At 48.5% G+C, this 55,743-nt stretch overlaps 1 protein-coding gene and 1 pseudogene across 1 annotated transcript; one reads left to right on the forward strand and one right to left on the reverse strand.

Annotated features, from left to right (window-relative positions):
* Positions 1–5,212: 5,212 nt before the first annotated feature.
* Positions 5,213–6,423, forward strand: LOC137428174 (putative E3 ubiquitin-protein ligase UBR7 pseudogene; annotated as a pseudogene).
* Positions 6,424–18,078: 11,655 nt separating this feature from the next.
* B9D1 (B9 domain containing 1) lies at positions 18,079–49,731 on the reverse strand. Its single transcript, XM_068114974.2, has 7 exons — positions 49,509–49,731; positions 44,009–44,077; positions 43,606–43,717; positions 42,394–42,490; positions 22,100–22,162; positions 21,909–21,976; positions 18,079–19,835 (listed from the first exon to the last, which is right to left on the reverse strand). Exons 1-7 carry the CDS (start codon positions 49,578–49,580, stop codon positions 19,681–19,683), a joined length of 636 nt encoding a protein of 211 aa, XP_067971075.1. The 5' UTR covers positions 49,581–49,731; the 3' UTR covers positions 18,079–19,680.
* Between the last annotated feature and the right edge of the window lie 6,012 nt (positions 49,732–55,743).

Consider the following 55,743-nt stretch of genomic DNA (forward strand, 5'->3'; position numbering starts at 1 on the left):
TGTATACATTTCTTGTGTTATTAAATCAGCAAATCTTTACCCAGAACCCACTCCCCAGTACATATCAAAATATTACCGTTCTCAGGGGAGCATTATCAAATTTCTTTTCACAAGTCATCCGGCTCATCTTAGTGAGCTCTTGCCCATTATCATATCTGTCTTTGTTTACGAAACATACCATCCCACTGTGAGGCAGCTACACCGTCACTTTACATAAACCCATGCTTTATATACATTTGTTTGCGTCGGAATTCCTTATCATTATCATTATTATATCAGGGTGGGTGTCATTCAACCGGGAACCATTTATTAGACGTAAGTATGGAATGTCATATGTCAAGTCGCAAGGCCCCCCCTCCCCCCCCCCCCCGCACCACCACCCCCTCCTCCTATCTGGGGGGAGGGGGTGGTTCTTAAATATGGTGAACTCACATGGTACTCGCAACGGGACAGTAATTATGAGAAACGTCAGCTTATTTTACATCCTCTGTTACTGTAATATTGTAGCGGCTACCGCTGGGTATACACAATCGCCTTGCACCTACCAAGGACGCGGAGCGATCACCATGCCGGGCTCGTCCAGGACGCCTGGGCATGCCCGCTCTCGACTTGCCAGGCCTCGTCCAGGACGCCCGGGCACGCCCCCTCTCGCCTTTCCCGGGCAAACGCTCCGGGATAATGTGTATATATATTGCTGCCCGATAAACGGGCTTTTCAGAGTACCCAAGTTGATTTGACACAATAAAGAAACTCGGACGAATTCCAGCTTTTTGTCGCGTCCATTCTTCCGATTTACGTTGGAGCATAGCTCCTACAATATCATATTTAATGTCTTATTCCATCTCAGGTATTAGCCAAAAGTATGCCCTGTAACTGCATACAAAACACATATTGTTGGTGGGTATTCGATAAAAGTTCATATACCACATTACCCTTTACAACTATTAGTTCAACAGACAAAATTTCCTTTCTCATGAATGCACCTTTGTATATAAAAATAATAATTTTAACCCCATAAGAATGCCTCGTATGCAGAGATATCTGGAACCGTTATCATATTCAATTAATTTTTTCCAATGACTGCACATCCAAACCTAGATATTTTGAGTTTCGTAACTTTTAATACCCCAAATGTTCCATTCTTTCCCTCCCTGATCCTTAGATATAGGGATGGGTTCTTTTTAGGATCATGTTGCATAGAGCATTATTTTCCCAAACAGTGTGAACATTAAACTGCACCATTACCTCTGCCATCCAACAACGAACATTTGGTAATTACTGTTACACCAACACCTAAAATATAATTATCTTTGTACCACCACCAATTCCAAATTTACCAGAATTAATCACCACCAATTCCAAATTTACCAGAATTAATCACCACCAATTCCAAATTTACCAGAATTAATCACTACCAATTGTAGTGACGTGTAAATACCAATTTTGCCAGAATTGGGACACTACACCCATGGCGCGAACATCGCAATTTCCATCTGTCTACACCATGTCACAACTCTAACCTCTGATGTCTATCGGTCTCCTTCTACATTGATACTGTCCACCATATTACACCCAAATTTGGCCAAAAACCTCTGAGACACACACAACCTGTCCAAAGTTTCACAGTGAGGTGAGGTGCAGATCAATTTTGAAATAACAAAGAGGGTTTTGTCTGAAATTCCTCTCGTGAAAACCCATTCAAGAGTCCAGTGTAACAGACAGACAAACACATAGACACACAGAAGACCCAAGGGTCCCATCAAACTAGCTTGTCACCAGATCCACAAAACGAAACATGTAACTTACTCAATGAATGCAATTGTCATCCCAATTTTCATTCCCTGTGCAAATTAAAGCACTCTGGACAATTTGCAGCCAATGTCAACAACTGAAGTTGTTTCTCTGACTCCAGGCAGTGACATACATCCCTGCTTACGTCACACAAGACAACAGGTAAGCCGCTATCAACAGACATCACACCACACAGAAACCTTTGGCAATGCAACAACCGAACTCCCAAGACAACAACAACAAAACATCCAAACCACCTCAATGGCTCACCTAGCAGCTCATTGTGTCCCTGTCTATCTCTTCTTGCATCTACATTGTTCACAGCAAGTCCAACTCATCATTTAAGTCACATGTACCCAGAGTATATGTAACAACCAATCAAACCTATTCCAGCGACACATACCGGTTTCCCAAAAACTCACAGAGCAGTCCAAATCCAGACCAGTCATGCATTTACATGTAAATATTAGGTATAGTATCTAAAATTGAACAAATGGTCGACTTGCAGCTCACAGATGAAAAGCTTGTATCTTTAAGATTGATCTAAGCTTCCGACATTTCAAATCGTCACTTGAAACGTCAGCTTATATCAAAAATACTTGCTCATTTCTGGAATCGCACGTTCAACCTTTTGTGTCATGACACAATATCTATTTAAATAACTATTTTCCATTTATACATTCATATAAATGTTCGCGTCGGTCACAATCCGCGTGGATTGTAGCTGTCAGCCCGTCTGCAAACATCAATCACGTCGAATGTATTTCACACATATACATTCTCATTTACCCATGACTTACACACCATTTTCGAAGCACACCATTTTCACCATTACTGTTGAAACCACTCTTCCTATGACAATTCATGACACGCACACAATTACTTCCAACAATGCAACCAATGCCGTGCAAACAATTCCACAAATCACAAATCTATGACCAATAATACACATACCAGAACCAGTAAATCGCATAACCAAAACGCCAACTGTGAACCCAAACAGAATTTGTACATTTCCAGATCAACTCAAATCAAGAAATCAACACAAATCCTTATTACCTTCAATCAACTCAAAATGAAATCAAACAATTCAAAAACAGATCGGATCAGCGATCACAAATCACTTTTCCAATCAACACATTCCAACACATTCCAAGCAACAATTCATTCAAAGCCACAATCATTTCAACACCAATGTACCAGATAAATCATACCAGATAAATCAACTCAGGAAAAATGCAATTTACCATGCACACAACACGATGTTATGCCCTTTAGCAGTTCACTGACACCAAGTCCAGCTCAATATCGGCAACAAAGCTTAAAAACACAACTGTCACCTTACTGTGACAAATAAGCAACCAACTTACTTCGCACTAAACCAAATAACTTTTCATCACCCCTTCTTCTGCAGCAAGAGTAAGTGAGTGAAACAGTTAAGAGCCACCGCGACAAAATGCGGACACTTGTGTTTAATCCGGTCGAAACCAAATCAGACCAGATCTGGTTTTGACAAAAACACACCTGGGGTATTTCATGCGATCGAGCATCCGGTGTACCCACTAACCGAATCTTTACATGGCCAGAACACACATCAAATCACACACCAAATCGCACACCTTTAGAGTTGTTTCACTCATTTTCAGAGCCTGGTGAACTCGAAACCGAATCGGATCTAACCAGATCACACACACTGAACATTACACCTCCACCTGCGAGAGGGTTTTACACCTGTACATAATACACCTGTACATACACCTTTTACACCTGTACATAATAAAGCAAACAGGTAAACACACACTTCACACAATACATGGTCATTTAAATCAGCAATTGGTTCTTTTATACGTTACCAGATGACTTGGAGTGAGGGAAGAGAGAGTGCAGTACGTGCGAGGTGGAGAAAACTTTTAACAGGGTACACAATTGTCCCTTACCTTCAAGCCACCTTTCACGCACTCCTGTCTGCTCCCCCGTCGCTCCAAGCCTCCTTCAGTATCCTTGTCAAACGGTCGCCATTAATTGTTGTGGATTTTCTTTAATTAATTTCGTCTTTAAATTAATTTGACAAGACTCAAGAGAATTAAATGTCCACATTCGTCTCCGAAAACAATCAAAGATTTTAATGACACATGGGAATACTTGATTCACTTCCACCAAAGGTATTTACAGAATACACTTCCATTTGAGTTACACATACACGAATAAAACGAAATCACCACGCTGGCTCAGAACACCACATTCAACACTACATTGAATACATCACAAGTGAACCAAGAACTCCACGATGGTGCCGTGAAATGGCTTTTTATAGTCAAATAACAAAGAGAGAGTTCAGGTAAGGTTCAAGGAAGATAACAAGCAGTTGGTGTCTTCAATTCCTTGGGTCAGCCTTTTTCTTTCTTCATATGCAACTCTCCCAGCCATAAAATGCAAGTCACAGAGAAAACAGAGATTTCTAACATCTTACAAAATAAACAAATCCTTCTGTTTCTAATAGATAATATGCCTTCGCGTGACTGAGGAGATCGGTTGCTTCTCAATCTCTAAGAGAAAACAGGGTCGGACAAAGTTCGAATATACATCATTCTTATAAGTTCTATGTATTAAATCTTTTTAATACATATGTGTATATAGGTGCATTGAATTGTTATATCGTTCATAGAATGCAGTTAACACCGATAGGTGCATTGAATTGTTATATAGTTCATAGAATGCAGTTAACACCGATTAATATATATATATTCATTAAGTTTACGTATTTTCAATGGCAAAGTCGAGGCTCAGGTAAATCTACTTGATTTACACAAATTACGTACACAAATTAATTTTCTTCTTCTACAGTATGCTGCGGTAGGAGAAACGTTGGCTGCCCGGAGTTGATGAATGCTTTTCCACTTCAGTCGAATTATGCTCAACCAGTTCCTGCCGAGTAAGGAAGGGCCCTTTCCAGGAATGACGATCAGGGAAAGATGAAACTCACGGTTATCGTTGCCCACCGTGACGTCACATGTACCGCAGGGAACAATCTTCTCACCTGTATAGGTGGAGAGTCCATAGGTAGTAGGTTTCAGATGGGGTCGGTCAGCATCACTCCACAGGTTTGTGAAAAAAGAATGGCTGATGAGCGCGACGGCCGCACCAGTGTCGACCTCCATTTGCAATGGTCGATTGTTGATGACAACAGTGGCAAGAAGAGGGTCCCGCTTATCGCGAGAATCAATATGAAGCAGGTCACACGATTCTGTGTTGTCAGAAACAGAGCTCACCTGGTCAAGCTCAGGTTCCTCCGAACCGATAAACTGATTAATGTTCTTGTCAGCAACTTTCTGTTTTCCCGATTTGCGAGTGATGCAAGCTGGAGCAATATGGCCAGTTTTTGAACAGAAATGGCAGGTGGCATCTTTGAACCGACACGTGTCTTGCATGCAGCTACACGTGTCACGAGGGACACGACCTGGACGAACTGTACACCAAGAGAAACTTTCGTTGTGATTGTGGCAACAGCAAGTTCCCAGACATGACCTGCAAACTGTATGCGGACAAAGACCCCATCAACAAAGAAAACAAGTACAACCACAACTTTGAAGGCCTACACTGCATCTGTGAGAGACCCTACCCTGACCAGGATGATGAGGTTCCCGATGAGATGATTCAGTGCATAGTCTGTGAGGATTGGTACCATGGCCGACATCTCGGCGCAGCATCGCCAGAAACTGGTGATTATCATGAGATAGTGTGCGGCGGTTGCATGGGCCAGTTTCCGTTTTTGGAGGCTTGTGCTGTCAAGTCTGCAGTTGTAAAGATGGACCATGAAGCCGATACCATTCCAGTTCACTCGTCAAAAAGGGACAACGTCATGCCACTGAAGAAGGAATTATCCGACGTACAGGACGTTCTCAGCTGCAGCGTGAAGGTCGAGTTTACATCCGATGATGAATGCAGCTCGACGACGCCAGACCGCTCTATCGACGACGATGGCTCAAAGCCAAATGGAGACATTTCGAGCCAGATGTTGAAGTCTGTAAAAAAAGAAGAGTATGACGAAGATGATGGAGATAAGAAGCCTATAAATTCCTGTCTGCTTGCTGACCTGCAGACGTGTTTCAAAAACCCTGCCAAGCCGACGGTCACTTACTGGCCTTTTGGCTGGCGTGACAAACTCTGCACCTGCCATTCCTGTCTGGATATGTATCAACGCGAAGGCCGAGCATTCTTGCTTGAGCCACGTGACACGATTGTCGAGTTTGAGCAGCAAGGACTGCAACAGCAATGGGGAGGCTCCGGATCCGTTGACCCATTGCTTGAGGCATTAAACAGCCTTGATCGCGTTCAACAGGTTGAACTCATCTGCGAATATAATGAGCTGAAGACCGAGCTCATGGATTATTTGAAAGGTTTTGCTGATCAAGGAAAGGTTGTGCGGAAGGAAGATATCGAGCAGTTTCTCCAGGGCATGCAATCCCGCAAGCGTCGAAGGATGGAAGGCAATAACGTTCTATAGTACTGCAAATAGGTCGTTTGAGTACTGTCTGAATATCCAGAATCCGAACAAACCTGGAAAACAAGTCACATCGGTATAGTTTAGCTTAATCGTCTTGTTTGTTCCCAAATTCCTTTGGTGAAAGTTTTTTCAGAGAAAATAATGGGGGAAGGTTTATTTTTGGGGAGGAGCGGATGGACTGCCGAGGTTGGTGTAAATTCAAACGGTCGGGTGCTTTTCTCTCACGCATTGAGAGTCACGGTGTAGGGATACAACAGTCATGAATCGTGTCCTTAAACTCACACAGATGTGACGGTTTTTTGAGGTGTGCAATGAAGTCTGCGATCGACTGACCTTGCTGCTGTCTGCACATGTACAAATTAAACCGACACAGGATGACTGAAGGAGATGGATTGCAATGTTCCTTCAAAGCGGCCTTGAGCTCTGCATACGTGAGCTCCTGGAGTGTCCGAGGTCGAGTCAGGTTTTTAACGAGTGTGAACGTCTCACCCCCGCAAACGGACAGGAAGACGGCCTTCATCCGGGCTTCGGTCGCGATGCCGTTCGCTTCGAAGTAGAAAGACAACCGCTCAGAATACGTGTCAAAATCCCCCTCATGAGGGTCGAATTCATCGATATGGCCGAAAGAAGTCATGGTCGAGATGTTTATCCTCGTCGCCATGTGAGGTATCTCGACAGACTACGATCGATTGTAGCACATGTTTATTGACTCTCCCGATACAGGCCCGATTCACCACAGCGCCATCCGAGCTGGGCCGTAACTTCCAGAAAAACGGAAATAAACCCGCGGCCATGGTGTCGGGATACAACGGTGAATATTTGCAGCTTCATTCATGACACTAACATGTCCAACAACACTAGAATCTCCATATGCTACTGTCGAATCACTTCCTGAATCATATTTGGAATGTGCCAGCATATCAAACGACATTAGAATCTCGATATGCCACTATCGAATCACTTCCTCAATCATACTTGGAATGTGCCAGCATATCGAACGACACTAGAATCTCGATATGCCACTATCGAATCACTTCCTCAATCATACTTGGAATGTGCCAGCATATCGAACGACACTAGAATCTCGATATGCCACTATCGAATCACTTCCTCAATCATATTTGGAATGTGCCAGCATATCAAACGGCACTAGAATCTCGATATGCAACTATCGAATCACTTCCTCAATCATACTTGGAATGTGCCAGCATATCAAACGGCACTAGAATGTCGATATGCCACTAGTGAAGACCTTCCTCAATCATACTTGGAATGTGCCAGCATATCGAACGACACTAGAATCTCGATATGCCACTGGCGAATCACTTCCTCAATCATACTTGGAATGTGCCAGCATATCAAACGGCACTAGACTGTCGATATGCCACTAGTGAAGAACTTCCTCAAACATACTCGGAATGTGCCAGCAGGTCGAATGGCACTGGAGTCTCGATATGCCACGATCGTATCACTTCCTCAATCATATTTGGAATGTGCCAGCATATCGAACGACACTGGTGTAGGAGTTGCGGATGGCGAGAGGACGAGGCCATTTCTTTGGTGTTCAAAGCTCCTTCATTCCAACATCACTCCTTACGCGAACGGAACTCATACAGCTTTTATAAAGCCAAAACCCTCTTTGGAGGGCGTGGCTCCAACAACCGCGCGCACGCCACGCCCACACCATCAAAAGCCCCACTGGCACGTGCCCATGGATTATGTCCCAATAAGGTAACCGCTACAGCGCTACATGCGCCCCCCTCCAGAATGCACTCGCACGGGCAATGTCAGATTTCGGGGGGCCTTAACCACCTGGCCGAAACGACTGATGACCCGAGCAGGGACTGTGAGCGGCTTGGTGGTGGGCGGGCCAACCAGGGACTTCCCCGGTGGGGAACGGCCCCGCCTTGGGGTTGAGCCAACCGAGGGGCCTGGGCAAGGCCTCGGGGGAGGCTGCTGAGGTTCCTCACGGGCCTTGGGGGAGGCTGCTGAGGTTCCCACGGGCCTCCCGAGGCTGCAGAGTAGGAGTAGGAGTTGTAGTTGTGCGAGTTGTAGTTGTAGAGTTTTCGCGAGTTGTAGTTGTAGTATGTAGGAGTTGCGCAAAGGTTACGAGCAGCAGTGCTCGGCCTCAGTGTGCGAAGGTTACGAGCAGCAGTGCTCAGCCTCAGTGCACGCGAAGGTTTCGAGCAGCAGCGCACGGCCACAGTACGCGCGAAGGTGACAAGCAGCAGTGCTGCCAACGTCAGTGCGCGCGAAGGAGACGAGCAGCAGTTCCGCAAACGTCAGTGCGCGCGAAGGTGACGAGCAGCAGTGCCGCCAACGTCAGTGCGCGCGAAGGATACGAGCAGCAGTGCTCGGCCGCAGTGTACGTGAAGGTGACGAGCAGCAGTGCCGCCAACGTCAGTGCGTGTGAAGGAAACGAGCAGCAGTACCGCCAACATCTCGTACCTGTGCCCCTTTGGAGGATCCTGGAGAAGGCTCACCACTCTGGTCGCAGAGGAGGTGCTCGGCCGCAGTGCGCGCGAAGGTTACGAGCAGCAGTGCTCGGCCTCAGTGTGTGTGAAGGAGACGAGCAGCAGTGCCGCCAACGTCTCGTACTTGCGTCCCGTCGTAGGATCCTGGTCGCAGTGGAGGAGCTGAGCGCAGACGCAAACCAACAATACGCCGTGTCGCCCGCGGAAATATTCCGAAGGGCGAACTGGGCCTCAGCCTGCGCGAAACAAACGGCCACCCGTCGTTCCCAAAACTCTGGCAGTTCGATCGAAACTGCGTTTGCCATGTTCGTTTGAAGCCCCCGAAAACGTTGAGGAGCAGCCGGGGTCACCAATGTAGGAGTTGAGGATGGCGAGAGGACGAGGCCATTTATTTGGTGTTCAAAGCTCCTTTATTCCAATAGCACTCCTTAAGTGAACGGAACTCATACATCTTTTATAAAGCCAAGACCCTCTTCGGAGGGCGTGCCTCCAACAACCGCACGCACGCCACGCCCACACCATCAAAAGCCCCACTGGCCCGAGCCCGTGGATTATGTCCCAATAAGGTAACCGCTACACTAGAACCTCGATATGCCACTTTGAAGAACTTCCTCAATCATACTCGGAATGTGCCAGCAGGTCAAATGGCAATAGGATCTCGATATGCCACCATCGAAACACTTCCTCAATGATAGTTGGAATGTGCCAGCATATCGAACGGGACTAGAATCTCGATATGCCACTATTGGAGACCTTCCTCTATCACACTTGGAATGTGCCAACACATCGAACGGCACTAGAATCTCGATATGCCACTATCGAATCACTTCCTCAATCATACTTGGAATGTTTCAGCATATCTTACAGCACGAGAATTTCGCAATGCCACTAGAAGACCTTCCTCAATCATACTTGGAATGTACCAGCATATCTTATGGCACTAGAATCTCGATATGCCACTACCGAATCACTCCTCAATCATACTTGGAATGTGCCAACATATCTCACGGCACTAGAATCTCGATATGCCACTAGAAGACCTTCCTCATTCACACTTGGAATGTGCCTGCATATCGAACAGCACTAGAATCTCGATATGCCACTATCGAATCACTTCCTCAATCATACTTGGAATGTGCCAGCATATCTTACGGCACTAGAATCTCGTTATGCCACTGGAAGACCTTCCTCATTCACACTTGGAATGTGCCAGCATATCGAACGGCACAAGAATCTCGATATGGCACTATCGAATCACTTTCTCAATCATACTTGGAATGTGCCAGCATATCGAACGGCACGAGAATCTCGATATGGCACTATCGAATCACTTCCTCAATCATATTTGGAATGTGCCAGCATATCGAACGGCACTAGAATCTCGATATGCCACTAGAAGACCTTCCTCAATCATACTTGGAATGTGCCAGCATATCGAACGACACTAGAATCTCGATATGCCACTATCGAATCACTTCCTCAATCATACTTGGAATGTGCCAGCATATCGAACGACACTAGAATCTCGATATGCCACTATCGAATCACTTCCTCAATCATACTTGGAATGTGCCAGCATATCGAACGGCACTAGAATCTCGATATGCCACTAGAAGGCCATCCTCATTAACTGTTGGAATGTGCCAGCATATCGAACTGCACTAGAATCTCGATATGCCACAATCGAATCACTTCCTCAATCATACTTGGAATGTGCCAGCATATCGAACGGCACTAGAATCTCGATATGCCACTAGAAGGCCATCCTCATTAACCGTTGGAATGTGCCAGCATATCGAACGGCACTAGAATCTTGATATGCCACTAGAAGGCCATCCTCAATCATACTTGGAATGTGCCAGCATATCGAACGGCACTAGAATCTCGATATGCCACTAGAAGGCCATCCTCAATCATACTTGGAATGTGTCAGCATATCGTGCGGCACTAGAATCTCGATATGCCACTAGAAGGCCAATGTTACGTGGTCCTCCCGGTGACTACCTGGTCGCGGTGACCCCCGGACCATGAGAGGAACTCCGCCAGAAAGATCTATGATGTATACGCTTTCGTAACGCAATCAATATGAATTCCAGTCAATAAGAAACCCCACACCAAGGACCCAGAGTAATCAATAATATATTCCCCAAGCAATCAACAACCATCAACAATCAATCACCAATATTACTATGATGGCCATCTTATATATGTCCCCCCTTTCCCCACTCATGACCCCTTGGGTCACTGTCCCTCACAATGTCTCTGGGCCCCTCCAGACCAAGGTGAAGGTCGGCTTCTCCGCACACGGGCGGTTGAATGAACCCCGGGCGGACGTGCTCCAAACGTGCACGTCGCGTACCGGGGACAGCTGCTGCAGCGCACACCTCCTTGCCAAGCAACGGGGCAAAACCAAGCGCGGCTTGCAACGCGCGCGAGGCCCAAGGTGCGACCCGTACACGTCCTTGTCGACGTTGAGGCGAACTGTGCCGGACGCTTGGTTCCATGCACGAACCCACGGCAAGTTGACGTGTAACCGGTAATTACCCCGCCCAGGTAACTCCTCTCGCCAGACGGGCTTTCAAACGCAGCGTTCCCCACGCTGCTCAATATCGACACCGCTCGCGTCGGAGCTGGGCGAGGAAGAGGAAGAAGATCGCCGCTTCTCCCGGACCTCGTGTCTTTTCTTCTTCCGTTTCCGGTCTCCTTTTCCCCAGAAGGGCTCCTGACCCTTTAATCACAACAACCTTTAATCGACTAAACATTAATAAGCAATGACCTGAATAGTAATTCACATAAATTCACATAAGTCCGTAACACTCCCCCCTTCAAGAAAGAAAGTTTGAACCCAGCGAAAACTTTCTTTGCCGGCCAACTTTGATAAACAAATCAGATAACTCACACCCCCAAATCATCAGTTCCCCCCGGGCACAGTTATCACTTTAAAATAAAGCAACAAAATTTCACACAATCCCCAAGATTAATTCCCTCTGGACCAAGCGTCAACCACTTCTAGTTTCTCTTGAATGACGGTTAAGAGGTGGTGACCAAAGCCCCCAAAGTTAAACCTCTCGATAGCACTTTTTCGGGAGGCCCAGCTGAGTATTCCCTACATGGACGCCTTAAGGAATGTGGAGTTCACAGTTAGTCCGGGGAGGAAAGTTCATTACATGGACGCCTTTAAGAACGTGGAGTTCACGGTTAGTCCGTGCAGGAAAGTTCACTACCTGGACGCCTTTAAGAACGTGGCGTTCACGGTTAGTCCGTGTAGGAGCCCCGGCTCGGCGGCTCCCCCGTATATAGTGCTTCAACTTCTCCAGACTCCTAACAGTTACGGTGGGACCCCTTGTCCCAGCCGTTACCTGACTGGCGGTCTCCTTCTCGGCCAGTGCTCTGACATTCCTTCTTTCGGGAGGTGCTGTAACTCTGGGAGCCTCCATAGTAATATCGGCTGCTGCCAACCCCAAAACTACTGCCAAGTTGTCCTCTTCTGTAGACCTCTCGACGCCTACGAAATGCTTTCCCTACTGTTATGGTCCGACCCTCCAAATCCTTACCATTCCAATTCTTCTCTGTCTCTCTGGCGTCTCTTGTGCTTGCAAACGTGACAAAGCCGAACCCTCTTGACCGTTGCGTTTCCCTGTCTTTTACCACCCGCACTTCCACCAGCGGCCCATATCTGTTGAAGACAGAGGTCAGAACTTCTTCCTCTGTGTTGAAGTTCAGTCCCCCTACAAATAACTTGGAACTTTTGTCGCCATCCCGAGCGGGGGTGGTGTTATTTCCCCTGCGGGGCTCTTTACCCACCCTCGGGTTACCATAAATTTGCCCCCCGGCCAAATCATTCCCGATAATCACAGATACTCCCTCTACAGGAAGCGTGGCTTGTAAACCGACGGTGACCGGTCCTGACACCAAATCGGATTCCAAATGGATGACATGAAGTGGGGCACTAACACAGCCACCGATCCCTTGTAACCGAACACTATCCCCAGTTGCGGTACTCTTTGACAATGGCAAAATGCCTTCAAGCATGAAGGATTGATGGGCTCCTGTGTCCCTCAAAACCCTAACCGGTGTTGGGTTAGTCAAGTCTCCCTTGAGTGAGACCAACCCCTCATAAATAAATGGTTGGTAACTCTTCTGTGGGCGATTTCTTACGCTTGCCATCGCATTCGGAGTGGTAATAGTCGGACTCCGCTCTGGGTTTTCCCTTTTCATGAGGTAACAACTGGACATCAAGTGTCCAGGTTTCTTGCAAAAAGCGCAAGTAGGCCCGAAGGAAAAACTCGTGGTCTGCCTCGGGTCCCCCGAAAATAAGTTTGTCTTGGGCCCGTAGCCCCCTGATTTCGAACAGTTCGGGTATCAGCGTTGTCCCCATAATCATCTCGAGGCCGCCGCCATGTATTGTCGTTCTCCGCACCTGCTGTTCCACACCTCCCCTGCGGAGATCTAGGCGAGGAGTTAGATGTGTGGACCCCTATCCGGTGTGTTAAGGCATAATCATCTGCCATGGTGGCTGCGTCCCACAACTTTGGTACTTTCTTTTCCTGCAGGTACACTTTGATGTCCTCGTGGACACACTGTTGAAATTCCTCCACCAGCATCAGGTCACGCAATGCTTCGAAGTCGTTCCCGACTCCTTTCGACTCACACCACCGATCAAATATGTTTTCTTTCACTCTGGCAAACTCCACATGGGTCTCACTCTCCCTCTTCCTGGCATTCCTGAATTTTTGCCGGTAAGCTTCAGGAACCAACTCATAGGCTTTGAGGATGTGCTTCTTCACGACCTCATAATCTGCACATTGGTCCCTTGGTAGTGCCGAATAAATCTCTTGAGCTTTACCCACCAGCACACTTTGCACTAGTATGGTCCAGGCCTCCTCCGGCCAGTTTAACTGTCGAGCCACTTTCTCAAAGTGTGGAAAAAATTGAGTGACTTCCTTTTCACTGAAGGGTGGAACCAGCCTCACATGTCTGCCCACCTCCCAGGTTTTCTGGCTAGGTGTCGACCCCGTCAGCAAGGGCGGTACCTCTCCCCGTTCTCTCATTAACTCCAGCTCCCTGAATTTAATCTCTTGCTGAAGCGCCAGATCACGTTCCTTCAACTCCCTTTCGGCTTTTCTCTCCTCTGCTTCGAGTTCCCTGGCAGCTCTCCTCTCCTCTGCTTTTCTCCCTTCTAACCTTTCCTGGAGTTCTCGTTCCACTCTCCTTTCCTCTGCTTGTTTCTCTTCTCTCCTCTCTTCTGCTTTCCTTTCTTCTTCTTTTAACCTTTCCTGGAGTTCTCGTTCCACTCTCCTTTCCTCTGTTTGTTTCTCTTCTCTCCTCTCTTCTGCTTTCCTTTCTTCTTCTGCTCTTTCCTTTTCTGCTTTCCTTTCTTCTTCTGCTCTTTCCTTTTCTGCTTTCCTTTCTTCTTCTTTGATCCGTTCCTGGCTCCGTAATTGCAACTCCAGTTTCCGGAGCTCAACGTCTTCTGGTTCTTCGGGTAGCCACTCCCAGGCTAACTCGTCCCATGTTCCTAATCCCACCATAGACTGTATCACCGTGGTCTGCAACTCTGCCTTCCTCAAATTAGTTCGGACCTCCAAGTTAAAATGTTTGGCCAATTTCAAGAGGTCCGATTTTAGTAATGCTCGGAACTGTGCCTCACTCGGTGTTACCGCAAAGTTCTGTGCCACAAACGCCATGGTGACTACTGGTAACACCTGTTAACCTTCACCCCAGAAATTTCCAACACAGAAAAGCAACAGTATTACTATTATTGCTATTGTTTTTTTTGTTGTTGTTGTTGTTTTGTCGGCAGAGCAAAATAATTTTGGGAACGTTGGAAAAGTTCCCACTCTTGGGAATTCTTTCCTGGCCTAAAATTTAGAAAATTTTATAGATCCCGGATGAGCCCCCAATTCTGTTACGTGGTCCTCCCGGTGACTACCTGGTCGCGGTGACCCCCGGACCGTGAGAGGAACTCCGCCAGAAAGATCTATGATGTATACGCTTTCGTAACGCAATCAATATGAATTCCAGTCAATATGAAACCCCACACCAAGGATCCGGAGTAATCAATAATATATTCCCCAAGCAATCAACAACCATCAACAATCATTCACCAATATTACTAAGATGGCCATCTTATATATGTCCCCCCTTTCCCCACTCACGACCCCTTGGGTCACTGTCCCTCACAATGTCTCTGGGCCCCTCCAGACCAAGGTGAAGGTCGGCTTCTCCGCACACGGGCAGTTGAACGAACCCCGGGCGGACGTGCTCCAAACGTGCACGTCGCGTACCGGGGACAGCTGCTGCAGCGCACACCTCCTTGCCAAGCAACGGGGCAAAACCAAGCGCGGCTTGCAACGCGCGCGAGGCCCAAGGTGCGACCCGTACACGTCCTTGTAGACGTTGAGGCGAACTGTGCCGGACGCTTGGTTCCGTGCACGAACCCACGGCAAGTTGACGTGTAACCGGTAATTACCCCGCCCAGGTAACTCCTCTCGCCAGACGGGCTTTCAAACGCAGCGTTCCCCACGCTGCTCAATATCGACACCGCTCGCGTCGGAGCTGGGCGAGGAAGAGGAAGAAGATCGCCGCTTCTCCCGGACCTCGTGTCTTTTCTTCTTCCGTTTCCGGTCTCCTTTTCCCCAGAAGGGCTCCTGACCCTTTAATCACAACAACCTTTAATCGACTAAACATTAATAAGCAATGACCTGAATAGTAATTCACATAAATTCACATAAATCCGTAACAGCCATCCTCATTCACACTTGGAATGTGCCAGCATATCGAACGGCACTAGAATCTCGATATGCCACCAGAAGGCCATCCTCAATCATACTTGGAATGTGCCAGCATATCGAACGGCACTAGAATCTCGATATGCCACTAGAAGGCCATCCTCATTAACCGTTGGAATGTGCCAGCATATCGAACTGCACTAGAATCTCGATATGCCACTATCTAATCACTTCCTCAATCATACTTGGAATGTGCAAACATTGGGATCCGTCTGCGAGTTCGGCGGTTCGAACCTGGCCGTGTTTTATCGGCGATTTGTGACAAACCAAAAAAGGGGTTAAATTTAGGGTTTAAATCCCCTCCTCCACAGAAATCTACGACAGTGCTTACAGTAAATAAATCGTTGCCACATCTGCTTCAAAACTCGCCCTTTTCACCTGTTCGACACGTATTGTCAACCTGGTGCGTAACGTGGTAGACTGGTAGTTTCCATGGTAACCAAGGTAATGTATAACAATAATTAAAACTATCTTCTTCTTCTTTGAGGATCACCATTAGCCCACCTTTCATATGGGGTCATATCAGCCGGCGAAAGCTCGCCTACTCCTTGTGAAGAACATCGTGGGATCTTTAACGTCCACCAACTAATGTCGGCAGATGTGACGACCGTGTAACGTCCATCTGAGGGACGGCGCTCACACTGATGAATCACTCTGCCTGTGAAACACCAGGACGGCAGTTTATAGCTGGGTCGGGATTCGATCCCGGGCTGGACAGATTAGATGTCTGTGTGTCCTTGTCTATCCTGCCAGACAGAATCTTAACTTAAAATGCTGATAAACGAATTTGCATAAACATGACGTTAAAAAAAAACTTTTATACAAAAAACAAAAGCATTGCAATTACTTTGTAAAGAAAAACGTATTTGCAACTACTCCTCGTGATCCATTCGATGGTTGTATGGGATAGTGTAATCTTCTTCTTCTCGGTGAATCGTCACATGACATTGATCCTCAACTCCCAGTTGCAGTCCTCTTGAGCAAGGCTTTTTTGTATATATAGTCAAGGTTCGTGGAAGAGCTGCTCAGTTACTATGAGTACACTGAAACGATCAGGATAAATGTTAAAGTCGAGAGTAGAGAGAGGGGGGTTAGAGGAGTGGGAGTGGGGGGCACCAACAGCAGAGTTGAAGACCAATTTAGAGGGACAAACAATGCGTGTGGGGAGGAATGGGGGCAGGAGAGGATGCACGGGGTCGACAAGATGGATTCAGAAGGAAACTTTCAAGAGGGAAAACTTCCCATGCCTCCTCCTCCCCCCCCACAGCCCTCTCCCTCACACAGATCTTCCGATGTCCCTGTTCTCTGCTGTTGTACTTGTGTGGTTTCCTCTCTCTCCCACATCTTGCCTCCCGCTCCTTTTATTGTATGTTTTGTGTGTCCGTTTTTTTTTTTGATTGATGTTAGCTCTTACACGAGCTTCGATCTTGTATACAAAAAAAAAAAAAAAAATGGAAAATTTGGAAGGAGGAGGGATTGGGGTTAGTGGGGGGGGGGGGGGGGTAGAAGGGGTGGTTTAACGTGTGAAGAAAAGACTATGGTTTTGAATTGGGGACAATCAGAGATGGTGGTGAACACCTTTCTTCAAAACCCAGAGGGAAGAATGAGATTGAAGAGAACATGGAAGTTGCTTCCACAAGTAGGAAAAAAGGAATAGATGTGTGGAGGTGAGCAGTGATGGTGGATTTTGGCAGCTGGCATGACCTGTCCGACTGCAACAATACCATTCTTCATATTTCCAAAGGTCATACAACAACATAATTAAAAAGTAAGCGCCATATTGAATCCATTCCGCCGTTGTATACCGAATCCTACCACTCCATACCTGCAATGGGCCTACTTTATAAAGCATTGCTGTCAAAAGGAAAGATTTTATTCATCAATGACTCTGCGTCTATCCATCACAACCATATAATAATGTTGAATGTATTCGGGCATTATCATAAACTTGGCCTTTTGTACTCAGTGAAGCATCGTTACAGCACCATAAGTTGTTATACTTACACAGCGGAAGGCATTGCGTTTTTGGGTTCTTCGTCCGGCTGTATCTGTGCGTGCGTGTCCGTGCGTGCGTGGAACATACCGCGATAACTTGTGAATCACTGAAGGGATTTAGACCAAACTTGGCACAACTATGGACTGGGATACAAAGATGAACTGATTCAGTGGATTCAACAGGTCAAAGGTCATGGGCCCTTTGAAAATCATTTTGCAGATCATAACTCGAGTTAGAACCATCTGCAGTTTTCTTTCTTCGACTTATCTCTCTTTTCCCTCTTGCACACTCTATCTCAAGTGACCAATACTTTTTAATGTGACCTTTAATTGGGATCAAACGTAACAGAGGGTTGACATCTAGCGTGGGTGCATGCCTATCCATCGATGCATCCGCATCAAATTCTATTTTACTTCGACTATAAAATGCCAAGCCAGCCCATTTCAATTGTCTACGAATATCATCAATCACACCAACTGGACAAATATTGCTTCCAAAGTAAACAAAATTATTGACAACTGGTATTATTTTATTGTATAATTTATCAGTGGGAGCATTTCGATAAATCACAGTCACATTTGGCAGGTGCAAACTTCAAAGAGTTCTGACTTGAACTTTTGTCCTCTGCCCCTCCCTATTCCACCTACAGGCGCTGCACGACGTCATCGCCAGGCGCCGAAGGGGGCCCGGCGACGACATACGCCCAAAGGGTGTACTCAGTTTTCACTCCATTTGTTTTCTTTATTCCTTTATTTCTGGTTTGTCCAAGTTTGTCCAAAAATAACCAAGTTTGACTTAAATCGCTTCAGCCGTTCTCAAGTATCACATTTTTATCAGACAAGACAGGTTTCACATTTATCGGTGAAACGGTTTCAGAGAAGGGATTTTAAAAAAATATCGGCTTTCAAGCTAATATGGCTGCCAAACCACATGACATATGACATCAAAAATGTACACTCTGCATATGTATGAGTAGAGGATCACATCTGTGAAGTTTCATCTTGATCGGATAAAGTTTGTTTTTCTATCCAATATGGCTGCCAAACCACGTGACCTATGACGTCATCATTTTCCAACTATATGCAACAATGATGATAGATGATATTTGTAAAATTTCGCATAGATAGGGTAAGCGGTTTCAGAAAAATAATTATTTAATATTTTCCTTCAATCCAATATGGCTGCCACACCATGTGACCGATGATGTCATAAATTTAACATTTCAATACAAATGGATCATCGATCATGCGCATGCAATTTCAGATTTTTACGATATGACATTCCATTAAAACATTTTTGGCTGGTCTACAACTTCACCTATGATGTCATCATTATCATGCTTTTACCAAGTTTCAAATTTTTCCATTCAGCAGTTTCCGAGAAATACTCTTTAATTATTTGCGTTTAATTCAAGACGACTGCCAAACCACGTGATCTATGACGTCACAATTATCACAAAAACATTCTGCATGGACGTCGCTCCTACCCTGAAAGTTTCGTCTCAATCGGACATGCGGTTGCTGAGAAAAACGAATTTGAAAAAATCTTGGATTTTTCAAGTAATAAAAACTTATAAGCCTTCATCATTAATTTTATGTAAAGAGTGTGCGTGTGTATTGTGGTCACCCATTGCTCCAGCAATAGACAAGTGGTGCGGAGGTTGTAACTTGGAATCCAGCCCAAGGCAGAAGGGTTAAGGATTTCGATTCTAACCTTTGGAAAACTGAGCTACTGTCAGGAGCAACACGCGATTATCAGATTGTGATGAAAAACACCCCAACCCACAAGTCCCCACAGTATAAGCTGCGGACGGAGGTGCGAGTGCATTCCGCAAAGAATAACCTCGCGGCTTAAAGGAAATAAAGTAATGCTGTAGAAATTACATTTGGTCCCAAAGAGAAATTGTTACAACAAAACACTATGTCTGCAACAATTGTCAAATCGCTGTTTCAATGTGCATTAACAACTCGGCCCGGTTTGTTCGTTCGTCATACTCATATTGGACCAGGTTGGCCGTATGTTGCAAAGTCAGTTACGAGTTTGGCCACACGCGTGCACCATTTTCGAAGGACTGTGGTTTCGCCACTGATGCAGTGCCCCCTTGTAACATATCCTGGCCTCGATCTAGGACAGAGAGGCAGCACCAGCGCCTGAGGATCCAAAGCCTTCGACGGACATGTGAGGGAAGGATGATGTTGTCTCATAACCTAGTTTCTTCAAATCCTTTGTCACAATGTTGAAACAAACTTGAACGTGGCCTTGTGAACGCACCCTGGTGACTGGCGAGGGAGACAGGAAAATTTCTGTTAACCCGCTGCACTCCATTTTCATGAAAACAATGACAATGTTATTTCCATAAGCAAGTTATTGGCTGTTCAGTAATAATTACAAAGACAGATTGATACATCTGGCCAAAAGTAAACTACTCTGAGTAGTAAAATATGGAAGGGTGATAAGAACCAAGAGTTATATGAAAATGCCACAATTAAAGGTGAATACAAAAGAGGAATAATAAATAAAATAGTCATCAGCACATCCTGAGTGATGCAAATTCAAACTGGAATGGCATTCGGTGGAGTGCATACCCCCGCCAGGCTGAACAGTTAAAGATTTGTTCCCACTGATCCTCACCAAAATCTAATCAATTCGTCCCTGTCACACACCCAACATGTCCACCAAGTGTTACGGGGACCTCCCCTATCCCCTGGTCTCGGTAAACCTGCGAACCCCGAGAGGGTCCCCAGCAGAAAGATATGTTATCCTTGGTTGAAATCAATCAAACCAATAATGAAACCACACCAAGGGTTATGAACGAACAATAATATATTATAAATCACACCGGAATCACGACACAAATAATAATAGCAATTCACCCTACAATCACTATTTTAAGATGGTACCACCTTATCTTGTCCTTTAACCCAAACTCACAGCACTCCCCCAATGTCTCTGTACCCCTCCAAGGCGAGGTCGATTCGCTCCAGCGATCGTTGGATCAATGTCCGATCACAATCAATTGAGGCGTGGTCGATCGAAGCAACCTATAGGTCACGTGGTCCAACACCCAGCACAATAGCGGTGGAATGGGAAGTCTCCCAAAGATGCGCTCCGACGTACACGTTTGCGGTTCAATCAGCGAGTCTCTTTATAATCCTCAAAAGCCACTTTCTTGCACCGCCGTCCCCGGCAACTCACCGGGGAATAATGCCCGGCCGACGCGACAAAAACCTTTTCACTGTAGGTAGCGCACGTGGCGAAATGGCGGACGGCTTTCACTCGAGCCGGGGCTTTGAGGCAAGGATACTCCGGAACCTCAATGCAGATACCCGACTACCCAGGCTCCACAGCACTCCGGCGATATCACCTATCGCACGAACTTCCTTTCAAGGACGCAAAGTTCACTCGCACTGTACGCTTGACCGCTCGGTCCGGAGCTTCCACAAAAACGTCTTTTCACGATCTCTTCACGCCTCTTCTTCCTCGCTCCACCTCTTCCGGTGCCCTATCCGATTTCCGGCATCATTTTTGTCATGAGCGCTTTTAAACCTTTTAACCACAATAACCCTTACTGAGAACCAACAATAATAACAATAACAACCATAATTAGGGCCGAATCCGTAACACATGTTTCGTGCCAATCAATCTGTAACTTTATTTAATATCATGATTTCATATCATATCACGCTTTTGGCCCCATCTTTCAATGGTCAAGAATCACTTTTTAAAAATTCTGGTATCCGGATCCGGAGATTCACCAAACTCGAACCAATTCGTTCTCATCACACTCCCAACCTGTCCACCAGGTTTCCTCTGAATATGTCCATAACTGTATTCAACACTGTAACACTGCACTGCATGTTGCCATCAACACTGCATTTTCTGAAAACATCATCACCTGCATGGAGAGGCCCTCACGATCGCCAGACTCAAATCCGATTTAGCATACTTGGGCTTCCTCGTAAGGTGTGTTTGTGGTCGCAAAGTCACCTGAAAATCTATTGATCAACTGGAGGTGGCCCTTCGTGGCCGATGGATGACGCAACACCACGCAGAAAGAGATGGGTCATACAATTTGGTCATGATACGTTTACAAGCTTGTGTTGAGGTCAAGAGGTCACACATATTATTAAAGCCATTTTTTGCCAACGTAAAATTGTCCGTTACAATTTGTAGACTGGCGTCGTAGCCAATTTGGGCATTTGTTTCAAACAACCATCTTTTTTTGCATAATAACTCAATTTTGCCTTCCATTGACGTCATTTTTGTTCATGGAGTGGATGGTACAATGTGTGAGGCAAGTAACAATTAAAATTTTACAATTAAAATACTGATGGACTACATTTAAATCTTGCCTTCACGTCCTTCACCACGTGCAACAACTCTCAGGTCTGTGTATTCCGGTCTCCGTCCTTTCAACCAACTGGACCAAACAAAACAGGCACATACATGATGAGCGAGATCAATTCACCAGTTTTACCCAAACTGCCATTGAGAACAACGAATGAATTGGATTCCATGATGAAATTGATACGTTTGCACTTACCTCATTAACCTCTGCAATAATGACGAAGACTCCGGAACAAACATGGGAACGGTTCTCGTGTGCCTGCAAAGTGAATGAAAGTTCTGCATTTGCAAATTTGGCTTCTAAGCAGCACAACCTCAAAAAAGTGAAAGCCTTTATCATATGGAACCAAAATGTCATCCTTTGTAGCCCCGTTTTTAATAGTGTTACATAACCCGAACCATGCAGGTAACTGTTGGGTGCTAAGGGTGCCCCATAAACGGTGCTGAAAGCCCATTGATAATTTTGTGTCATTCAATCGCCATATGTGCCATGATGAAAAAAATCTAAAGGTTGAAGGCCTCAGAGGTCCCCCTTAAAGGCCTCAGAAGTCTCACTTTCGTGTCATAGAGAATTTCACAATTATGGGACAATGCCATATTATTACGAACATTACTCACTTTACCTGTGATGCGTTTGCAATAATCCCAATGAACGTGCAATTGTGGCTTTATCTCTGTGAGGAACAAGCCTATCTGGTTCTGAATACTGTTATGTCGGTAGGGTAAAGCAATATCGAGAGTCAGGTAGATCTGAATAGGTAACATGCTTCGACTGTCGCGAAAGGGAATCTACCTGTAATAAGTTGTGTGTGTTTAGTCCGGTTTGTCGGGTTAAGATGTCTGCTTGTGAACATACCAGGATGTTCGAGTGTTAGATAGTTTAGTGATTAAAGATAACAGCCCCTGTGTGTCACACCTGGTAATCAAACCTTTGTCCTTTATGGCAATGCACACCAACATAGACACTTAGATAGGCCCTTAGTACAACATTAAATAATTCCCTTCCCTGACAAGGACTTCGGAAGAAAACAGGCAAGAGGCCAGTTCGGGGCACCGCCGCATGGCCCGCAGCCAGCTACACCTCCGGCAGGCCTAGCACCATAGAGTGACACGAGCTATCGCCACGCTACAGGGAACGAGTGATTGGTTGGCGCCGAAGGCGCGAACCTCAGCCAATCAGCGCCGGAGGCACGAGGACGCAACTTAGGAGGGGATTGATTGGAGGAAAGATGCTGGAACGTTCGGGGAAAGACGAGAAGCTTCGGTCTGACGTCACCAGGTGAAGTGATATAAGGGGGGCGCTGCACCGATTCGAGAGCTTGTTCTCAGAGACGACATTGAGGCCAGCTCTCTTAGCCCGGTTCGTGCTTGACTTGGATCCTTCTCTTCCCTCGTGGCTTGGATCGTGCTTCGCACTGCGCTTGGCTTGGACTCCTGTTGGCTCTGTTCCTCTCCTCGACGCTGTTCTCTCCTCCTGCAATCTCTCCGTGCCTGTCCCTTTGTGCCTCGTGTTGGAGACCGACCTTGTGTGGAGCTCGCTAGCCTGCGTTGGACGCGTGGTGCTTTTGGTGCATTGGACACGTGGTGCTTTTGGATTGGTGCTCGGAGGCAGACGGAGGGAGCCACGTGGGACGACGACAGACAAGACTACAGACGTGATAAGGCCGCACCCACAGAACATTTTGCATTACACGACGAGACAATTCTTTTCGTAACTCATTCCTGTGTCTGTTTCTGAAGTGAGGTGTGTGGGATCCCAACTTAGGACTTTTATTTCGTATCGCATTTCCCTGTCCCGACTTTTGCAAATAAACCCTTGTATTATTTTCCATTCCCTGCAAATCTTGTGCCGTTTGAGTTCGTTCGCCTTCCACAGGTACACGCTTTTACCGCAGCTTCCACTTTCCTTCTTCCTCCCGCGTTTTATAGCCGAATCCGTGTTTGGTCGTCGCCTCAAGTAAATCCGTTCTGGTCCATCCGCGAGCCCTAGTGTTAACCGAAGGGTCTGCGCGACAATACTTTGTACCCCATGGCCTTTGTACAATACAATACCCCATGGCCAAGGCACACCATCTATCAAGGCTGTCCCATTAGCACACACATGCACCTCAACCCAAAGGCTGAAGCACATGGTCAATCAAAACACATGCATCCTGACCCCGAAGGGCCACAATGCATGGTCATACAATTGGACCCCTCCTCCATAGGAGTGAGTCCCCATGACTTCAACACCATGCCGTTCTCATCAGGAGGGCATACTGCAAAAAATCTAACCAATGAGGACCAAACTCGTCTATTAAGTTGATCAAGGCACCTCCTCGCTTTAATGGTGAGCACCAGCCATGGATTATGTCTCACACGGTAAAAACCGCATAACCCGCAAGGAACCAACAGCCTGTCTGCCACACAGACCATCGTTCCCGCCAGTGCAAACCAAAACCAGGGGGTGCGGTGCGATCGGCGGAGATAATAATCAACGACATAAGAGCGTGACGAGCGCTGTCTCGATCTCCTGTGGACAGAAGTCCGAGAACAAAGCGTCACCTCCGTCCCGGAGGCCTCAGCCCGGCCACTCTGTCAACAGACAGAGATTGATTCTTTCATTCATTCATCATATATCTATATATATATCTGTGAGAAATAGTAGAAACTCCACAGTACGAGCAGGGCGTCTCATTTGCATTGAATAAATAATCGGGAGATTAAATCAGACGTGGACGTAGCTTCAGGACTTCGATCTTTAATTTTTGACAAGCTTTCGACCAACAAAGGTCTTCTGTGAGTCTACAAAAACAGCAGGCATGTATATCAGTCAAGTATGTATAGCAATATGTGTGTATGTGTGATATGTGTAGAAAATGCATACAAAAAGCTTTGGCGTGGCTCTTCCTTTTGAAGGTCATTGTAAATATATATACAGACTTGGCATTTAATATGGAATATTTTTTTTGTGGGGGTGAACTTACTTTTCAAGATGTCTTAGAACCAAAAGTTCATTGGAATTATGTTGAAATTATTCTAGCTTTTGTTAATGTGACCTTTAAAAGAAACAAAACCCACATTTGACATTTCAAAACAAATAAATTGATCCTTGAAAGTGATGTAAACTGATATCGAACTCAATGCAAGGACAGTACTGTGTTAAACTTCTGTACGTTTTCCAGAAGTATCTCTTTATTTTGCACATTAGCCAATTTTTTTTTTAACAAAAACAAAAGTTAAATTACGACTGGGATTACGGACAGTAAAATTACAGTTCAGTACTTCGTGTAACACCCACGAGCATTCAGGAGAGCACGTACACATTGAGGCATGCTGTTCACGAGATTTGCCAAGGTTTGGACAGGAATGGCTTGCCATGCATTGACAATAGCCTGCTGAAAATCACGCACAGAGGCAGGCTGCTGGTCCAAGTGGTCGATTTGACGCGTTAATTATGCCCACAAGTTCTCTATCGGATTCATATCCGGAGACATGGCAGGCCACTCCATATGCTCTACACCACGGTCAGCAAGAAAGTGTTGGATCATGCGAGCACGATGAGCCCGTGCATTGTCATCTTGGAAGACAAAGTTTCCTCGAAAGGCTGCACGAGCAAATGGAAGCAATGTTTCTTCCAGAATGGCCCTGTACTGGTTCAGGTTTCCAACCAGAACAACCAGGTCAGTTTTGCCCCCTGCATGAAAAGCAGCCCAAACGGTCACTCCACCACCTCCAGCTTGGACTCTTGGCACTATACAATCTTTGCTGTAGGCTTCATGCACTTGTCTGCGCACTCGGACGCGGCCATCTTGACGATAGACCAGAAATCTAGACTCGTCACTGAAGATCACGTGATTCCAGTGTCCTGGCTGCCATTGACGGTGCTCTCTGGCCCACTGCAATCAGCGCTGGCGGTGTTGTCTGGTCAGGCGTGGCTTTCTCAGGGGATGCCTGGCAAGATAGCCTGCTTGAACCAGTCGTTGGTTGACCAGCCTTCTGGATTCAGGCACATTTGTCAGTTGCTGCCACTCAGCCCTAAGCCGATTAGCTGACTTGGTACGGCCATTGCGGACTAACCGGTGCAGCTGGCGATCATCCCGCCTTGTGGTTCTGCGGGGACGTCCTGGCCTCGGTATTGGAGTAGGGACACCCCTCTGAGCATTTTGTTTCAGGATCTTTGACACCTGACGTTGAGTGATGCCATACTGCCGAGCAATAGCACGCTGCTTCATGCCGTAATTTCGTAAAGCCACCACTCCATGACAAACAGCATTGTCGAGTTGACGGACCATCTACAGAGGAAGCGACAATACCTTTTGGAGACATGCAGCAGTTGTTTTCCACTAATACAGAACGCAACAACCCTTGTATACCCGATTGTGAAGCCAATCGTCAAATGTACCTGTCCGTACATTTTGCCACGCCACCTGTGATATAATCCTGTTGTTGACTTCTTGCTGCGACAGACAATCAGTGACATGGTTCTTTTAACAAATAAGTCACCAAAGTGTAAAAGAAACTCACCAGATTGATAAACTGAGTTAAGAAAGTAAACCCAAGTCAAGAAAAAACATATATTCCATATTAAATGCCAAGTCTGTGTGTGTGTGTGTGTGTATATATATATATATATATATATTGTTACGGACACGACTTTGATGTTATGGTGGGCCGAGCGGAATGGCCGCCGTGTTCGCACAGTTTACCCGATTACACTCGAACGTTGGCCAAATCGCGCTATGCTAAATCAATTAAGGAAAGGACACAACGGCTGGGTTAAATGACACGTCACCAGGGGTACAGTTCTCAAGACCTCCGGAGGAGGTTATAATATGGGTTTGCAGAACGTTTAGATTACACGGACAAGAGGTACAGCATAGAAAGGTGGGCACTTAAACACGGTCTTATCTTAGCCCCGACAGACCACAGATAAACGGGACAAGACTGACTCACACAGGGATTGATGGCAGGGGAGGGCAGGTAGTCGATGGCTCAAGGTGCACCTTGGCTCAGGGGCAGAATCGACCCGGTCCGGTCCAGAGATGCGGGAGGTATCTCTCAGCGCTAGGAGGTGACGTTCTTTCTCCAAGCTGGGGGCGCATCTCACGTCACCTCCGGTAAGTGGCTGCGTATATCCAGCGGGGAGTGACACGCCCTCGGCTCGTTAGCTCCGCGCCAGATGGAATCGGTCCGCCGCTTCTTATTGGGTGCGGGGGGGTTACCGGGCTCCGCCCTTGACGAGGAGCTGACAGTCAGCCCCTGTGTGGTAACCCCGTCGGAGCACATGGGCAATGGCGGCTAACCAAGCCGGAGTGAGGACGCACACTCCCCGCGCCGCCGCCGCGCCGCCCCCCGCTGTTGTTGTAGTTGTTGTTGTTGTTGTTGTTGTAGTTCCATGAGGAAGAGATGCGGGGAGGTATTGGGAGGTCCAAAACTCACTACTGGTGCCATACAATCACATTCTGGTGCAACGAAGAGTCAGAATTAATGGAAACGAGTCCTTAACTGACATAGACTAAGAATAACTAGCAAGATGTCCGAAAGTTGTCTACGTGAGATGCGGTGGACCTGGGCACGACATTTAATGGGGGAAAAAGGGGAAGGTCGGTTCTACAGAGTGTTGTTTACAGACAATGGGACTAGGGAATGGGGATTGGGGATAGTTGGGGAGTATTGGGGAAATAGGGGAATACTTACAAGCGGATATGGATGGAGGCCAAATCCCATATCCGCAACATTGCACACTTCTCTACCTCGGGGCGTCCCGACCCGATAAATCTTTACCTACGTTAGTGTGGCACTCAGATGTAGTTCCCTCTACTATTAACTCTACCCTGAGTGCGACAGTTTTACAGATGTTTACAAATGAGTAAATATGTCCCCCTGCGACGTTGCACCCTTCTCCTCACAGAAACACACCCACAGGATAACCGAATCGCGGAAAGAATTCTCAAACTAAACATACAGCCGGTAGGGAGCATTATTTACATAAGACTACACTGATATTTACACTACGATCCAGGACCTGTTTTTGGAGGAATACATGCAGATGTTATGCATAGAGAGAGCACGCATGCCAGCATCGATACACCAACCCACGAGTGCTCTGTGGCCTTACGGCCTTTAATAATGTGCAGAGCACCCCATCCAAGCACCAAAAGCACCACCCCATCATGTACAGTCAGCACCATCTGGTGCACCAAATAAAGCGTTCAACAATCACTGGTGGTGTCGCAGCCGGCCGATGTTCTGCCGCTGGTCTCGCCTTCATGTGGTGCACTTGGCCTTCTGGCTTCTTTCAAAAATAAAGAAAGGCGCCAACCGCGTCCATTTCTGTATTGTGGCCGTCAGGGGGCCAACTAAAAGTGGTTCACCTGTATGGCATAGGTGCCACGTTGACCCATAGGTCCATCCACGGGTGGTGCTTGCCCGCAAGAGAACTGCGGTCCATGGTGGGCGGCCACAATAATTGCGGTCCATATGGTGTATCGATCCCGGCAGCAAGCAGCGAAAGTGCAGGCCCACAACTGCGGAGCCAGCACCTCTCTCTCCTCTCTCTCTGGCCCAAAGCCAGATCCTCGGAGGTGGGAGACAAAAGAAGAAGACAAGTGAGTAAGGTGGTAAGGGCGCAAAAGTGCACGCAACATAAGGTAATGCACACTGGGGGCACATGGGAACCAGGTGAGACAGGTACATTCCTACCGTACGCCCCCCCCCCCCCCCCACCAGGTAACCTACATTGCCCCTCCCTTACCCCTTACTGTATCCACAAAACACAACACTACCCATAAACATCTACTTTACAAATCAACAAACGTCCCTACTGTCTTCCCCGTTCCTCCCATAAACCAAATTCGTCTTCTCTCCCTCCTAACCAATCAAATTTGCCATTTTCAACTCTCATCAAAATTTGCCATCTCCATAATTTGCCATCACAAATTCATCATCAGTCCCTCCTAGGAAGGGAGAGATGGAATCACCCCAATGTCTCATCCACGTCGTGATGCGTCTCACCAATCCACACAGCAATTCTCATTTCCTGCACACAGAACAAAGAAACACAGGTGTGGAGTCATCATCACCACAGGTAAGTGGCTGCGCATGGTGCGACAGGTTCATCAATCCTAACTATTTCCTAAATGACTTTAACAACTTTACATTACCCGGGGTCTTTCTCCTGCCAAACCATTGGCCCTCTTACACTATGGGTTCTAAAAACCAATTCCCATTGACCAAACTGTGGTGCTTTTCAATTTGGGGTCTCACTCCCCCGATTCATCTCCCGGTGCCCTCGCACAATTTCTGGGCCGCGACGTGTAGCTCTCCCCGCAGGTCTACCCACCTGCACACCTCCACCACTGCAGTTGCCTCCGAGCTTACCTGCTCCTTACCCTAACCTAACTACCTGGGGAAGGCCCTCTGGCGCTCTCCCCACTCGGTGCCCTCTCTGGCACTGGGCTACCCGGGTCCGTCCTCCGGATCCTCGGGCCCCACTGACACTAACGGCTCCCAGAGCCCACCTGCGGCCTCACCTGGCCGACATCCTCACAGTGGTGGAGTGCCCAACCAACTACACACACTAACAGGCTACACGCCCAGCCATTTCCACAACACTAATGCACCCATCCGCAATACCATTCTGCAACCGCACCACAAATGCCAATATCCAACCACAATTTACCTATACCCTCTACCTAACACTTACACTACCCGCCCCGGGTATCCGTGATAGGGGTCCACTCTTCCCCCATCCACACCTTCGCACCATGCACACCACTCCGTACCACTTACTCCAACTCTCTCCACACCACTCATTCCAATACTCCATGTATTCCACACACCTGCACTTGCACACCTGTGCTCTCACACCTGGTGCCACCTGCACCCTTCTCTCCCCAAGCGCATTCGCGCTGATCCACAACACTCACTACTCATACACTGCTCCACACACCTGTCCAGTTGCACACCTGTCCAGTTCTCACACAGCATCATCTCATCTAACTACTCCCCTCTGAAACTTGCGCTTCCCAGTCGTCCCTTTAAACTATTGCGCTCCCACGTCATTATCATCCATACTAATCTACCTGCGTCCCCACTACAGGTATCAGTCACTAACTAACCTTAACGTTACCTAATGTCATCTTCGCTAGATCCCTACACACAATATAACCTAACCCACCCGGGCTAGTTTTCACTGCCATAAACCCCATAAACTATAGCTCCTTTGCCCCCCTTATTCAGAGGTACTGGGTCCCGCCTCGGCATCTAAAGCCGAGGCAATCCACGGGGGCGCCTGCTCGCCGGTGTAAGGCCTTATCCGGTCGGCGTGGACGATCCGAGGGAGGGCTCGTGGCCCCATTTTGATCTTAATGACCACGTCACAGATTTGCGACAGGACGACTCCTGGGCCTTGCCAGGGGGAGGTGAGTTTTGGGCACCTTCCCTTCCGCCTCCGGGGATTAAAGAACCAAATCTTCATCCCCGGAGCGTATTGACTCCCCTGGCTCCGGTCGTCGTACCTGCGCTTCATCTTTTCCCCCGCCAGATGGAGTTGGCGGCGGGCGAAGGCATGGACTAGCTCCATGCCTTCCTCTAGGTGACGTGCGTACCCCTCCCTCGGCGGGTTAACCACTGTGTCTGGAACGGGACCGCATAGCAAGTCGGCGGGAGCCCGTAACTCCCGCCCATACATAAGCAACGCTGGACTGCATGCGGTGGCCCCGTGCTGGCTGGTTCGGTAGGCCATGAGCAAATAAGGGAGATGTTCGTCCCAGTCATCCTGACGGGTGGCGGTGAACAGTGCCAGTTGTTGGATGAGAGTTCGGTTGAATCTCTCCACCATCCCGTCGGATTGAGGCCTTAAAGGCGTTGTTCTGGTTTTCCGAATTGACAGGAGACTGCACACATCTTTTAGCAATTTGCTCTCAAAATTTTGTCCCTGGTCGGTGTGCAACTCCTGTGGAATCCCATGCCGGCACACAAATCCTTCCACGAAGGCCTGCGCTACCACCCCTGCTTCTTGGTTGGGGAGGGCATAGGCCTCCGGCCACTTGGTGAAGTAGTCCATCACAACGAGGATGTACTTATTACCTAGGCGGGTGCGGGGTAGTGGGCCTAGGATATCCATGGCCACCTGCTCTAGGGGGGCCCCCACCTGGTGTAATTGAAGGGGGGCCCTCATCCTCCGTGCTGGTCCCTTTTTGGCAGTACAGGCGTCGCATCTCCAACACCAGTCCTGTATGTCGCGCCCCATATTCACCCAATAAAACCTCCGGCATACCTGCGATGTCGTCTTTGTCCTGCCCAAATGGCCGCCGGGGCGGGTACCATGCACCTGTTGCAATATATCGGTCTTAAATTTATTTGGGACTACCACCAGCCAGGAAGTTTTATCAGAGGGAACCTCCACCCACTTGCGATACAAGATGTTATCCTTCAATTCCAGGGTCTGACACTGAGCCCAATATGCCTTTGTTTGCGCCCCGAGGGGGGTGACCTCTTCCCCCTTTGGTCTTTGCCCCAATTTGACCCAATTGAACACTGGCCCCAGGACAGGATCCTCCTGCTGGGCCGTGCTCCATGCTAAAGTTCCGAATTCCTCATCTGCGGTTAGTGGCAAAATTGGCCCTCTCACCCGGGTTGCCCGGACAACGAGGGTCGGGTCCGAATCGCCCAATTGTTCCCTCTCCTCGTGTCTCGCACAAAATTTGCAGTTTTCCCCCAGACAAGGACGCCGAGAGAGTGCGTCCGCATTACCATGGGCCTTCCCGGCCCTATGGGCCACATCAAAATCGTACTGCTGCAACTTTTCCAACCACCTTGCAATTTGGCCCTCTGGTTCCTTGAACCGAAGGAGCCATTGCAAGGAGGAATGGTCAGTTCTAACCAAAAATTTCCGCCCGTACAAGTACGGGTGGAAATGGTTCATGGCAGCCAGCATAGCCAATAACTCTTTGCGAGTGACGCAATAATTTCGCTCGGGCCTACTTAAGGCCCGACTATAATAACCAATCACTCTCTCCACGCCCTCCTGTGTCTGAGACAAAACTGCGCCCAATCCTTCCTGGCTCGCATCCGTGTCCAGGGTAAATGCCCCGTTGCTAGTGGGGTACGCTAGAAGGGGTGCGGATGTCAGACACCCCTTCAATTTTTGGAAGGCCTCGTGGCACTCCCGTGTCCAATTAAATCGCGTCCCCTTCTCCATAAGCCGGTGGAGGGGACGGGCCAACTCCGCAAATTTCGCCACAAAGCGCCGGTAGTAGGAGCAGAGTCCCAAAAATCCCCGCACCTCTTTGATGGTACGTGGTGCAGGCCACTCCTCTACCGCTTTCATTTTGTCTGGGTCCGTTTTTACCCCCTCGCGGCCGATCACGTGACCTAGATAGGCCACCTCTCTTGCAAACAAAGTGCACTTACTCGGGTTCAGCTTCAACCCTGCCTGTCTGAGGCACCCGAACACCTGGTCCAAATTAGCTACTGCCTGGGGGAACGTTTTGGCATGTACTAGGACGTCATCCAGGTACACCAGGCATGATTGCCATGGCATGCCGCCTAGTACATGTTCCATCAATCTTTCAAAGGTGGCGGGGGCGTTACACAAACCAAACAGCATCACAGTAAACTGATACAGTCCCTTACCTGTGGAAAATGCCGTTTTCTCCTTCCCCTGCCCTATCCATTTCCACCTGCCAATACCCACTCTTGAGGTCCAAAGTCGAGAACCAATTTGAGCCCGCAACGGCATCGAGGGTGTCATCAATCCTTGGCAGGGGATATGAGTCCTTGAGTGTCACGTTGTTTAGCTGGCGATAGTCCACGCAGAACCGCGTGGTCCCATCCTTCTTTTTGACCAGCACAACAGGTGACATCCAAGGACTTCCCGAGGGCTCGATCACGCCTGCGTCGAGCATTTTTTCAACCTGCTCATCAGCTTCCGCCCTCTTGCTCCAAGGGAGCCGTCTGGCGGCCTGACGAATAGGCCGGGCCTCACCGGTGTGGATCTGATGTTTCACCAGGCCCGTACGTCCAATATCCTCGGTGGACAGGGAGAAGAGGTCCAAATGGGACCCAACCAGTTTGTGTAAGGCCTCCCTCTGGGTACCTCCCAACTCTACGCTACTACGATTTACCATCTCGCAAATGGGATCGGGCCAATTCCTACTTCTTATTGAAGGCTCCCCCCGGGGTCGGCTCGGCTGGACGTTCTCGCCCCTCACTGTCGCGACTTCCTCAACTGGGGTGCAGCCAGCTACCCTCGTGCCCCTTACTATAGTGCGTGGTTCTGTACTCATATTTATTACTCGGACGGCCACTACCGGTCCGTCCGTTTTTACAAGGGTGCGGCCCACGATTAAACCCGGTATGGACTGCGCTGCCACCGGTTCGACCAGGCTGCAGGACTCCTGCCATGTTGGGCGAGCTGCCCACCGGGCCGGCACTATCGCCTCGGCCCTTGGGGGGATGGTCACGGCCTCGGAAGCCTCCAGCTCCGCTCTCTCGGCCGTGCTCACTCCCCCTAACGGCAGCTCTTCTACTCCCACCTGCAGGATCCCCCGGCACAAGTCGATTTTACAACCGCTGGCAGTCAACAAATCCAACCCTATTAAACATGGGTCGCACACCTCCGCCACCCAAACATCTATCTCCCTCCTTACCGACCCTAACTTGAGGGTCACAGAACCACGCCCTATGATCGGGGCCGTTACCCCGGTAGCAAGTTGCAAACTATAATTTTGCAGGCGCTGGATCTTATCCCAGCCACCTGCGCTCGAATCAAGGACCACAAGGCTGATGATCGTGGCGCTAGCTCCTGTGTCCACTACGGCGTCTACCCCCACGCCGGCAATTTTGCATCTGATTGTCAGGCTACCGGTTCCAATTTGGCCACAATAAATGACCTGTCGCGTCAATGAGGGCTCTCCTCCATCCTCTTCTGCCGAACACCGCCCTACGTGCCCGACACCTTCTAGTTTCCCGGGGTCTGGCGGGGGGGGGGGGGGGGGGTGTCTGGGGTCGGCTAACCCGCTCCCCTCTGGGCGGAGTTGAGGACCTCAACCGCCGGGGATCATCCCGGCGCGTGGCTCGACAGTGCCGCGCCAGGTGACCCAGACGGTTGCAAGTATAGCACCTCACCTGATAAGGTGCTTGTCTCCGGAATTCCAAATTTCCCCCCCTGTAGGTCCGAATTGGATTACCCGCTCGTGGTCCACCGCGGGCCACCTCCGGGGCCGCCTGCCATGGTCCAGGTCCCGCCAGGCGCTGGTCCACCAGCCTCCGGACCATGCCCGCCAGGTCAGGACTCACGTCGGGGGCGGGCCCCCTAAGGGGTCCGCCCTCCATCGGGGGTCCCACCTGGCGGACCGCCATTGCGAGACGCTCGCCCCCCCGGGCCAGGGGCCTCGCTGCTTCCCAACGGGCCGCAGCGTCAGCCGCCTGGCTCAGAGTCTGCGGGCGCCACATGGCGAGCTGTTGCCGGAGCTCAATATCCGGGAGGGCCTGGATAAAATGGTCCAGCGCCAGGCTTTCCCGGGAATCCGCTGCCATGCTAGCATGTGCGATCCCCACTGCACGGCGAATGTCGTGGGCAAGTTCCCCGATGGCTTCCTGGGGCTTGCGTTTTCGCAGCGCGAGCTGAGCTTTAACAAGCTCGCTCTGCTGTTCAATGCCGAATCGATTAATTAGGGCGTCGCGGAGGGCTGGCAGGGTGAGAGCACCCGCTGGTAATGCCGTCAGCACCTCCGCCGCCGCGCAATGCGGCCACCAGGTGTACTCCACCTTCGTCCTCACCCCAACCGTTGCCCTTACACACACAGTCAAACTGCGCCAGGTACGCGCGTAGATCAATCTCGCCGTCATACGGCGCGAGTGGGACCTTGTGGGACCACCTCGTATGCGAGTCGTTGCCCGCCTGCCGGACCCCGTGCGTCACCCCTTGCGGGGTCAGCGCGGGGCCGAACCGGCCGGGCCCCCACAGTACATTACCCCCAAGGGGCTCTCGTGCCTCCCCGGTCCCTCCAACAACTACCCCTGTTGGTGTCGATGCATGGGTCACACCTCCGCAACCCGCTACCCATTCCATACCACCACAACCTTGCTCACCCACACCTCGCACCTCTCGTTCCATACCCTCCGGACCAGCCATACACCTCACTCTTGGCCTCTCACGAACATCTCGACCCCCAAGCTTATTAAATCACCTGGCGCATCATACGCACGACCATATTGGTCACCACTTACACCGGGTCCTCTTTCTCTTCGCTTCTCCTCCATCACCTGCGAATCCCTCACCCGGTTAATGAGCACATCATCACGATCCGAACACAGACTTTGGACCAATTCTTTTACTTCCTCCTTTATCTCTTTCTTATCCTCTCTCCGTCGCTTCTTAATTTCGCTCACCCCTTCTTCCACTTCTTCTAATTTCTGCTTCACCTCCTTCATCTCCTCGTGCGCCCCTTTAAGTTCTTCCTCTAACTCCACTTTATTTTTTTCTAAGTGCTCCCGCACCTTCCGCTCTTTAACCTCCATCACCTCTACCACTTTGTTCATTTTCCTCGTCAGGTCCTCATGTACCGTCTGACACTCTTTTTTAATTACCCCTACGTCCTTTTTCATCTCCTTCTGTGTCGATTTTAAACCCTCTATTACCGCTGTGTTCTTCTTTACCTGCTCCCCCAACTCCTTTTGTCCCACTGTCAGTTGTTCTACTCCCAGCGTCAACTCCTCTATACCCCCTTGCAATTTTACAGTCCCCTTTCTCACCTCCCTCTCCATGCGCTCCTTACAGTGCCTCAACTCCTCGCGCACTCCTCCGACCTCCTCACTCACACCTCTTCTGATCTCCTCTCCCATCACTTGCATCTCCTGCCCAGATGCCACCCTCATCTGCTCCATTTCCTCCCTGTGAGCATCCAGTTTAGTTTCTACCCCCATTCTGACCCCCTCTATCTGCTGCCCCATTTGTTTAACTTCCCTTTCCGCTTGGTCCCTCATGTCCCTCAATTTGCCTTCCATCCTGTTTTCTAACCCCTCTAACCCCTTTTGCATCCCTTCCATTTGATTCTCTTGAGCGGCCATTCTGTTTTCTACCCCCATTAACCCATTTTTCACCTCTTTTATCCCGTTGTCTAACCCCTCAAATTTGTCGTCTAACTTCCCAAATTTATTGTCTAATCCCTTAAAATTATTGTCTAACCCCTCAAATTTGTCGTCTAACTTCCCAAATTTCTTGTCTAATCCCTTAAAATTATTGTCTAACCCCTCACCGGTACCCCTCGCTTCGTCCCTCATTACCCCCATTTGGCCCTCCAATCGCTCACCCTGAGCATCCATCCGCTTCCCCATTTGTCCCATACTGCTTTTCAAACCTCTAATTTGGTCTCCCAATTGCTCACTATTCTTTTCCATAAGGGCCGTCATTTGCATAAAAAAAAGGTTCAAATCTACCAGCGGCGCTACTACGGTCGCGGGCGTGGACGCCGTGGCCATGTGCGAGGCGCCATTTTGCGCGCCCGTAACCTCGTGCGCGACGACGCTATTTTGCGACCCTGCCACCCTCACTGCTTCGCTCTCCTCATGTCCCTCATTTTGGTCCTGGATCGACTCTGCCTCACTCTCCTCTACCGGAACCCAGCCGTCTTGGTCTGCCATAGCGCGACTTTCAAAATTCGGGTTTTTTTTTTTTTTTTTGTAAAACACAATCAAATTTCGCTGTTATAATTTCGAGCGCGTGAAACGCGCTCCGGGACCTATCCCACTTCCCGACACCAATTGTTACGGACACGACTTTGATGTTATGGTGGGCCGAGCGGAATGGCCGCCGTGTTCGCACAGTTTACCCGATTACACTCGAACGTTGGCCAAATCGCGCTATGCTAAATCAATTAAGGAAAGGACACAACGGCTGGGTTAAATGACACGACACCAGGGGTACAGTTCTCAAGACCTCCGGAAGAGGTTATAATATGGGTTTGCAGAACGTTTAGATTATACGGACAAGAGGTACAGCATAGAAAGGTGGGCACTTAAACACGGTCTTATCTTAGCCCCGACAGACCACAGATAAACGGGACAAGACTGACTCACACAGGGATTGATGGCAGGGGAGGGCAGGTAGTCGATGGCTCAAGGTGCACCTTGGCTCAGGGGCAGAATCGACCCGGTCCGGTCCAGAGATGCGGGAGGTATCTCTCAGCGCGAGGAGGTGACGTTCTTTCTCCAAGCTGGGGGCGCATCTCACGTCACCTCCGGTAAGTGGCTGCGTATATGCAGCGGGGAGTGACACGCCCTCGGCTCGTTAGCTCCGCGCCAGATGGAATCGGTCCGCCGCTTCTTATTGGGTGCGGGGGGGTTACCGGGCTCCGCCCTTGACAAGGAGCTGACAGTCAGCCCCTGTGTGGTAACCCCGTCGGAGCACATGGGCAATGGCGGCTAACCAAGCCGGAGTGAGGACGCACACTCCCCGCGCCGCCGCCGCGCCGCCCCCCGCTGTTGTTGTAGTTGTTGTTGTTGTTGTAGTTCCATGAGGAAGAGATGCGGGGAGGTATTGGGAGGCCCTAAACTCACTACTGGTGCCATACAATCACATTCTGGTGCAACGAAGAGTCAGAATTAATGGAAACGAGTCCTTAACTGACATAGACTAAGAATAACTAGCAAGATGTCCGAAAGTTGTCTACGTGAGATGCGGTGGACCTGGGCACGACATTTAATGGGGGAAAAAGGGGAAGGTCGGTTCTACAGAGTGTTGTTTACAGACAATGGGACTAGGGAATGGGGGATTGGGGATAGTTGGGGAGTATTGGGGAAATAGGGGAATATTTACAAGCGGATATGGATGGAGGCCAAATCCCATATCCGCAACAATATATATATATATATATATATATATATATATATATATATATATATATATATATATATATATATATATATATATATATATATATATATATATACACACATATATATATATACATACATACATATATATATATACATACATACATATATATATATACATACATACATACATATATATATATATACATACATATATATATATATACATACATATATATATATATATATATATATATATATATATATATATATACATACATATATATATATATATTGTTGCGAATATGGAATTTGGCCTCCATATCCGCTTGTAAATATTCCCCTATTTTCTCCAATACTCCCCAACTTTCCCCAATCCCCCATTCCCTAGTCCCATTGCATGTAAATAACAATCAGTAGAGCCGACCTTCCCCTTATTCCCCCATTAAATGTCGTGCCCAGGTCCACCGCACCACACGTAGACAACTTTCGGACATCTTCCTAGTTATTCTTATTCTATGTCAGTTAAGGCCTCGTTTCCATTAATTATGACTCTTCGTTGCACCAGAATGTGATTATATGGCATCAGTAGTGAGTTTAGGACCTTTCCCATACCTCCTCCCATCTTCTTCCCCGTCTACAACAACAGAGGGGCACGGCGCTGCGCGGGGGGGAGTGTGCGTCCTCCCACCGGCTCGGTTCGCCGCCATCGACAATGCGCTCCAGACGATGCGCTCCAGACCATGCGCTCCACGGGGTTACCACGAAGGGGCTCCTTGTCAGCTCCTCGTCAAGGGCGGAGCCTGGTAAACCCCCCCGCACGCACCCAATGAGAAGCAACGTGCCGATTCCACGAGGCGGAGCTAACGAGCCGAGGGCGTGTCACTCCCCGCCGGATATACGCGGCCACGCGCCGGATGTGACGTGAGATGCGCCCCCAGCTGGAGAAAGAACGTTGCCTACGACCGCTGAGAGGAAGAGAACCCGCCTGTGAAAGAACGTTACCACCTCGAGCGCTGTGCAACCTTCCGCATCTCTGGACCGGACCGGGTCGACCCTGTCCTTGAGCCAAGAGTGCACCTTGAGCCATCGATACCCGCTGTCCTTTTCATCAACCCCCGTGTGAGTCAGCCTTGTCCCGTTTGCCTGTCGTCTGTTGGGGAATAATATAAGATTGTGTCTAAGTGCTTGTCTTTCTATGTTGTACCTCTCGTCCCTGTAATCTGACCTTCCGCACGAATATAATCTCCTCCGGAGGTCTTGAGAACCGTATCCCTGGTGTCGTCATTTTATAACCCAGCCGGGTGTCTTCTTTTTCTTATTGATCCAGCGGAGCGCGGCTTCGTCAAAGTTCGAGTACAATCGGGTAATTTGTGCGGACACGACGGCCATTCCGCTCGGCCCACCTTAACATCAAAGTCGTGTCTGTAACAATATATACATATATATACATACATATATATATATATATATATACATATATATATATATATATATATATATATATATATATAGATATATATATATATATATATATATATATATATATGTGTACTAGCTTGGCTCGGCTCTCTACACTCGCCTCACCACGCGCCGTTGCAGAGGAATGGGCTTGTTTTAGCTGAGGATAATGAATGTACATCAGTTTCTGTTTTGTCCTGATTTACACCAATCATAATACAAACAATTATTTTACACAAATTTGTAGTGTTTGTGATATTACATTTTTATAAGCAATTTAGGTTGAAAAAATATATTAAAAAACAAAAACAAACCCTCAGCACATACATACAGGAGGGGTAGGAGCAGGCTGGAAGTTTGGGACGATTACACCTCACCCCCACGTATTTCAAAACACCTCACAACCACGTAATTCAAAATACCTCACGACCACATAATTCAAAACACCTCACCACCACGTAATTCAAACCACCTCACCACCACATAATTCAAAACCCTTCACGACCACATAATTCAAAACACCTCACGACCACATAATTCAAAACACCTCACCACCACGTAATTCAAAACACCTAACGACCACGTAATTCAAAACACCTCACCACCACATAATTCAAAACACCTCACCACCACATAATTCAAAACACCTCACCACCACGTAATTCAAAACACCTCACCACCACGTAATTCAAAACACCTCACCACCACTTAATTCAAAACACCTCACGACCATGTAATTCAAAACACCTCACCACCACATAATTCAAAACACCTCACGACCACGTAATTCAAAACACCTCACCACCATGTAATTCAAAACACCTCACCACCACGTAATTCAAAACACCTCACGACCACGTAATTCAAAACACCTCACCACCACATAATTCAAAACACCTCACAACCACATAATTCAAAACACCTCACCACCACGTAATTCAAAACACCTCACCATCACATAATTCAAAACACCTCACCACCACGTAATTCAAAACACCTCACGACCACGTAATTCAAAACACCTCACGACCACGTAATTCAAAACACCTCACCAACACGTAATTCAAAACACCTCACCAACACATAATTAAAAACACCTTACCACCACGTAATTCAAAACACCTCACCACCACGTAATTCAAAACACCTCACCTCCACATAATTCAAACCACCTCACCACCACGTAATTCAAAACAACTCACCACCATGTAATTCAAAACATCTCACCACCACGTTCTTCAAAACATCTCACCACCATGTAATTCAAAACACCTCACCATGACGTAATTCAAAACACCTCACCATGACGTAATTCAAAACACCTCAGCACCACGTGATTCAAAACACCTCACCACCACGTGATTCAAACCACCTCACCACCAAGTAATTCAAAACACCTCAGCACCACGTAATTCAAAACACCTCACCACCAAGTAATTCAAAACACGTCAGCACCACGTGATTGAAAACACCTCACCACCACGTCATTAAAAACACCTCACCACCAAGTAATTCAAAACACCACACCACTAAGTAATTCAAAACACCTCAGCACCACGCAATTCAAAACACCTCACCACCACGTTATAAAAACACCTCACCACCAAGTGATTCAAAAACCTCACCACCAAGTAATTCAAAACACCTCAGCACCACGTTATAAAAACACCTCACCACCAAGTAATTCAAAACACGTCAGCACCACGTGATGCAAAACACCTCACCACCACGTTATTAAAATCACTTCACGAGTAAGTAAGTAGGACGTAGTAAGTAGTTCAGTGACAACACAGACAACACAGACAACACAACACAGCTCTTTTGATCTAGGCATGGTGACGCCGCACACTTCAACAACAAAGAGCAAACCAAACTAAATGTCTGAGGTTTAAATAAGACAGGTTCCTCCAAGATCCTCTCCAACAATGTTCTAATCATTTGCACCTGAGCTGGTGCACCTGATACTAATTTTAGGTATTTGAAGTGGTGATAAATGTAGGGGTGTACTTACTTTTTCCACATGCAAAATTTGCATTTATGTTTATTTAAATTATACAATGGACTACAAAATGGAAATGTTTCATGATATTTGTTATATTATATCACCTTTATCTATCAATATTGTTGAAATGAAGATCAAATAGCTGTATGTTGAAATATGTTGAAAAAGTCAAAACTTTACATGGGGTGTACTTATTTTTTCACCTGACTAAGTAGATTAAATAATCACACCATTATTTTCCAGTTTATTTTCTTCCTGTGTCTGTATTATAAGTCTGGTGTGGGGACGTCCCGATTAGGAATTTGATTTACCGTCGCGTTTCTTGTTATCGGCATCCGTTTTAATAAACCCTTTTGTTATTTTCCCTGTACATTTTAAATCCGGTTTCGTTTGAGTTATTTTTGCAGGTTGCAGACTGCCCGGCGGTATCGCTCAGGTAAGCACTTCAGCTTCCTTTTCTTCTCTTTCTTTCTCCCGCTTGTATATACTAGAAATCCGCAATTTGATCATCGCCTCCGAGTTAAAGCTGCGTTTGGCCTTCCGTGACTCTCCCGGTATTAACTGAGAGCAGTCACACGAGAAATGTTGTCGAGGAGTGGAATTTGAACCCTCTGGAACAAAAGTGCCAAGAGTGCAGGATTGGGAGCAAAAAAAAATCATAGTACCGAGGCAATAAATTTTTTTTATCTAACGGGCATTCAAATAAGGAGTGCCAATTTGGGGCATTCAAAATTTGGGGCATAATAAGGGGCATTCAAAAAATCTCATGTGCATGCTGGACTACCCTTGTGTTCTGAGGAGGAACCAAGTAATGCTCTAGAAACGTTAATATACAGTAAAGGGGTGCCAATTTGATTCACACAGCTGCATAAAGAGCATTACTTGGTTCCTCCTCAGAACACAAGAGTAGACCAGCATGCACACGAGATTTTTTGAATGTCCCTTCTTTTGTATTGTTTGGCATTTTCTCCAAGCTATGTAATATCCCTTCTTTTGTATACTTTGCCACATGTCACATCCCATATAAAAGGGCCTTTTCTATGCCCCTGGCATTTTACCCAAGAATGTTACCTTTTTACCCAAGTGTACCAATTTGTACCTGCGCATTTTCCCCAAGTGTACCAATTTAGATTTGTCTTGAACATAGCATTTTACCATGGAAACAAAATATGCATTGTGGTAAAAGGCAAGCGCCACACTCTTACCGGCCAGGTGTAATGGGAACGTGAACTGCACCATAACCACGCACGACGTCGTTTCCGAACACATCAGGGCCGTACACACTTAACACCAATTGCGGCCCTGCAGCACAATGTATCGAAAATCCAGGCAACATTTATCAAGGCCCAAAAATCCGATTTAACAATCAAACACAACAGTGAGACACTGTAGTTTCAGTTTCGAGATGAATGGTTGACATCAAGATACTGTATTAACTTTGACACAATCTGTATGTAAATAAAACTCCACAAGCCTTTTTGACAAGTTGTGCGTTATGCAATTCTAATAACCTCGTTTAAAACTCCTGTGTGTCAAACATTTTCCTCTCGGTTTCTAACCTCTCAAATTGCTACATGAAGTGAAGGAATAGATACGGACACAACATCAATTAGAACGACACTCGGTAGAGCGCATACCTCCACCAGGCTGAACATTTCACATTTTGTATCCCATTTATAGGCCAGATCTGGATCCAGACTTGAAGCAAATTCTAATCGGCTTGTTTTTGACCAACCAACCAACTCATCCACCAAGTTTTGTCATAACTCATCCAAAACCTTTTAAAATGTCAAGCCATATATAGTTTTTGGGCCCATCTCTCAATGGTGAAGAATCGCTTTTAAAATTTTAAAAATTCTCGTATCTGGATCGAGATTCAGATCTTCACCAAAATCGAACCGATTAGTCCTTGTCACACACACACACAATCTGCCCACCAAGTTTCGTCCGAATCCGTCCATAACTTTTTGAGATATCGTGCTATATATCGGTTTTGATGGTGGAAGAAGAAATGCGGGCAAGGGGGTTAACAAGGAGAGATGCAGAAAACAGGGCAAAATGGAGAAGATTGTCATGGGGACCGCAAGGCTAACCCCCGCTCTAGCAGGGAAAATGGCCTTAAAATGCATGTTGTTGTTGTTGTTGTTGTGCTATATATCGGTTTTGGCCTTATCTCTCAATGAAGAATCACTTCAGAAATTCTAGTATCCGGATCCGGATCTTCACCAAAATCTAATCAATTCGGCCTGGTCACACACCTAACATCTCCACCAAATTTCGTCTGAATCGGTCCACAGCTTTTTGATATATCCTGTTCACAGACAGACAGACAAACAGACAGAGTTAATACCTTCGGTCGCGGAGGTAATAATCCGGACGATAATCTAATCAACAACAAATGCCAGCAAGGTGCTTACAGCCAAATGGGTTTGTGCTTTTAAAGGTGATGTCCAGAGGAAAGTTCCACACGAGAAGCTCTTCACTCCCTTGATTCTTTGTGGAAATCTGGGAGATTCCCTCCTCCAGCCCCTGGATAAATAGAATCTGGGTTTATCAAAGCGAAACCGCCGTTTCCTTTCTTGTTAAACTGTTGCAGTTTGTGTGTTAAAGTATTGTGTTTTTTATCTGCAGTTTGAACAAAATGTAATTCAATTGTGGTGAAGGCCAAAAAAATGCAGGCAGACTTGCCAGTCAAGATTGAGAACTTGTCAGTTAGTTAAATAATTTGGGAGTAATAAAAACACAAAAAAGGCATCACCTGCGAACGCATGCTCGTGAGAACGCCAACGTCACAAAGAGAAGAATTACAGAATAACTTACGGCAGTGGGGGCCCAATCGTTCCCAAAGACGAAGCAGTACTTGAGATACAAGTCGTCAAACTCTGGAAACTGGTGAGAAAACAAGCACGCATTGGTGTCCTGCACAGCCATGACAAACGTGCACAGGAATAGCAAAACATGCTCCAATGGATACGCCAGTCAAAAATAACGTCTTCCAATAAAATCAAATGATCACTCTCCAGCTCTTCAACCGATTCATAATGTCCTCGAGAAAGGATTTGAAGTCGGCTGAAACCAGCAAAAACAAAAGCCTTCTTGCGTCCGAATCTCCCACTCGCGTACTTAACGGTGACATCTTTATCTCCCTGCTCCGCATTGGTCCTCTGCTCTCCTCTGAATGTGCTGTCTCTGTCGTTTCTCTTTCTCTCTGTCTCTCTCTGTCTCTCTCTGTCTCTCTCTGTCTCTCTCTCTCTCTCTCTCTCTCTCTCTCTCTCTCTCTCTCTCTCTCTCTCTCTCTCTCTCTCTCACTCTCTCACTCTCTCTCTCTCTCTCTCTCTCTCTCTCTCTCTCTGTCTGTCTGTCTGTCGTTCCGCTGCTCCGTGAGCCTAGATTTATACACAAAACAAAGTGCAAGGTTCTACAAGAACCAGGCCTGCAATCTGAGTGTTGGATTATTTCATTTGAGCCGCTTAGCAAGAATCAATTATTGGAAGTGTTGACAGCTGCTTGGATTTCACAATTTACTGCACACTCGTGATTCCAATTGTTGGCATGATGCAAATAATCATAATTACGTGTGTTTGTGTTTTTACCCTGCGCTCGCGAAGCGAAAGGCAGGATTAAGCATTCGGGTCCGTACCTACATACGTACGTGCGTGTCTGCATTTTTAAAATTCATTTTCTCGGCAACCATTGGTCCGATTGACATGAAATTTTCACCATATGAGGGCCACCTCCTGTAGAATATTTTAGTGAATATTATGGCGTCACAGGTCACGTGGTACAGGCGCCATGTTGGAAAAACCCAAAAACTTTGCACCTCTATATCTCAAAAACCGCTGCACAGAAATAATTGAGACAGGTCTCATTGCAAAGAACTCTCCATGTGGAATAACATATGTGAATGATGACGTCATAGGTGCCGCCGTTATGACGTTATAATTCGACAAGTAAAAAACTTTATCCGATCAGGATGAACATTTTTGAGCATCTTCTCGGTATAAATTGATGCTGAAATAAAATTATAATGACGTCGTAGGTTCGGACGCCATATTGTTTTGAGTGAAAAGCCTGAAAAACCACTAAAATCCAATTTTCTCAAAAACGACTGAAGAGATCGAGGCCAAACTTTGCAGGCAGAATCGCATACCCATGACGAACAAAAAAAGTCAGCGAGCATGACGTCACGCATCACATGGTTTTGGAGTTATGACGTTTTTAAGCATAAACTTTAAAAACCTAGCTCCTCCCTCATTTTTGATCCTATCGAGGGGAAACTTCACAGATGTGTTCAGCATATCAGTCTACTGAAATGACCTTTTGGAATTTGCGATAGGTGACGTGGTTTGGCAGATATAGATAATTAAATGAAAAGATTAAAATTTTTATAACTCTTGAATCGCTTCATTGATCGACGTGAAACTTTATATTATAGTCGAGGTAATGAAGTGTAACAAATGTGCAAAATTTCAAGATGATTGGATGTACGGTCTGGAAGCTAGAAGTTGTTATTGCATGAAGAAGAAGAGTCTTCTAGATTGGGCATGGAATTAATTATCACACTGCACATGACGAGCAGGCAAAATACGGAGCGACCTCACGGGGTCATTTTGACCTCAAATAAAATTCTGATTTCAGATTTGTCAATCGCTGAGGTATGTTAACACACGACCAAAACAGATTTGGCGAAATTCTGACGATTTTGGACGAAAATATAACATTTGTGTCTGCATTTCAGTAAAGTAAAGTGTGTGCAGTGTCAGCATTTAGAAAATTGAAACATGGCTCATTGTAAATAACTCCATATGGGGAATAGGTGTTGTTAATGATGACATCATTGGTGCCATAATTATGATGTCATAATTCGACAGGGACAACGCTTAGTCTGATCAGTTTGAAATTTATTGAGCATGATCTATGCAACAATTATTTAGAGAATATAAATTCATGATGTCATTGCTCATGTGGTCTGGCAGCCATATTGGATACAAAAAAAAGAAACGTTCAAAAATAGAAGAGTTGGCTCACACCAAGTTGACTGCGCTGGGTTAGTATTCTATGAATACCATCTAGTTCTTCTTTTGTTTCCACTTTGGTTGCTTATTACCTCCCACACTGAAGGTGGAAGGAGGTTATGTAACCACCACTGTTTGTCTGTCTGACTGTGCGCAGTATATCTCAAAAAGTTGTGTACAGATTCGGACGAGATTTGGTGGACAGGTTTGGTGTGTGACAAGGACGAATTGATTCGATTTTGGTGAAGATCCGGGTGCATAACCAGCCTATCACTGGGGATACAAAGGGTAGATCTTTCCATTCAATCAAAAGCAAACACTACCGAGTGCAGTTGTAGTTATATTGTTGTTATTGGCATTTAATCATTCATGTTATAATATCAAGTCGTCGTTTCAGCAAAAACAAATTTAGTAAACTGTTGGAAACCGGATCGTTTAATCCTGGAGAATCCTGGTTTTACAGTGCGGGGATACATTACAGTATTTGGTGACCATGCGTGGTGGAGGCACCGCATCTGCTTTATTACCACAAGATCAAAGAGGGATGATGTCAGGTCTTCACCTCATGATTTGAAAATGAATAACATGGGACGTTCACCCAATCATGGTTTAAAGTGATACTTTGAGGTACGAACCCTGAACCGAAGTGCGTTGTAAAGAAAGGGTTTGGCCAAGTAAAATAAATTATTAGTTTCTCGTCCCCACCCGCTTCCTTTTTGACGGCAATCTCTTATTTTTTATTTTTTTTGTATACAAGATCGAAGCTCGTGTATGAGCTAACATCAATCACAAAAAAACAAAACGGACACACAAAACATACAATAAAGGGAGCGGGAGACAAGATGGGGGGAGAGAGGAAAGCACACAAGTACAACAGCAGAGAATAGGAACATCGGAAGATCTGTGTGAAGGAGAGGGCTTGGGGGGAGGAGGCATGGGAAGGCGGAGGGGAGGGGGAGGTGGGAGAGGTATAAAAACACATGGACACTGCAAGCACTTCCAGGAAAAAAAGAAGTCGGTATTTCCAAAAAAGTGGATCTGGGGTGAATTAACAGGGGTAGAAGAGATCATGGTTTTGGATGGGGGAAGATAAGAGATGGTGGGGAACAGCTGTTTTAAAAACCTGGAGGGAGGAGTGGGATTGAAGAGAGTGAGGGAGTTTGTTCCAGAAGTGGGAGAAAAGAGGAATGAAGGAGAGAAGGTGAGCAGAGAGTTTTGATTTTGGCAGTTTCACCAGAAGAGGGTTGCTGGCTGATCTTGTGCAACCTGTAGGAATATTTGGGGGACAGAGCGCAGAGAGAGCTGGGGGGGGGGGGGGCAAGGCCAGAGAGGAGTCGGTAGAAGACAGAACGTCCACCAACCTGCTTGCGGTGAGTGAGTGAAAGGCCCTCGGAGTTAGCTTCATTGCGGGAGATTCCAATGATTCTGAAAATATTTGCTATTTTGTCTCCAGCTCTATTTTTATTTTATTTTATTACTTTTGCGGTCCATATCGGCCAAGCCCTCGCTCAAATGACTCAATATTATCTGTAAGTACGCATGCTCACCCGCACCACATTCTCAGCAAATGCAATTCTCGAGACATGTACATTGTGACATGTAGCTTTAATTGTGCTACTGAACAAGTACAGTGGACCTCGGTCTCAAAATGGTCTTCATTACCTCCGCCACCAAAGGTAGATGGAGGCTATGTTTTCACCCGTGTCTGGCTGTCTGTCTGTTTGTTTATGAACAAGATATCTCAAAAATTTGTGGACGGATTCGGACGAAATTTGGCAAAGATGTAGCGTATCTGGATAAAAATCTGGATCAGATATCGTATCTGGATCGTATCTGGATATATCAAATATCCAGATATCAAAATATCAAATATATTTAAATATATATATCAAATAAATATATAAATATATAATATCAAATATATATATCAAATATCAAATATATCAAAATATTTGATATCAAAATATCAAATATCAAATATCCAAATATCTGGATATCAAATAAATCGTATCTGGATCAAGGACTAAATGATAAGATTTTGGTGAAGATCTGGATTTGGATCCGGCTAGTAGAATTTTTAAAGATAAATATTGGGAGATAGGGCCAAAAACGATACACATCATGATATCTCAAAAAGTTGTGGTCAGATTTGGACGAAACTTGGTGGACCAGTTGTGTGTCTGACAAAGACGACAATTCAATTTGGTGAAGATCTGAATATGGATTCGGATATGTGAATTATTTAACTTTATCAGTGATTCTTCACCATTGAGCGATATGGCTAAAACCAACATATAGCAGGATATCTCAAAAAGTTATGGACGGATTTGGACGCAACTTGGTGGACCGGTTGTGTGTGTGACAAGGAAGAATCGATTCAATTTTGGTGGCGATCCGGATGCGGATCCAGCTGGTATAAATTTTAAAGTGATTCTTCACCATTGGGAGATAGGGCCAAACACGATACATAGCAGGACATATCAAAAAGTTGTGGACGGATGATTTTGATTTAATGCGATTCTGTATTGTGATTTTCTGGTCAACTCTCGGATACAAAACGTAAACTGTCCATCTGGCAGAGGTATGCTCTCTACTGAGTGTCGTTCTAGTTTGTGTGTGCATCCATAAGGTTGATAGAAAGTATTTGAAGCCATGGTGCGCTCGTACGGTGTTCAAGGGAACCCAGAAATGGGGAGTTCGTCCTGGGATGTCCCATCAACAACTACCGGACAACTCAGGTCAGTAGTGCGAGTCCACATGTACCTGGTACCGGTTCAGTACGTACAAGCCCACAGTACAGCAGACAATGACACTGCTGCAGTAGATGTTTACGTATCGGGTAAATGACCGACATCATTTTTAACCGTATATGGGATGTGTGTTGGTGGTCGTGCTCGTCTATGGTCAGGTAGACTTCACCAGGTGGTGGCCATCCTGGAAAAAATATCAAAAATCTGGGAATTATCAAATAGTAAGGTGTCAAGTTACAACAGAGCAAGTATAAGAAGGGCAAAGCGGGGATGAAACAGAAAATGAACAAACAACCGACACCAAATAAACGAAAAGAGGTGAGAGAGGAGGGAAAAGGGAGTATTTGGCCTTGGGAATGGGGAACTTCAACGGAAGTGACCATTAGGCCCATAAAGCCTGCGCTGTTATTGTTTGTCCATGATCTATCCTTTTAAAAACAATCCATTGTGAGAGTCCAAATTCCTCATGTCTCCTATCGCTGCTTCTGTTACAAATCACCATTAACGACCTGTTCGACAATTAAATTGCTACGTGAGAAAAAGAAATAATCTCACCTGTCCGCTTTCGACCTGCCCACCGATCATGAGCATAAACACCGTGGCCGGGCTCGGCATAGCCGCGGCCATATTCTGAAAGTGGTAGCGAAGCACACGTTTGAATGAACTGGTTATAAACTGTCTATAAATTAACACACACGCAAATGCAAATGCAACTGCTGGCGTCCTTAGCAACAGCAGCCGGAAGTGTCATTTCCAACTAGCGTCACCGACAAAATTCGGTGTTTTGTACATCCAATTCCGAAAATCTATTCAGGAATTTTAGTCAGTTTCATTCACACAACACTTTATGAAAATGATTCATTCGAATGGATGGAACCGCAATCAAAACGATTCATAATAAAAATCCCTAGCTATCTATACACCGCCTAATATGCTGTACGAGAACGACCGATTTTCGGAGCCCTTTCGGAGCCGAGTTTCCTTACACAGAACAGAACTTCAACGAAGGAGGAGACTATAAGGCCCATGAAAGCCTGCGCTATTGTTTGTCGGTGCTCTATCTTTTTCAGGTGTCGAGCATCAAGCAAGGAAGCGGCACGTATCAACTATCATTTTAGTGTTCGCCATGGGATGATGCCATCAAGGATTCGAACCACCGAGCTCCCAGAATCAGAGCAGACGGTCCTGGTACTGACAGACGATATTTAACTACTGATCAATTGTAGATGTAAGAAAAAGAAAAACAGCCTTTTTTATCGTGTTGTCTTAAAGTGAAATATCGTCCCCTTCATCTGACTGCTCCGTCATTAAGGAAAGTATATTGTAGCGGTTACTGCTGGATGCACACAATCGCCTTGCACCGGCCAGACGCGCCTCTCCCGGGCATGCCCGGACTCACCGTTCCCGGGCACGCCCGAACCTCCCGGGCACGCCCGGTCTCGTCTTTCCCGGGCATGCCCGCTCTCGCCTTTCCAGGGCTCGCCCAGAGCGTCCGGGCATGCCCGCTCTCGCCTTTCCAGGGCTCGCCCAGAGCGTCCGGGCATGCCCGCTATCGCCTTTCCAGGGCTCGCCCAGAGCGTCCGGGCATGCCCGCTATCGCCTTTCCAGGGCTCGCCCAGAGCGTCCGGGCATGCCCAGCCTCGACTTGCCAGGCCGCAGCCAAACACGCCCGGGCAGGTCCAGACTCGCCTTTCCAAGGCTCGCCCTTGACACCCGGGCATGCCCGGTATAGCTTTTGCCGGGCAAACTTCCCGACATAAATGTGTATATATATTGCTGCCTGATAAACGGGCTTTTGGTCAGAATACCTGAGCTGTTTTGTTTCAATAAAGCAACTCGGACGAATTCCGTCTTTGGTCGCGTCACTTCTTTCGACTCGCGTTGGGGCGCAGCTCCTTCAATATTATGTTTCCCCCAAATACTTTAATCACGCAGCACGCTTGATCTTACTATAATCTTCTGATAAATTCACCAAATGTCCGTCCGTCTGTCTGTCTGTCCGTTCGAAGGTACCGCAAAATCGGCTAAACCGATCGCAACGATATTTTGGGTGGGTAATCCTGGGATCTCCAGGAGTAAAATAGGCGATATTGTTTTTCCAATTTCAGCTTTGGTCTCCAGCATTCTCAGGTTTGGACTCCCGCAAAGCGTTCATTGTGACGATGTTGTTTCCCCGGGTGCCGCACAAACGGCTGCACCGATCGGACTCGGTGACCTCGGACAAAGACCTTTTATAAGGACACGGGTTGAATCCCTGCCTGAGAGAATTCAAACCCCCCTCCCCGCCATCACTCCAACTCAATCCCACGACATATGTGGAAAGGACGACCCAAAACCAATACAAGCGTTACGCCTCGGTCCCAAGTCGGGGAAGTTATGTGAGTTGACAACGTGGAAGACGCAGAAAACATGCTATTGTAGCGGTTACAGCTGGATGCACACAATCGCCTTGCACCGGCCAGAACACGGCCAGACGCGCCTCTCCCGGGCATGCCCGGACTCACTGTTCCCGGGCACGCCCGAACCTCCCGGGCACGCCCGGTCTCGTCTTTCCCAGGCATGCCCGCTCTCGCCTTTCCAGGGCTCGCCCAGAGCATCCGGGCATGCCCACTATCGCCTTTCCAGGGCTCGCCCAGAGCGTCCGGGCATGCCCGCTATCGCCTTTCCAGGGCTCGCCCATAGCGTCCGGGCATGCCCGCTATCGCCTTTCCAGTGCTCGACCAGAGCGCCCGGGCACGCCCAGCCTCGACTTGCCAGGCCGCAGCCAAACACGCCCGGGCAGGTCCAGACTCGCCTTTCCAAGGCTCGCCCTTGACACCCGGGCATGCCCGGTATAGCTTTTGCCGGGCAAACTTCCCGACATAAATGTGTATATATATTGCTGCCTGATAAACGGGCTTTTGGTCAGAATACCTGAGCTGTTTTGTTTCAATAAAGCAACTCGGACGAATTCCGTCTTTGGTCGCGTCACTTCTTTCGACTCGCGTTGGAGCGCAGCTCCTTCACTGGTGACCTACCGACATGGACACGGCAGTGACTCTTAAACTACCTACCTTCTGGGAGGCTCACGTGGCTGTTTGGTTCGCCCAGGCGGACTCCCAGTTCGCCCTGCGAGGCATCACCGCGGACGACACCCGCTTCCACCACGTCGTGGCAGCGCTCGGTTCCGCCACCGCGGCCCGCGCCCTGAGCCTCCTCAAGCACCCGCCGGCTGCCGACAAGTATGACGCGCTGAAGACGCTCCTCCTCGACGCTTTCGCCCTCTCACCGGCGGCACGCGCACGGCGCCTGCTCGACCTGCCCGAGCTCGGCGACACGCGCCCGTCCGAGCGCATGGACTATATGCTCTCGTTGCTCGGTGAGCACACTCCGGATTTTCTGTTCCGCGAGTTGTTCCTTCGCCAGCTGCCTCACCCGGTACGCCTTGCCCTGGCTGGCACGTCGATCACCGATCCCTGCGCCCTCGCCAGGGAAGCCGATAAGATCTCCTCGGCGGGCCAACACATCGGCGCGGCTACCTGGAGCCTGCCGCCGTCCGAGGTGACGCCCACGACGCCCGAGCGCCCTGCGCGGTTGGAGGCCGAACTGCCGGTGAAACTGGCGGCCGACACGACGGCCGGGGCCTCCACCTGACCAGGTGTGGTGTTATTACCACGCCAGGTTCGGACACAAGGCTCGGACGTGCCGACCCCCGTGCACGTTCGGCAAGTCAGGAAACGGCCGGGCCGGCGTTCATTCCCAGCCATGAGCGCCAGCCACTCGGGCAACTTGCTTTTTATTCGGGACAAAGCGTCCGGGCGGCGTTTCCTTTGTGACACCGGTGCCCAACTGAGCGTCATACCCGACTCCGAGCAGGACAGGCAGGACGCCGTTTGCGGCCCCTCTTTGGTCGCTGCTAATGGCTCGGCCATACGCACTTTCGGCCCGCGCAACGTCACCCTCTGCTTCGGCAGCCAGCGCTTTCAGTGGACCTTTGTGACCGCCTGCGTCCCCATGGCTTTGCTGGGCGCCGACTTCCTCTGCGCGCACGGGCTGCTGGTCGACGTCAAACGTCGTCGCCTTGTCAACGCCGAGACCTTCAGCTCCCTGGCGTGCACGATGAGCAGCTCCGCGCCGACCGAACTGGCGTGCGCCCTCCCGACGGCGAACGAGTTTCGCTCGCCTGCTCGTGGAATTCCCGGCCCTCACACGGCCGACGTTTTCGGCCGTCGCAGTGCGGCATGGGATCGAGCACCACATACCCACTACGGGCCCGCCGGTCTACGCCAGGGTCCGCCACCTCGACCCGGCCAAGCTCGCCGTGGCAAAGGCCGAGTTCGACGCGTTGGAGCACCTCGGCATCGTGCGGCGCTCCAATAGCGCGTGGGCCTCACCACTGCACATCGTGTCAAAGCCGGGGGGCGGATGGCGCCCGTGTGGCGACTACCGCCGCCTCAACGACGCTACCACCCCGACAGGTACCCGATCCCACACATCCAGGACTTTTCCGCCCGTTTGGCGGGACGGGTCATATTTTCCAAAATTGACCTGATACGGGGATACCACCAGGTACCTGTCCGGGCGGCCGACGTCCCGAAGACGGCCGTCATCACGCCGTTCGGCCTGTTCGAATTTTTGAGGATGCCGTTTGGCCTCAAGAATGCGGCCCAGGCGTTCCAGCGCTTAATGGACGGCGTGCTGCGCGACCTGCCATTTCTTTGCGTCTATCTGGACGACATCCTCGTCGCCAGCACGTCCCGCGCCGAGCACCTCCTCCACCTCCGAACACTGTTCGGTCGCCTCAGCGAGCACGGCTTAATTGTCAACCCGGCCAAATGCCACTTCGGCACGACGACCGTTGACTTTTTGGGCCACCGCATCACCAATACCGGGGCCGTGCTGCTGCCGACCAAGGTCGAGGCCACCACCACGTTCCCGCGTCCCCGTTCCATCAAGGCCCTACAAGAGTTCCTCGGCATGGTGAATTTTTATCACCGATTCGTGCCCCGCGCTGCTCAGCTCATGCGGCCCCTTTACGAGGCCCTCCGGGGCAAGCCGGCCAAGCATGACATCGTTTGGTCCGCGGCCATGGACGCGGCCTTCGCGAGCGCAAAACGGGCCCTCGCCGATGCAACGCTGCTGGCTCACCCGGTGCTCAACGCGCCCATCGCCCTCACTACGGACGCCTCCAACTACGCGGTGGGCGCCGTCCATGAACAATGGGTGGACGGGGTTTGGCAGCCACTCGCTTTTTTCAGCCGGCAGCTCCGGCCGAACGAGTTAAAATACAGCACGTTCGACCGCGAGCTGCTCGGTCTATTCCTGGCTGTTCGCCATTTCCGAAACCTCCTGGAGGGCCGCCCGTTCACGGCTTTCGTCGACCACAAGCCGTTGGTCTACGCAATGGCCAAAGTCACGGAGCCGTGGTCGGCCCGCCAGCAGCGCCACCTCTCTGCCGTGTCGGAATTCACCACTGACATCCGGCACGTCGCCGGCAAAGACAACGCTGTGGCCGACTGTCTTTCTCGGGCCAGCGCGAACGCGGTCCACCTCGGCGTGGACTTCGCGCTCATGTCGGCCGACCAGACCACCGACACCTCGGTGCAGGCCCTCCGGGCGGCGGACACGGGCCTCCGCCTGGCCGACATCCCCTTCGCGGGCACCGTCCTGCTCTGCGACGTCTCCCAGGGCCAGCCTCGCCCCATCGTGCCCGTTTCCTGGCAGCGCCGCATCTTCGCCTCCATCCACGGCCTTTCTCACCCGGGCCGGAAAGCTTCTCAGAAGCTGGTGTCGGAGCGTTTCGTCTGGCACGGCCTTCGACGGAACGTCCGTGACTGGGCCAATGCCTGCATGGCCTGCCAGCGGGCCAAGGTCCACCGCCACACCCAGGCCCCGCTGGCACCTTTCACCGTGCCTGCACGGCGTATCGACCACGTCCACGTGGACCTGGTGGGTGCCCTGCCCCCATCGCCGGGGTTCACCCACCTGCTCACCATGGTGGACAGGACCACCAGGTGGCCGGAGGCCATGCCCCTCACCTCCACCACCACCGCCGACGTGGCGCAGGCATTCATCACCACCTGGGTCGCGCGCTTCGGCGCACCGGCGGACATCTCATCCGACCGCGGCCCACAGTTCACGTCCGAACTTTGGGGCGCAGTCGCCCGCTCGTTGGCGGTCACGCTGCACCGCACCACGGCCTACCACCCCCAAGCCAACGGGTTGTGCGAGCGGTTTCACCGCTCCATTAAGGCCGCACTCATGGCCGGCCTTCAGGACGACGGTTGGACCGACCGGTGGCCGTGGGTCCTTTTGGGCCTACGCACGGCCCCCAAGGAGGACCTCCGGGCGTCCGCCGCCGAGCTCGTCTACGGCCAGCCGCTCCGCGTCCCGGGCGAGTTCGTGCCCGACGCTACCAGTCCCTGGTCCGCCGCACACCAGCGCTCGGACCTCCAGGAGGCCGCCCGCCGATTTGCCCCCGTGCCAACGTCCCGCCACGGTGGCCCCCAGTCCTTCATCCCCCCGGCGCTTCACACAGCGGAGTACGTCTTTGTGCGTCATGACGCGCACCGGGGGCCACTCCGGCCGCCGTACGACGGGCCCTTCCGGGTCCTGCGACGGGGCGACAAGTCCTTTGTCGTCGACGTTGGCGGCCGGTCGGACCGGATCTCTGTGGACCGCCTCAAACCGGCGCACATGGACGTCGACCGACCACCACGGTTGGCCCTTCCTCCGCGGCGAGGCCGCCCCCCGTCCACAGTTCCCCCCGCTCGACCACCCACCACCACGTCGGATCCCTCCCCACGACCCT

Source organism: Myxine glutinosa, chromosome 5, assembly GCF_964187855.1.
Source record: "Myxine glutinosa chromosome 5, kmMyxGlut1.1, whole genome shotgun sequence".
NCBI lineage: Eukaryota > Metazoa > Chordata > Myxini > Myxiniformes > Myxinidae > Myxine > Myxine glutinosa.

Excerpts from the sequence above, each read along its gene's own strand:
- B9D1 (XM_068114974.2), bottom strand. The coding sequence starts at position 49,580 with ATGGCCGCGGCTATGCCGAGCCCGGCCACGGTGTTTATGCTCATGATC. Across the intron at positions 42,491-43,605 it reads AAGCACAAACCCATTTGGCT|GGCCGCAATTGGTGTTAAGT; the intron begins GTAAGCACCTTG and ends ATTGTGCTGCAG. Across the intron at positions 21,977-22,099 it reads TTATTGCAGAGGTTAATGAG|TTGGTTGAAAGGACGGAGAC; the intron begins GTAAGTGCAAAC and ends TGTTTGGTCCAG.